Source organism: Tamandua tetradactyla, chromosome 8 (genome assembly GCF_023851605.1).
Source record: "Tamandua tetradactyla isolate mTamTet1 chromosome 8, mTamTet1.pri, whole genome shotgun sequence".
NCBI classification, from domain to species: domain Eukaryota; kingdom Metazoa; phylum Chordata; class Mammalia; order Pilosa; family Myrmecophagidae; genus Tamandua; species Tamandua tetradactyla.
Genome location: NC_135334.1, coordinates 20,643,451 through 20,715,539, shown reverse-complemented (window position 1 = coordinate 20,715,539; position 72,089 = coordinate 20,643,451). Strand labels below are relative to the sequence as shown.

Below are 72,089 nucleotides of genomic sequence, written 5' to 3'. Positions count from 1 at the left end.
AATCGGCACCACTGTTCCCAGCAGACCAGTGGGAAAAGACGGAGGGACACCCCAGCGAAGCCTTGAAAAGCAGATACAGAAAGCAAACTGGAAATCATGGCAACACAAGAGGAATGAGGTCATTTTATATGAAAACACACATGTATATTTTAAGATCCACCTGCAGAAAAGGCTCCCGATAACCAAGGCAACAATAGGGGGCAAGAAAGGGGGGGAGGGGCAGAGAAATCCTAACAATCCCTTCCCCGCAAGAGCAGACTGCCACTGGCAAAGGTTTGGGGCACCCAGGATCTCACTAAATCTGCACCGGTGAAAACCCATAAGGAAGGAGGAGACAAGGCGTGAGTTGCGTGACTTGCCCAAGGCCTCTCAGCGAAGAAATGAGCAAATGGGGCTCAAACCCAAGCCAGGTGACTTCAAATCCAGTCCTTATCTTAGGCGACGTCAGTGTGCTTGTCTGCAAAGGTAGACACCCAGTTTCCCACCGCTGTACAGCGAGGCACTCCTCAAGAGTGGAGCTGCTTTCCCTCTCGTCTAGGCTGGCTACAGGTATCACTTTGACCAATAGAATGGGGGGAAAGTGATGTCATTAAGTTCCAGGCAAGACAGCTTCCCCTGGGGACTCAGCTGCTGGGAAAGAAGCTTAGACTAGACTCTTGCCTGATGACAGATGACATGGAGAGAGAGAAGCACCGGCAGCTTTCCAGCCACTGCAAGGACCGGACACTTGAGTTAAGACATCTTGGATGCTCCAGCCCCGGACAAGCCCCAATTGACCCAGCCTGACACCAAGTGGAGAAGAACTGCCCAGCTGAGCCCAGCCAAGCCACAGAATGGTGGAAAATAATAGATCACCATTGTTTCCTATACTGCCATAGATAACTGAGGCAATTAGTGCTACACTCTTCCCCTCGGGTCCTAGCTTTGGAAGGACTTCTCCAGGCTGTCTTCCTGGCTCTGATAACTGCACTAAACCACCCAGGATTGCTTTACAGAGACTCTGCCGCCATTTATTAGGCCCTTGCTCAACTCTGCTAAATGTTTAGGACTGTGCTTGCCTTGTCCCTTCTTTAGATTGTCTACTTTGGACTGGGAAGTCCATAAGAACAGGCCAGCTGTTTTGCATTTGTGATTTGGTTGATTGGAGGCATTCTGTCCATCTAACCCGCTGACTCTTAGGTTAAAGATCCAAATCAGACTCCACTGATCATCCACTGAGAGTGGCTTTCTAGTGGGTCACTTATTTCAGTAGGATCATTCAATATCACTGTATACGCTGATATGTTCATATATATTATAGTAAGTGTATTCTTATATGTACTGTATATTTTATATTTCATTTTACATTCCTGGACCAGGAGAGGTTGGTCTACCTGAGGAGGGCAGGCTTTTCAGGTTTTGCTGTTTTGGTCTTTGCTCCATGGAGACCATCTTAGGCAAGTCAGAGGTTTTGGCCTCTCCCTCCACCCACCCACCATCCCCTAACCGGGTATGCGTTGCCTTGCATACTGTGTTCAGCTAATAACGCATTGTCGTATAAATTAATTACAAAATGACTAATGTCGGTTTCCCTTTCATCGAGGAAAACAGAAGGACCACGGACCCTAGGAGGCAAGAGAAGGGGAGTGCAGGACTGTTATCGGAGCCACCTCTCTTCCAGGGAGAGAACACTGCACAGGAACTGGGCACTCCCTGCATTTCTCCACCTCCAGCTGCCCCCTTGAGCCTCTGCAGGGAGATTTTTCTGAATAATGGAACATTTTCCTGTTTTAATCAGATGCAATTTTGCAAGCAGTTTTTATGATTTAGCAAGTCCATTAAAACTGGCATTTGTTCTGCTCTGACACTCGAAAGGGGCTCCACAGAGCATAAACATTGGAAATTACTTGTAGGGAAAGACAATATTAAAATTCCCCAGCCTGGGCCCAATGTCTGAGAAATTCTGTTATCAAGCATCATGCCAGCTATGATCAGAGGCGCTTGAGATATATACAGGTTACTCTTTACACACTAGCTGGGGGCCATGAAACTCAGGCAGCAATAAAGAGGCAATGTTGTTATCTTAGCCTTTTGGGTATCAGGAGGCTTGTGGATCTTAAAGGGAACTCAGTGGAAGAGCAGGTCACAAAGTGCAAAATCTCCACGAAGAGGGTGGATGAGCATATCTCGAAGGACAATGCTGGAAATTGCTTTCTTGCCCACAGTGAATGATAACCCTATCATTGGCACATAATTAAGAAGGTCAATTTTATCCATTTCATTCAGAATCTGTTCTCAATTTTTCGTGTGCAAACAGATGATCAGAGACAAATGAAAATTTTCCTTTTGCCCCCTCTCTGTTCCCCAGCGAGGCCTCCTCTCCCCACAGGACCAAAGAAACATAACAGGAGTCTTCAGGAACATGTCCACGCTTCCACTGGATGCAGAATCAATAGAAGAAATCAGAAAAGTTTCAAGCTGTCATATCAAACCGTATACAATTAAGAATTTGTGTGAATTAAAAGCTAATAAACTACTCTTATAAACACAGAGAATACTGAAGGAAAATATTTACTTTCAACATTTCAGACAAAAGATCAATGTTTTAATGTAAATAATTGATATAAACTCATAGGAACATTCTAAGACTCAAAATGACAGTGGGGTAGGGTACGGTAAGGAGAATAATCATGAGACAGGCAAAAGTTATGAACCCCAATTTACACAGCAGAAAGATTTTTTTAAATTAGCATACATTAAAAAGTGTAACCAAACTCATAGTTAAAGAAATACAAAAATAAAGTAATATACCATTTGGCAGCTAAACGTGGAGGATTGAACCCGTGTTTATTTCCTCTCTCTTGCAAATCTCCAATAACATGAAAAGAATCAAATAAAAGCAAAAGTCACAAGAACCAAAAGAATGGGAAGGGTGACAGCAGCGTATATGACATCAACTAGTTTTCAAAAGACAGACCAAGGGTCTGCAGAAGGAGGGCTGGCGAGAAGCCCATGAAGTCCCCCACAAAGCTCCAAGGCCCCAGGAAGGGCACTAAGGCTTAGCAATGGGGCAGAAAAGATGCAGAGGCAGATCAGAAGATGCCAGATGGTGGAGAGAAGGATGTGGGGATGGGTCATGGTGGCATCCAAGGCCAAGGAAGAAGCACAGAACTTTCTGTGCCAGCAATCAGCAGCCCAGATAACCAGAACTGATGTCCACTACAAAGACCTAGAAAGGCCAGTATCTTTACATGCATTACTGAGCTTTAAGAAGGTAAGAAATCCACCCCAAGAGGGAGGTGTAAGGAATGTGGAACAAGACGTGTGAATTGACCTTGCAGCAGGTCCATGATTTTGCTTGCTTTAGGGACCGAGTGCCTGGGGCTAATGCTTAGTTGAGACCCAAGGAGCAGGCATGGGTCCTTCTAGGGGAGTGTTGGAACTGAGTTGTTTGACTAGAGCTGGGCCCAGAGATGGTTTCACTCCCACAAAAGGGTAGAAGAGAAAAGATCCACGTTGGTTTAGGAAAATGACAAGGAAACTTTTCTGTCTCATTATAGATAAAGCATAGGGTAAAGGCTTCACCTGTAATCTATAACTTACAGACCAGCTCCTCATTTAAGTTTGGCCTTTGATTTTATACTAATGTCATGGTACAGAAACAAAATGTCTATATAAGAGCATGTCATCTAAGTTTTTCTAGGATTCCTAGAGATAGACTCTGTTGAAGATGAGTTTCCTATCCACAATTTAAAAACACATTATGAAAAAAAAAACAAACAAATAAATAAATAAATAAATAAACACACATTATAAACTTAGGAAGAAAAAAGGGAAAGATTACCACAAAAATCAGGACAGTTGTTTACTTTGGGAGGGAGGAGTTGTGATGGAAAGGCTTGCATAGGACTTCTGGATGCCAGAAATATTCTATCTCTCAAAATAATAGACAATATAAAAGAAGAAATTAAAAACAAAAAAACCACCAAGGAGACAGAAGAGGTAGATTTCATGAAAAAAAGTTTCTAGAAATAAAATATATAGTTACTGAAATTAAAAGTCAGTAGAGAGCTTAAACATTGTATTAGACATAGCTGAATGGAAAATTAGTGAAATAAAAAAATTTTTTTAAAATTATCCGTAATGCAACAGAATAGAAAGGGATGGAAAATATCAGAGATTAAGAGATATAGAGACTAGAATGAGTGTTCAACATATGTCTAATAGTGGTTAAAGAAGAACAAAATAGAAAGACTGGGGAAGAAGCAATGTTCCAACAGAAAATGATTGAGAAATTTTCTAGAATTGGAAATCCTCATACTTGTGAATATGAAGAATCCCAAAGAGCATAAATAAAACTAAATGCACAGCTAGAAATATCACTGTGAAACTTCAGAGCACCAAAGGCAAAGAAGATCTTTGAAACAAGTAGAGATAAAGGACACAGATTACCTACAAAAGAGTGTCTCCTGACTCCAGGCTTCTCAAAAGCAGCTACAAAAATCAGAAAATAGTGGAAAAATATATCTAAAGTTCTAAGAGAAAATAACTTAATTATATACATAGCTAAAGCATTTTTTCATGACATTTCAAATATACAAATATTGTGAGTTTTTAACTACAGGTCTTTGCTGAAAGTACTTCTCTGGGGTAAATGCAAACAACCATAGTGAGAAAAAAAACCAACATGATATATATGGTAGTAAATTGAAACAAGCCCAAGCTATTAAACACATACATCATAATAATGACTAATTTGGAGATGTAAAAAATGGAATTAAAATATGAGAAATAATATATATAACTTGAGAAGGGGATGATGGAGTTAAAATAAGGAGTTCTAAGGGCTTCATTTTGTTTGTGGAAGAAGATACTGATTAACTTCAGATGCAAAAAATTTAAGATTACATGCTAAAAAAGTTAAAACAGTGTGTCTAACTTCCAAAACAGTAAACAGAATAAGAGCATAATGTTTTAAAAGCTTCAGTCATTCCAATAGAAGGCAGGGAAGAAGAAAAATGGAACATTTTCCAAAAAGGGCCACAATAATATTTCTAATCTTGCATGTTCTTCCAGAGCCTTTCCATTCCCCAGTCTATTACCCCTCCCCTGGAACCTGGGAAGGACTTTATTACTACCTTGACAAGTGGAATGTGATAGAAGCAATGCTATGAGGTTTCTGAGGCTCAGTAATAAAAAGCAATATGGCATCCACCTGGCATGCATGCTCTCTCTCAACATACTTGCCCTTCAAACTCAGCCCCCATATTGTGGGGAACCACCTGCCATATGGAGAGGCTGCATGAAGGTTATTTGGAGCAACAGCCCCCAGTAAAGTCTCAGCTGACAGCCAGCCTCAACCATCAGACACGCGAGTGAGTAAATCCTCAGTGGTTCTCAGTCTTAGAGTCTTCCAGATGAGGCCCCAGACATGGTGGAACTGTGCCCTGGCCAAATTCCCAACCCACAGCATCTGTGCACATCACAAATGGCTGTTTTATACCACTAAGTTTGGGGGAAATTTGTTACACAGATATAATAACTGGAATGCAGGATCTAGAATAAACACAGAAACTGGTAGCATTAAACCCACTATATAAATAATCACTAAAAACTAACTGACCAAGCTGCCTTGTTTACACAAAGAATGTTCAATTGAATTTTTTTTAAAGCTATGTATTGTTTGTAAGAGACATATCTTAAAAGCAAAAGTTGAACATAAAAAAAATTAGGAAAAGATATACCTTCACATATAAATCTGAAGAAAACTGGTATCAAAGTATTTTGTTGTCTATCAACGTAGCTTTAATTGTTAAGAGTAGAAACGGGCACAACATACTATTAACAGAAATCATTTGTCATGAATATCTAATAATTCTAAGTTTGCATAAAATTAGTAATGCAGCCTTAAAATATGTAAAGTCAGAATTGACAGAATTTCAAGGAGAAATTTGCATATCTAAAATCAGAATGTCACTTTTAACATACTTCTCAGTAATTGATAGATTAAGCAGATAAAAATGAATAAGGACAAAGGAATTGAAAAATACAACCAACAAGCTTGTGCTGCATCTAACAATTGGAGAACACATTCTTACCTAGTGCACAAGGAACATCTACAAAAATTGGCCACGTACAGGGTTCTAAAACAAGTCCCAACAGATACCAAAGGACTGACATCATCCAGACCATGTACTTGATCCACAGTGTCATTAAGCTTGAAATAAATTTTTTAAAATATTTAAAAAATATCCCACAGAGCCATAAATTTAAAAACACACATTCATGAGTCAAAGAAAAAATAAAAATGGAAATTAGAAAATATTCAAACCTAGAAGATAATGAAAATACCACATATCAAAACATGTAAGATGTAATTACAGTGGTGATCAGTAGGAAATATATAGCCTCAAATGCTTAAATACTTTAAAAGATTAGACAGTTAATGAGTGAAGAGTTCATTTCAGGAAGCTGGAAAAGAAAAGCAGGGTGAACCAAGGTGTAGAAAGAAGAAAATAACAAAGGGAGAAACTAATGACATAGAAAATATTATAATAGGGAAGTTCAATAAAATCAGAATGTGGCCTTTTGCAAAAAACTAATAAAACAGACAAACCCCAGGCAGGATTGATGACAGTGGGAGAGAGAGAAAGAAGGAAGGAGAGGAAAAAGGGAAGGAGAAGAGAAGAAAGAGGAAGGGAGGAAAGGACGGAAGAAGAGAGGTGAAAGAATGCTTGTGTAAGAAATCAAATATTAAAAAAGGGTGAGAGAAAGGAGGGATGAAGTTAGGAGAGAAAAACAAACCTGTCATGATTTATAGACAATATAATTCTCTGCATAAAAAATCCAAGTTTTTGGATTACTTGATAGGATACTTGAATTTATAATGGAATTCAGCAAAGTTTCTGGGTACAGTACTAAAGTAGAAAAACCAATTGCTTTTCTATACACCAGCCACAAACAAATAGAAGAGAGCATTTTCAATAGCAACCTAACTATAAGCTACACATGAATAAATCTAACAAAAGATATACAAGACATTGGGGAGAAAATTATAGAAGCTTATTAATAGTATAAAAAATCTAAATCAATTGAGACTACTGTTTTCATAGTGGAAGTCTACAATGTCAAAAAGTTGCAAATTCCCCATAATTTTTCCAAGCAAAATTCCAACAGAACTTTCTGTGGTCCTTGGAATTCTATCTCAAAACTCATGTCGAGGAATAAAGGGACAAGAATAATTGAAACCATTTTGAAAGAGAATAAGGTTGGGACACTTCCCCTATCAGATAGCAAGCCTTAAAACAATGAGGTGTCAGGACAGGGGTGGAATAATAGGCCAATGGATCAGAATAAAGTGCTCAGAAGCAGACATATGTGAAAAGTTGATATATAACATTAGTAATATTACAAATCATCAAGGAAAGGAAGGACTATTGAGTAAATTGTACTAAGACTATTAGATATCCACATAGGAGAAAATGAAACAAGATCATAGCATATATGAAAATCAATTGCAGGGAAGTTGAAAAGCAAAAGTTTTTTTTTAATATAGGAAAATACAGCGAAGATAATATCTTTATGAACTTGGTTAAAGAAGGAGTTCTTAAATCAGAAAAAGTAAAAATTGATATATTTACACTTAATTTAAAATTTCTTACTACAACAGATGCCATAAATGAAGCAAAAAGACCACCTACAGCTAAGAAAAGATATTTGGGACATATATAGCTAACAAACAGTATTTCTTATTTAAAAGATACAAATTCTTTGAACAATCAATAAGATAAAAATAAACAATTCAATAGAAGATCGGATTATGTACATTCAGTCCTCAGAAGAAGATACTTGAATGCCAATAAAAGATACTCTACTTGACTATTAAGAAATACAAAATAATAGTGATACACTGTTTCACACCAGACAGATTAGCAAAAATTAAAATACTTGGTAACATGGCCTACTGGAAAGGAAGTAGTGCAAGAAAACCCTCTTATGCTGTTGGTGGGAGGATGGATAAATTAAAGCATCTACTTTGGAGAGCAATTTTCCAACATCTAATGAAGTTGAAGATGCACGTGTGCTATGACATATGTCTACAAAGATTCTTGCACGTGTGCTCAGGAAGAAAAGTACAAGGATGTTCAGACTAGCACTGTGTCTAACAGTGAAAAAATTAGGATAACCTAAATCTTCATCAACAAAAGAATGATTGAATACATAAATTTGATACAGCACTGAAGCTATATGTGTCACCGATGACAGGCAGCAAAACAAACAATGTTGAAAGAAGCAATTTGAAGAATAATAGGTGTGTTTTGGTGCCATTATATAAAAATGTAAAACATGTAATGCAATAGTATATATAGTGAATCAAAATGTGTAGCAAAGGGCTAAAAATATGCATGAGAGTGAAAAATACCACAATTAGAACAGTGGTTACAACTGACAGGGGAGGGAAAAGGGGTGAGATAGGGATATATGTCAACTAAATTGATCATATTTCATTTCTTAAAGAAAAAGAAAGGATGCAAATATAGCAAAATGTTAACAATTTAACAGAAGGGTGGAGGGGAGTTCTTAAATATTTTGGCATTCTCTTTCATACTTTTCTGTATGTTTGTAATAATTTATAATAATAATATGAAAGGCTTAACATGACAGAGAATAAGAGAAGGCATATCTGCAAGTGAAAGATATCTTTAAATGTCTTGAAGACAGCAGATGGTGAAGTGGTTACTGATGAAGCTGGGAAAAGAGGAGACTGCTACGAGAATGCAGTCAACTAACCCAGAGGAAGTAGGTTTTGAGCTCAGTTGCACGGCCATCAGAGAGTGAGAGTGAGATTTGGAGCTAGAATCAGAGAGATTGATTGAAAATCCATATACCAGAGAGTAACTGCCCCTCCCCACACTGTGCAGAATTTTCTGACAGCCAAATTTCTAGCCTGTAGACACCACCCCTCTAAAAAAGTGTTTCTTCTGAAAAGAAACTGAAGAACTTCAAAGCAAAGATCTTCCTTTATTCTGACACTTAAGGGTCCCCCAGCAAAATGGCTTGCTCACAGGCCATTTACCCCAAGATGAAGTCCATCAATCAACCAGTCCTGCCCATGAACACGAAGCTCCCAAGCAGCTTGTTATTCCTTCATTTTTATACATGAAAGGTTATCCAAGAATCTCCAAATACTTTAGATTAAAAACAGAAAGAAAAACTGGACCTGGAAGGAAATGAAGATAATTCAGGCAATAGAAGATCATTTAAAAGCAAACACTCAAAAGAAAGACTCTAATTAGATTTTCAGGGAAATAAAAAAGGCAATGTATACATATAGTAAGAACAGTATGCTATCAAAAAGGAATAATCAAAACACAAAAGGCCTCTTAAAATTAAAACATGCATAAATATATAGATATATATTAAAGATTTCCTAATTGAAAAAAAAATAGCAGAAGGCTAAGAAGATAAAGTTAAGGAAAGCTTCCCAAAAAGAAAATAAAAAGAGACAGAAGATAAGAATATGAAAGAAAAAATAAAAGACATAGATGACCAATTCAAGCAGCCCATCATCTGGTTAAGAGAAAGAGAAAAGGGAGGGAAGAAAAGTTTCAAAGCAACAGTATGAAAGAATTGAACCAAACATTCAGATTGAAAGATTCCATCCAGTGCCCAAGAAGATGAATGAAAATTCAGAACACCAAAGCTAAAGAAAGACGGAGAGGAAGAGAATGGTGGTAAAGGTGGGAAAAGGGGAAAGGTCTTCTACAAAGAATTAGAAGTAGACTGGCATCACATTTTTCATCTCTTTGTGTTGGATGCAAGAAGACATTGGAGCTAGAAGACACTGAAGTTCTGAAGGAGGACAATTTTCAACCCGGAAGTCTAGAAGCTTATACCTGATTGTGTGCTCCTGAAAAATAGAACACATTAAAAAAGGTAGATATCAGTGGCAGAAAACATTGACTCCAACCCAGGAATGCAATAAAGGAACAGTCTCAGGAATGATCAGATCATCTAGAGAGCAACCAGACCAGATTAGAACCAGAGGATAGAAATCTCTGGAAAGAGATTTTTAAGAAAAACAGAACATGAAACATTGGGGGGAAAAACATGAGGACAAATAACGCATGAGAAAAAGAAAGGTATTAGAAGCTCTTAGGGAAAATCAAAAGCCATACTAAAAGGACATATAATTAATTTGATGAGGCAGTAAGCAGCATTTTTGTAAGCACAGCGATAAAGATGATTGATTTTTACTCAAAACAGTAACTTTGGGAGAATGAGGGAAGGGGAGAGGGGAGTCATGGAAAAGAATTAAACACTCAACCATCAGAGCCAATAGATAATGTGTAAAGTACATAAGTCAAGATATATCAGTAGAGACATATTTAAAGATGAAAGTAATTACCAGAATGAATAAATCAGAGATAAAAGTGGGGCTCCTGGGAAGCAGGATTGAAATTATTGAGAAGGGTAGAACCAGAGGCTGTTGTCTTTCATTACAAGCCTTTTGGTATTCTGGCTTTTAAATCACTTGTCCAAATTTGATTTTTAAAAGCAGCCTCTTCCAAGCCCTGTGAGGCTTTAAATACTTCCAGACTAAAGAGATTGCGTTCTAATCTGTTTGCCAAGGGGAGCCATGGAAAGTTTGGGAAGCTAGGAGGGACATAATCAGATGTAGACCCTGGTACAGCGAAGTTCTTCTCAAACTGGGACATCAGGGGATAAATACAATATCCACAGTTGCACATGTATCCAGTGTACAGGTTAATTAAAGGCATAGAGCCCCAGCAAAACAAAGGCACTATTTTTTAATGTGACCTTTTAACTTCAGGCATAATCAAGATAATTTTCATGGGAAAAGTAGAATTTTCTGGAATTCCCCCACCCTTTTTTATGGCTTCCTGTTGATTTATTTTGAGTTATATAGGAGAGGTAGAAGTTGGAAATATCTTTTTTTTTTTTTTTTTTTTTTGGTGTTTAGTGCCTCTAAAGTTTGTAGTTCAACTCTGCATAGATGAGTCTGAGCCATCTTTACCCCTTGGGTTCTAGGCTCTGTACTTTTTATTAATGAAGCCTAAGACTGTATTGACCTTACCAATAGTAGATATTTCACATTATGGAATGTGCTGTTTTGAAAGGATGTATGGACCCTAGAAAAGCCATGTTTTAATCAAAATCCCATTTCATAAAGGTAGAATAATCCCTATTCAGTACTGTATGTTTGAAACTGTAATCAGATCATCTCCCTGGAGATGTGATTTAGTCAAGAGTGGTTGTTAAATTGGATTAGGTGACGACATGTCTCCACCCATTTGGGTGGGTCTTGATAAGTTTCTGGAGTCCTGTAAAAGAGGAGACATTTTGGAGAATGAAGGAGATTCAGAGAGAGCAGAGCAGAACGACATAGCCATGAGAATCATTGCCTACCAGCCAGTGACCTTCGGAGATAAAGAAGGAAAACACCTCCGAGGGAGCTTCATGAAACAGGAAGCCAGGAGAAGAATCTAGCAGATGATGCCTTGTTCACCATGTGCGTTTCCAGATGAGAGAGAAGCCCTGACTGTGTTCACCATGTGCCTTCTCACTTGAGAGAGAAACCCTGAACTTCACTTGAACCAAGTATCTTCTTGAACCAAGGTATCTTTCCCTGGATGCCTTTGATTGGACATTCCCATAGCCTTGTTTTAATTGGGACATTTTGTCTGCCTTAGAACTTTAAACTAGCAACTTATTAAATTCCCGTTTTTAAAAGCCATTCTGGTTCTGGTGTATTGCATTCCAGCAGCTAGCAAACTAGAACATGGCTCAAGCTGAGCTTGTGTTCAGCTAAAACCTCAGGTTTGTTTTCCCCATTCAAGGACTATCAACCCATGTCAGAACCATTCTGTTCTCTTGAAATTATCCAATATGGGGTTACAAATGTCACTATAAAATTACTCCTTGGTTTCATTCTCATAGTATAATCTGGTCAGATATTTAATTTTTTTTTTTTTTTTTTTTTTTTACTCTGTCACTTTTCCTTTCACCTTTCAGGCATCTTTAAATCAGATGCACACAGTTACTGATCCCAAATCATTGATAAGCATATCAAACATGGCTGGGTAAAACAAGCAAACAAACAAAAGAATCCTGCAGCATATTACCTGAGTCTTCTTTAAAAGGTCAAGGATATCTGAGAGATTTCAACTGGCTTGTCTGTCCTGACTGATGGCTGAGGGCTGCATGGAACACTGTGCCAAGAAGGATTCTGAAACTCCATATGGATTCAGAGGACAAGAGTGATCCAATGAATTAGCAATGTCTGCTGTAGAGGCGGCAGGAGGGAATGGTGGTACAGATATCAGAAATTGTCATCCCTGCTCTAGAATAGCCCCCAAACCATTAAACTGCATTATTTGCATGTCTATTTTCTCAGTCTCCTTTAAATCTGTTGTACAGGGCTGTCTTCCAGCCTACATTTCTCCATCTTATTTAAAAGGGAGAGGCTTTGTCAAATATACTGCAGAATCAATGTCTCTACCATTTTCCTTATCTACCAGTCTAGTATAACCTGTCAGAGAGGAAAATGAGGTGAGTTTGGAATGCTTCATTCTTGGCAAGATGAAGGCAGGGTTCCTAATGACCAACACTTTGTTTTCTAAATTGGGTGCAACATCTTTATATTGCCTGTCTTCCGAATATTTTCCCAGCTTCCCTGATTTCTCCAGATTTTCATACAATGACAATGGCTCTGAGATCCTATCAATAAGTTTTCAGCAACAGAAAAGTAAGTCACTTGGACCTGGAGATATGGACTAACTTAAAGCAATGAACAATTCCTTTAATATCACCATTTTTACTGCTGTTGTTTTCATTATAAAAATAATGTGGGGACTTCTGGGAAGATGGTAGACTAGAAAAGGCTTCACACTTGCTCCAATGAACAGCTAGAGAAGTGACAGAAAAACTACCAAGACAACAGTTCCAGGGCATGGGTGACCTGAGAGGGTTTTCTACACCATATAGGGTGGTTCTGGATGAAAAACCTGAGGAATTGGGACACAGAGAATGGGGCGAGTGTGCTCAGTCATGACTCTACCAGGGGCAAGAAGCCATGCTCCGGACAGTGCCTGCCACCATAGCCAGCTTAGAGTATCAGCCCCTCAGCTCCATAGCATGGAGCTCCCTTGGGGAACGAGCTTTCCCTGCTCATAGAGACACCCAACTAGTGCACAGAGCCTACTGTGCCCCTGTCCAAACAGAGGCCTCGAGCCCTCAGGTCTGCACAGACAGGGATGCAGGGACAAGGAAACAAGTCATGCTGCACGCTGCCACAGCTACATGCCCATGCATGCTGCCTGCCCCACGCCCTGACCCCTGTGCCCACTCCACGGCCCGACATAATGACTCCTGCGGACCGCACACCATGCCCTCTACTCCCATGCCTCATGCATCTGAGCACCTGTGCACCTGAGCACCTGCACACCTGTGTCCTGCCCTCCTGCCCTGCATGCCCTTCTCCCCCTGTGTCTTGAACTCCACACCCCTGGGCACCTGTGCAGTGCCCCGCCCCAGGCCTATCCTGTGCTGCGACCCATCACTACATCCTACATCCCCACACCCTGCACCTTGCACCCCCTTGCCTCATGCCCCACACCACACCTACCCAGCAGGCATTTTCAAGGTGACTGTGGAAGGGGCAGCTGACATACCGAGTCTCACAGCTCGAGGCCACCGGTCCCATCAGGTGCACAAGCAGAATCTCTGCTGAGGCGCACACTGCTCACCCCCCAGCCCTGGGGTTGGAAGTTTTCAGCACACACCAGAACCAGCAGACCTGGCTGAAGTTGCACCTGATCTCCATCCAGCTCACCTGGCTGCCATAGACAGGGAGAGACAAGCTTGAGGGGGAGAGGAGGCCCAAGAGTGTCATTTGGTGGGAAGAAACAGAAAAGACAGTCTGGCAAACTGACTATCTGTCTAGCTTCAAGTAGAATTGCATCCCTTCCATGATGTCTGGGCCTTGGTTTGGTGGGGAATTACTGATGAATGAAGTGCAAAAGGAGATCTTCAATGCAAATCCAAGCAAATACAAAGCCTTAGACAACTGAGGGAAATCAACTTTCAAAGCAACCATGTCAAGATAATTAAATACCTCAAGGCCAACAGAAAATCACAAAGCATATGAAGATTCAGGCATATATAGCCCAGTTGAATGGCCAAATTAAAACAGAGAAGACACAGATTTTGGAACAACTAATCAAAGATGTTCACACAACCCTCCTAAATAAATTCAGTGGGTTGGCTAATGACATAAAGGAGATCAAGAAAACATTAGAAGAGGATAAAGAAGAAGTTGAAAGAATAAATAAAAAGTAGAAGATCTCAAAGAGATGAAAGATACTGTAGACCAAATTAAAAATATACTAGAGACACACAACAGAAGATCTGAAGAGACAGAAGAAAGAATAAGCAAACTAGAGGACAAGACAATTGAATCAAATGCATAACAGAACAAAGGGCAAAAAGATCAAAAAGTTTGAATTGGATCTCAGGGAAATGATGGACAGTACGAAGTTCTTGAAGAAGAGTAAAGGGCTAGGAAGAGTAGTTGAGGAGATAATTGGGGAAAATTTCCCAACCCTTATAAAAGACATAAATATGCAAATCAAAGAAGCCTAATGAACCCCAAATAGAAAAAATACAACTAAGCTTACTCCAAGACACCTACTAATCAGTCTGTCAAATGTTGAAGAGAAGCAGAAATTCCTGAAAGTGGTAAGAGAAAAGCAACTCACTACATATAAAGGAAACCACATAAGACTGAGTTCGGACTACTCAACAGGAACCATGGAGGTGAGAAGGCAGTGGTATGATAGATCTTAGATCCTGAAGGACAAAGATTTTCAGCCAAGCTGTATCTAGACAAATTGTCCTTCAAAAGTGAGGGAGAGGTTAAAATTTTCACAGACAGTAAAGGCTGAGAGAATTTGTCAACGAGAGACTGGAACCTACAAGAAATACTAAGGGGAGTTCTGAGTTCTACTGGACAAAAAAACAAAAAGACAGGAGATGGAGGTCTGGAGGAGGGCACAGAATTGAAGAGTATCAGTAAGCGAAACTTAAAGGATAAAAACAGAAAGAGGGAAAAGAATATATAGATTTGACACATAAAAACCAAAAGATAAGATGGGAGCGTCAAGAAATGCCTTTACAGTAATAACTTTGAATGTTAATAGAATAAACTCACCAATTAAAAGATACAGAGTGGTAGAATGGATTAAGAAATGTGATTGACCTATATGTTGCTTAAATGAGACTCACCTTACACCCAAGTGTACAAATAGATTGAAAGTGAAAGGATGGAAAAAGATGTTCCATGCAAATTGCAACCAAAAGAAAGCAGAAGTAGGACTTCTGGGAAGATGGTGGAATAGGATAGGTCAAGTTCACCCCTGTTCCAAAGAGCAGCTAAAGAGGGACAGAAAAAAAGACTGGGAGAGCTGTTTTTCATTTGTTCTTTTTTGTGTTCAAAAGCTGAAAATCAGTTGTTCTGTCCTCTAGTTCACCTATTCTTTCTTCTGCCTCTTCAGATCTGCTGTTGTGTGTCTCTAGTGTATATTTTACTTGGTCTACAGTATCTTTAATCTCTGTGATAGCTGCTATTTTTCTATTCATTCTTTCAAATTCTTCTTTATGCTCTTCTTGATCTCCTTTATGTCATTAGCCATTCCACTGATTTTATTTAGTAAAATTACATGAACATGAAGTGTGTAAGTGACCTGGGAGGGTCTTCTACACCACATGTGGAGGCCCTGTTTGAAAAAGCAAACAATTGAACCACAGAGAACTGGAGCCCAGCCAGCTAGTGCAAACAGCTTAGTGTGTCCATTTCCAAATGGAAGCCCTGAGCTGTCAGGAGTGCACAGAGAGGGAGACAGGGACAAGGAAGTAAGCCAAGCCATGTTCCTTGAACATGCACTGCCCCTGCCCTGCAACCCATGACTCCCTCCACACACTACACACATGAACTCCATCACATCCCCACCCTCCAAGCTCCCCCACTCCAACCCTCCCCGTGTATCTTACCCCACAACCCGGCCCTGCACATGCATACAAGACTGTTCCAACCCAACCCGCCTCTCCCATGCGAGCACACAGTCTTGCCTCACCCCTTCAAAGACCCACATACCTGCAGCCCTTGACCCCCTTCTTCCCCTCTCTGCCCCCTACAGGCAGTCACCTGTGCATCTGGACTGCAGGTGCTCACTTTCATCCTTGGGCCACACCTGCATTGAGCCCATACAATCGCTCAACCCCACCTGGCTTCCTCCACCTCCTCCTCAGAGTGCACCCTGAGCTCTGTGCAGATGCACATAAACATCCAGCCCCATGCATGCATGCATGCACACGTGCCCATTCACACCACGCTGGGCAGGCTCTGACCTGCTCATCCTGGTCACATCCACCCCACACCGACACAATCCCACTGTGCTAACCCTAGGCTCTGTGCATGTGCAAACCAAGTCCCTGCCCCCAGACCCTCACAAACCAAGGCTCTGCTCCCCAGATTCACGTACCTAAACAGCCACATCCTCCCTGCTGGGCACCCAAGTATCTTGACCCCTGTACTCCAACCCCCTGCCCTACACACATACCCACCCTTGCCCTATCTCATGGCACAAACGCCCTTCTCCTACACCTGCAGATGTTCTCAGGCACATCTGTGCTACATAGCCTCTGCCCTGCACAAGCAGGTAACCCTACCCTACCCCACCCCTGCACCTGCAGACCCATGCCATGGTCCCACCCACTGTCATCACCCACCTCTGACATGCACCTTACAACCTCCATGACCTGTGCCCTGTGCCTACACACTCATGCATCCACATCCCAGCCCCTTTGGACCCCTCTCCTTGTGAAAGGAAACACCCATACCCCAACCTCCCTGTGCCACGACTTCTATGCCCCGTACCCCACATCCTGACAACCTTGACCTACATGCTTCACATGCCCACCCACATCCTGCCCACATAACAGCCCTGGTGCAGCTGCTCAGCACTGCCATCCACCTCCTGCCACACCCTACCTCTGTGTCCCCCATGCTGCACTCTGCTCCTGGACTCCAAGACCTGCCTGGCTGCACCTTGCCCCCACAGTCCCCGCACTGCACGTCCACAACTTTATGACCTGCCTCCCATGCTCACAGGCACAGTATAGAGTCCCTGATCCATGCATATACCTACACCAATGCGTCATTGCACTGTAGTGCCCCTTGCCACACCCAGCATCCTGCTCAATAGCTGTCCCACAAATACAAAGCTTTAGACTACTGAAGGAAATCAGTGTCCCAAGTAACCCTATCAAGATATTTACATGCCACAGAGACAACAGAAGATCACTAACTATATGAAGATGAAGTAAGATACAGTCCAGTCTAATGGCCAAATTAAAACACTGGAGTAGACACAGACTTGAGAAGAACTAATCAAAGATGTTCATGTAATTTTACTAAATAAAGTCAATGGAATGGCTAATGACATGAATGAGATCAGGAAGACACTAGAAGAGCATAAAGAGGAATGTGAAAGAATGAATAGAAAAATAGCAGATATCACAGAGATTAAAGATGCTGTAGACCAAATAAAATAGACACTAGAGACACACAACAGCAGATCTGAAGAGGCAAAAGAAAGAATAAGCGAACTAGAGGACAGAACAACTGATTTTGAACATACAAAAGAGCAAATGACAAAAAAGGTGGAGAAATTTGAATGGGATCTTAGGGAAATGATGGACAAAACAAAGCGTACAAATATAAGAAACATTGATGCCCCAGCAGGAAAAGAGAAGAGTAAAGGGCTAGGAAGATTAGTGGAGGATATAATGGAGGAAAACTTCCCAACCATTATAAAAGACATAAATATGCAAATCTAGGAAGCCCAACAAACTCCAAGTAAAGTAAATCCAAATAAGTCTACCCCAAGCCACATACTAATCTGTTTGTCAAATGTTGAAGAGAAGTAGAAAATCCTGAATGTGACAAGAGAAAAAACAATCTACTACATACAAGGGAACCCAAATACAACTGAGTTTGAATACTCAACTGGCACTAAGGAGGTGAGAAGGCAGTGGTATAATATATTTAAGATCCTGAAAGACAAAGATTTCCAGCCAAGAATTCTGTACCCAGCCAAATCGTCTTTCAAAACTCAGGGAGAGATAAAAATTTTCACTGACAAAAAAAGTCTGAGAAAATATGTTTACAAGAGACCAGCTCTACAAGCTGTTGGCTGGAAAAAAAAAAAGAGAGGGAGGTCTGGAGAAGGGTGGAGAATTGAAGAATACTAGTAAGGGTTACCTAAAGGATAAAAGAAGAATGAAGGAAAAAAACATATAGATCTGACAAATAAAATCCAAATAATAAGATGGTGGATTCAAGAAATGCCTTTAAAATAATAACTCTGAATGTTAATGGACTAAATCTACCAATTAAAAGATACAAACTGGCAGAATGGATTGAGAAATATATTATTTTATATGCTGCTTACATAAGACTCATCTTAGACACAAAGATACAGATAGATTGAAAGTGAAAGGATGGGAAAAGATGTTCTATGTAAGCTGTAACCAAAAGAAAGCAGGAGTATCTATACTAATATCAGACAAAATAGACTTTAAATGTAAAAATATCATAAAAGGCAAAGAAGGACACTATATATTAGTAAAAGGGACAATTAACCAGGAAGAAATGACAACCATGGATGTTTATGCTCTCAATAAAGGCGCTCCAAAGTACATGAGACAAACTTTGGCAAAACTGAAGGAAGCGATAGATGTTCAACAATAATAGGAGACTTCAATATGCCACTCTCCTCTATAGATAGAACAAACAGACAGAGAATGAACAAGGAAATAGGGAAGTTAAACAATTTGATAAACGAATTAGACCTAACAGACATATGTAGGTTGTTGCACCCCCAAACACCAGGATATACATTCTTCTCTAGTGCTCATGGAATATTCTCCAGGATAGACCACATGCTGGGGCACAAAACAGTTCTTTATAAATCTAAAAACATTGAAATTATTCAGAGCACTTCCTTTGATCACAATGGAGTGAAACTGGAAATCAATAACAACCAAAGAACAAGAACTTTCACAAATATGTGGAGATTAAATAACACACTCTTAACAATGAATGGGTCGAAGACGAAATTGCTAGAGAAATTGGTAGCTATCTGGAGACAAATGATAATGAGAATACAACATATCAGAACTTATGCGGTGCAGCAAAGACTGTGCTGAGAGAGAAATTTATTGCCCTAAATGCCTATATCAAAAAACAAGAAAGAGCAAAAATCGAGGACTTAACTGCTTAGCTGGAGGAACTTGAGAAAGAACAGCAAACTAAACCCAAAGCAAATAGAAGAAGAGAAATAACAAAGATTAAAGCAGAGTTAAATGAATGGGAGAACAAAAGAACAATAGAATAAATAAAACCAAAAGTTAGTTCTTCAAGAAAATCAATAAAAATGATGGGCCACTAGCAAGGCTGACAAAGAAAAAAAGAGAGAGGATGCAGATAAAGAAAATCAGAAATAAGAGGGGGGTCATTACCACAGACCCTGATGCAATATAAAAAAAAATCATAAGAGGATACTATGAACAACTGAAGACTAATAAATTAGACAACCTAAATGAAATGGAAAAATTCCTGCAAACACAAACAAGCTACAATGACTCAAGAAATAGAAGATCTCAACAAACCAATCACAAGTAAAGACATTCAAACAGTCAACAAAAATCTTCCTACAAAGAAAAGCCCAAGGCCAGATGACTTCACAGGGGAATTTTATCAAACATTCCAAAAAGAAATAACACCAATCCTGCTCAAACTTTTCCAAAAACATTGAGGAAAAAAGAATACTACCTAACTCCTTTTATGAAGCTAACATCATTTTAATACAACAAACTGGGTAAAGATGCTACAGGAAAGGAAAACTACAGACCAATTTCCCTAATTAACATAGATGCAAAAATTCTCAACAAAATATTAACAAATTGAATCCAACAACACATTAAAAGAATTATACACCACAACCCAGAGGGTTTTATACTGGGAATGCAAGGGTGGTTCAACACAAGAAAATTGATCAATGTAATACAGCACATAATCAAATCAAAAGGGAAAAATCACATGATCATCTCAATTGATGCTGAAAAAGCATTCGACAAGATTCAGCATCTTTTTCTGATAAAAACATTTCAAAAGGTAGAAATTAAAGGTAACTTCCTCAATATGATAAAAGGCATATATGAAAACTCAAAGCCAGCATTGTACTCAATGGTGAGTGGCTGAAAGATTTCCCCATAAGATAGGGAAAGAGACAAGGATCTCCTCTGTCACTATTATTATTCAACATTGTACTAGAAGTTCTACCTAGAACAGTCAGGGAGGAACAAAAAATAAAAGACACCCAAATTGGAAAGGAAGAAGTAAAACTTTCATTATTTGCGGATGACATGAAGCAATACTTGGAAAACCCTAAGAAATCTACAACACAGTTACTGAGCTAATAAATAAATTCAGCAAGGTGGTGGAATATAAAATTAATGTGCAAAAATCAGTAATGTTTCTATACACAAACAATGACCAAACTGAGGAGTCAACTAAGGGAAAAATTCCATTCAAAATAGCAACTGAAAGAATCAAGTATCTAGGAATGATTTTAACCAGGTTGTAAAGGACTTCTACACAGCAAACCTGATAACATTGTTAAGAGAAATCAAAGAAAATTTAAGTAGGTGGAATCATTCCCTGCCTGAGGATAGGAAGATTAAATGTAGTTAAGATGTCAAGTCTCCTCAAATTGATACACAAATTCAACATAGTACCAATCAAAATTCCAACAACCTACTTTGAAGATTTGGAAAAGCTAGTTACCAAACTCATCTGAAGGGAAAGAGACCCCAAATAGCTAAAAGCATCCTAAAAAAGAAGAATGAAGTGGGAGGATTAACACTCCCAGATTTTAAAACTTATGAAGCCATAGTGATCAAAACCCCATGGTAATGGCACAAAGAATTATTGACCAATGGAGTAGAATCAAAAGTGCGGAAATAAACCACCAAATCAATGGTGAACTGATCTTCGACAAGGCCCCCAAATCCACTGAACTGGGACAAAATAGTCTTTTCAATAAGTGGGCATGGGAGAACTGGATATCAATAGTAGAGGAATAAACTTACACCCTATACAAAAATTAATTCATATTGGATCAAATACCTAAACATAAGAACAACTACCATAAAACTCCTAAAAGAAAATATAAGGAAACATCTTCAAGACCTAGTGATGGGGGTAGCTCCCTAAACTTTATATTCAAAGCACAAGCTATGAAAAAAAAATAGATAAAAAGAAACTCCTCAAAATCAAATGCTTTTGTGCCTCAAAAGACTTTGTCAAAAAGGTGAAGAGGCAGCCAACTCAATGGGAGAAACTATTGGGAAATCACACATTGGATAAAGGTTTAATATCTTGTATACATAAAGAAAACATACAATTCAACAACAAAAGAACAAGCAAACCAATTATAAAGTGGGTTAAAGATATGAGTAGGCATTTTTCTGAAGAGCAAATAGCTAAGCATGAAGAGATGCTTATTCTCATTAGCTATGAGGGAAACGCAGATCAAGACAACAATGAGATATCACCTCACACCTGTAAAAATGGCTACTATTATACAACAGAAACTGCAAGTGTTGAAGAGGACATGGAGAAATTGGGACACTTATGCACTGCTGGTGGGAATGTATAATGGTACAATTGCTATGGAAGATAATCTGGCAGTTCCTCAGAAAAAATATCAAGTTGCACTATGACCTGGCAATACCATTACTTGTTATACACTTGGAAGAGTTGAAAGCAGTAACACAAAGATTTGCACACCAATTTTCATAGAAGTAATATTCACGACCACTGAAAGGTGGAATTAATCCAAGTGCCCATCAACAGATGAGTGGTATGTACATATGATGGAATATTATGCAGCAGTAAGATGAAATGACATCCCAAACCACATAACTACATGGATGAGCCTTGAGGACATAATGCTGAGTGAAATAAGCCAGACACGAAAGGATAGATACGATATGATTCCACTTTTATGACCTTAGTAAAGGTAAATATCAGAGGCTTATAATACAGAATACAGGGGACCTAGAGATACACAGAAGCTTGAGATGAATGAATAGTTTGCTAGTGAGGTTGAACTTAATTGTAAGGAAATAGGCAGAAGTAAAAGCAGTTCATTAATGGGTTTATAAGTAATATTACCACATTAAAGGTGAACATGAGTAAAATGTGTTGTATAAACTCATGTGTTCCACTAATTAACACTACAAATATAAATAAATCCAAACATGATCTACTGCAAAGGTATGAATCTTGTACAAAGAGTGTATAATTTCAGGGTATAAGGGCATAGCATGCTCTGGGTTGTGTTTGATAGGGAAACATCAACAGTACCGCAGCAATTCCAGGGGTACATAATGGGGGGAGGGACAAGAGTTAGAGGGTTTGGATTTTCTATTTGGTGAGGGTGTGTTTATTGGCTGTCATTCTCTTGGGAATAATGAAATTATCTAAAATTGAGAGTGTTGACAGACTGTTGATTTTGGACATTATACGTGAGGCCCAGTAGATAGAGGTGGCTGATGAGAAGTAGATTGGTGAATGACAGCGCAAACGTATGATCGAACACAGTGCTGCTACAAAAAGAAATGAGGTTTGGGGCATGCAACGATGTGAATGAAACTGTGGGACATTTGGTGAGGGAAAATAAACCAGAAACAAAAGAGCAAATATTGTATGATCTCATTTAGATAATATTTATAAGAAAACTGGGGCTGAGATTGTAAGCTCTTACAGCAGTCACATTTAGTTCAAAATGCTAAGTGATACTTCTGGATTTTGAGGGTCTGTTTTATATATGCATAATCTGCTATTTAGTGATGAAAATGAAGCCAATCAGGTGGGGATTAAGGTAATTCAGAACACAGGGGTAAGGAAAACATTGCCTGCATTTTAGAACTTCACCTCCTCTTTGAGACCAAAGAAAGAAAGTTTTATTATGTCCAGAACCTAGATTTTCTGTGGCACATAATCTAACTCAACTGATGAATAAGATCATTTAAACAATCCAAATACAGGGAGCCCAGAATAAGAATAAGAACCTTTAATCCTCTAGAAATAAATATATGCCTGGATACATTTCAGAGTATATTAAGGGGATAATAAAAAAGTACTGGCAAAGTCCCTTGAGAGATGGGAGAAAAGTTATGGAACTATTAAACTTAACCACCAGGGAAAACCTGGATACTGTGTCAAATATTATGGACATCCAAATCAATAGGCCAAGCCCTTGATCTTGAGGCTTGTTCTTGCAAAGTTTATATATGTAGTGGAGAATCTAAGCCTACTTATAGGTATGCCTAAGCATCACCTCCAGAGGACCTCTTTTGTTGCTCAGATGTGGCCTTTCTCTCTCTAAGACCAACTCTGCAAGTAAAACTATTGCCTTCCCCTCTACATGGGACGTGACATTCAGGGATGAACGTCTCCCTGTGGCATGGGAAATGAATCCCAGGGATGAGCCTAGCCCTGGCACTGGGTTTTGACAATGCCGTCCTGACCAAAAAGGGGGAAAAACGTGACAAATAAGGTATCAGTGGCTGAGAGAGTTCAAATGGAGTCGAGAGGCTACACTGGAGGTCTCTGTTATGCATGCTTTAGCTATACATTGCTACCTATCATAACTTATCATTCCTGCTAATTCTAAAGAGTACCTAGGGCATTAAATAAGATTCGACAAAGGTTCCAAACACTAGGGCAGCTCTTCAAAACCTACAACCTCCAAACAGGTCCCTGGACCAGGTAAGTCCTGAAATGCAGAGGGGCCAGCCTTTCCAGAAAATCAACTAGTTCCATCCCCCATCCCATATTATCGACAGCCCTTTCCAATGTGAAAAAGTTAGAGTGGAAATATCACCAACACTCTTAAAGAGTAGGAGAAAGATCAAGGTGGAATTATACAGAGAAGGTGGGATTTAATAAATGAGTATGAGTGCTAAATCATTATACTGATATTTCTTTTAGCCTCCAGTAGCTTAAAGGAGGTAGAAATAAAAAAACTAAAGTAGAGGAATTGCAACCCATACCAAACTCTGAAATCGGTTCTGCAACTAATTGCGATGTACTTTGAAATTTATTGCTTTTATGTATATATACGATTTAAAGAGAAGGAAGAGTGTAACAAAGAAGATAGGATTTAACAAATGAGTATGATTGCTGAATTATTATATTGATATTTCTGTTGGTCTCCAGTGTCTTGGAGCAGCTAGAAGAAAAAATGAAAAATCACGAAACTGTAACCCATAGCAAACTTTAAAATCTGTTCTATAACTATTTGTTAAAATGTGCTTGGAAATTTACTGCTTTTTTGTATATATGTTATATTTCACAATAAAAAAAAATTTTAAGTAAAGCTACTCATCTTCCAAGAAAGAGAACCCCCACCCCCACCACATGCTGGTTTGAAGTTATTATATACCCCAGAAAAGTCATGTCCTTTAATCCTCATTCAGTATTTCTGGGTAGGATCTTTTTTATTGTTTCTATGGAGATGTGACCTACCAAATTGTGGGTGGTAACACTTGATTAGATGGTTTCCATGGAGATGTGTCTTCACCCATTCAAGATAGAGTTTCTTACTGGAGCCCTTTAAGAAGGAATCATTTTGGAAAAAGCTTTAGAGCCAACAGAGCCCACACAGCCAGAGACTTTTGGAGATGGAGAAAAAAAATGACCCTGGGTAAGCTGTTGATGAAGACTGAAAAGAAAGCTAGGAGACATTGCCATGTGCTTTCCCAGCTGACAGAGAAAGCCCAAACATCATCAGCCTTCTTGAGCCAAGGATGCCTTAGTTCAGACATTTTTAGAACCTTGCTTTAATTTGGACGTTTTCACGATCTTCAAACTGTAAAGCTGCAACTTAATAAATTCCCTTTAAAAAAAAGAAAAAAGCAAGCTGAAGTAGCTATATTGACATCAGACAAAACAGACTTTAAATGTAATGGCATCATGAGAGACAAAGAAGGTCACTACATATTAATAAAAGGGAGAATTCACTAAGAAAAAAAAACAATCACAAATGTTATACTCCCAGTCAAGGAGCTCCAACGTACATGAGGCAAACACTGGAAAAACTGAAAGGAGCAATAGATATTTCAATAGTAATAGTGGGAGACTTCAATACACCACTCTATAGACAGAACAACCAGACAGAGAATAGATAAGGAAATAGAGAAGTGAAACAATTTGATAATGAATTAAACCTAAAAGACATATGTAGGTAATTACACCCCAAAACACCAGGATATACATTCTTCTCTAGTGTCATGGAACATTCTCCAGGATAGATCATATGCTGGGGTACAAAACAGGTCTTCATAAATTTAAAAAGATTAGAACTATTCAAAGTACTTTCTCTGAACACAATAGAATGAAACTGGAGATCAACAACCACCAAAGAACCAGGATGTTCACAAATATATGGAGATTAAAAAACTCACTCTTAAACAATCAGTGGGTCAAAAAAGAAATTGCTAGAAATTGGTAAATATCTGGAGAGGAATGAAAATGAGAATACAGCATTTCTGAACTTAAGGGATACAGCAAAGTCAGGCTGAAAGGGAAATTTATTGCCCTAAATACCTATATTAATAAAGAAGAAAGAGCAAAGATCAAGGACTTAACTGCTCACCTGGAGGAACTAGAGAAAACAGCAAACTAGCCCCAAAGCAAACAGAAGAAAAGAAATAAGAAAGATTAAAGCAGAATGAAATGAATTGGAAGACAAAAAAATTAATAGAAAGAATCAATAAAACCAAAAGTTGGTTGTTTGAGGAATCAATAAAATTGATGGACCCCTAGCTAGGCTGACAAAGCAAAAATAAGAGAGAGAGAGAGGATGCAAATAAACAAAATTAGAAATGAGAGGGGATCCATTACCATGGACTCTGAAGAAATTTTAAAAATCATAAGAGGATACCATGAACAGATATATGTCAACAAACTAGACAACTTAGATGAAATGAACAAATCCCTAGAAACGCACAAACAAGCTACACTGACTTGAGGAGAAATAAAAGATCTTAACAAAGTAATCACAAGTAACAATTGAATCAGTTATCAAAAATAGAAAAAGAAAAGCCCAGGGCCAAATGATTTCACAGGGCAATTTTATTAAACATTGCGAAAAGAACTAACACCAATCCTGCTCAAACTTTTCCAAAAACTTCAGGTAAAAGGAATACTACCAGTTGTGGTCAGGTTCATATATCAGCTTGACCAGGTGTTGGTGCCTGGTTGTCTAGTCTGGCAAGTGCTGGCCTGTCTGTTGCTGAGGACATTTCACGGACTTAAATCATGACCATATTGGCTGCATTCATAGCTGACTGCATCTATAATCAGTTAAGGGCAATGTCTCCTGCAGTGAGTGATGCTTAATCTAATCACTGGATGGCTTTTAAGGGACATTCAGAAGAGACAATCACTCTTCCTGCTTCAGCCAGCCAGCTTCTCCTGAGAGTTCATTGAGGACCTTCATTGGAGCTACCAGCTTGCAGCCTGCCCTACAGACCTTGGACTCTACTTCCCCACATTTATGTGAGACACTTTTATAAATTTTATATTTATATCTCCTGTTGATTCTGTTTCTCTAGAGAACCCTAGGTAATACACTATCTAACTCATCTTAGGAAGCTAACATCACTAGAATACCAAAATTGAGTAAAAATTCTTTAAGAAGGGAAAACTACAGGCCAATCTCCCTAACGAATATAGATGCAAAAATTCTCAACAAAGTACTAGCAAACCAAATCCAATGACACATTAAAAGAATTATACACCATGACCAAGTGGGATTTATGCCAGGAATGTAAGGGTGGTTCAACACAAGAAAATTGATTAATGTAATACAGCACATTAACAAATAGAAAGGGAAAACTTACATGATCATCTCAATTAATGCTGTAAAAGCATTTGACAAAATTCAGCATCCTTTTCTGATAAAAACACTTCAAAACGTAGGAATCAAAAGAAACTTCCTCAATATAATAATGGGCACACATAAAAATCCCATAACCAGCATTGTACTCAATGGTGAGAAACTAACTGAAAGCGTTTCCCCTAAGATTGGTAATGAGACAAGGATGCCATCTGTCACCACTAGTATTCAACATCGTACTAGAAGATCTAGCTAGAGCAATCAGGCAGGAAAAAGAAATAAAAGCCATCCAATTGGAAAGGAAGAAGTAAAATTTTCATTATTTGCAGATGACATCATAGGATACTTGGAAAATCCTGAGAAATCTAAGACAAAACTTCTTGAGTTAACAAAAATTCAGCAAAGTGGTGGGATACAAGATTAATGTGCAAAAATAAGTAATGTTTCTATACACAAGCAAGGACCTAACTTAGAAGACAAGGGAAAAATTCCATTCAAAATAGCAACTAAAAGAATCAAATATTTAGGAATAAGCTTGGCCAGAGATGTAAACAACCTATACACAGAAACCTACATAACATTGCTCAAAGAAATCAAAGAAGATTTAAATAGGTGAAAAGACATTGCCTGCCTGTGGATAGGAAGGTTAAATGTAGTTAAGATGTCAGCCCTATCCAAATTGATCTATAGATTCAATGCAATACCAATAAAAATTCCAACAACCTACCATGAAGACTTGGAAAAACCAGTTATCAGATTAATTTGGAAAGAAAAGAGACCTCAAATAGCCAAAAATATCCTTAAAAAAAAAGAACAAAGTGTAAGAATTAACACTTCTTGATTTTAAAGCTTATTATAAAGCCACAGTGGTCAAAACAACATAGTAATGGCACAAATATATTGATCAATGGAATAGAATCAAAAGTGTGGAAATAGACCACCAGATTTATGGTCAACTGATCTTTGACAAGGTCCCCAAATCCACTGAACTGGAGCAGAATAGTCTTTTTTAAAAAATGGGCATGGGAGAACTGGATTTCAATAGCCAAAAGAATGAAAGAGGACCCTTACTTACCCTATACAAAAATGAACTCATATTGGATCAACACCTAAACATAAGAACAAGTACCATAAAGCTCCTAGAAGAAAATACAGGGAAACATCTTCCAGACCTAGTAATAGGGGGTAGCTTCCTAAACTTTATACCCAAAGCACAAGCAATGAAATAAAAATAGATAAAAGGGAACTTCTCAAAATCAAATGCTTTTGTGCCTCAAAAGACTTTGTCGAAAAGGTGAAGAGACAGCCAAGTCAATAGGAGAAAATATTCGGAAATCATGTATTGGATAAAGGTTTGCTATCCTGTATACATAAATAAATCATACAACTCAACAACAAAAGAACAAACAACCCAATTATAAGGTGGGCTAAAGATATGAATAGACATTTTTCTGAAGAGCAAATACAGGTGGCTCAAAAGCACATGAAGAAATACTCATTCTCATTAGCCATAAGGGAAATTCAGATAAACACTACAATAAGCTATCACCTCAAACCTATAAGAATGGCTGCTATTAAACAAAAAGGAAACGATAAATATTGGCGAGGATGTGGAGAAATTGGGACACTTATGCACTGCTGGTGGAAATGTATAATGGTACAGCTGTTATGGAATACAGTTTGGTGGTTCCTCAGAAAATAAATATGGATTTGCTCTATGACCTGTCAATACTACTATTAGGTGTATACCCGGAAGAGCTGAAAGCAGTGACACAAACAGACATTTGCACTCTGATGATCATACCAATATTATTCACAATTGTCAAAAGATGGAAACAGTCCAAGTGCCCATCAACAGACAGGTGGATAAAGAAAATCTGGTATATACATGTGATGGAATACTATGCAGCAGAAAGATGAAATGATGTCCTGAAACATGTGACAACGTGGATGAACCTTGAGGGCATAATGCTGAGTGAAACACATAATCTACCTTAACCTATGTGGATAGCTCATTTAAACAACCCAAGCAAATGGAGCCCAGAATGGGAATGAAGACTTGTAATTCTGAATAGCTTAATATAGTGCCCAGATACATCCCAGAGTGTGTTGAGTAGATAATTATAAAGTTTTGGCAAAGTCCCTTGAGGGATGGGATAAAAAATATGAAACTGTTAAGCTTTAACACTAGGGAAACCCCTGATAACGTCTCAAACATTAGGGACTCCCAAGTCAGTAGGCCAAGCCCTTGAACTTGAAACTTGCTCTTGTGAAGCTTTTTTATGTAGCAGAGAACCAAAGCCTATCTAGAGTTATGCCTATGAGTTACTTCCAGAGAACCTCTTTTGTTGCTCAGGTGTGGCCTCTCTTTCTCAGAGCCCAGCCCTACAATTGAAATCATTACCCTCCCCAGTACATGTGATATGACATCCAGGGGTGAAAGTCTCCCTGGCAACGTGGGATATGAATCCCAGGGATAAGCCTATAAAATAGACAATGCCTCCCTGACCAAAAGAAGGAAAAGAAATGTAACAAAATAAGGTATCAGTGGCTGAGAGAGTTCAAACAGAATTCGAGAGACTATTCTGGAGGCTACTCTTAAAGCAAACTTCAGCTAGATATCGTTATTTACCAGGGTTTGCCAACCCCTAACCAAAACCATTCCTGTTAACCCTAAAGAACGCCTAGGGATCTGTCTGAGAGTCTACAAAGGTTTTATGCACTATAATTACTTTCCAGAAACCTACAACCTCCAGATGGGTTCCAAGGCCAGAAAAGTCCTGATACCCAAAGGGACTCACCGCTCCAGGAACATCAACTATCTCCATCCCCTTATCCCATATTATTGATAGCTCTTTCCAACATGAAAAAGTTAGAATGTGCATAGACCAAATACCCCTGAACACTAGGAGATGAATCAAAGAACAAGGAGGAGTTATAGAAGAGAAGTTAGGATTTAACCAATGAATATGACTGCTGAATCATTATATTGATATTTCATTTAGTTTCCAGTGTCTTGGAGCAAATAGAAGGAAAAACCTAAAACTGTGGAACTTCAACCCATACCAAATTCTGAAATCTGTTCTATAAGCACTTGCTACAATATTATCTTGAAATCTATTGCTTTTTTGTATATATGTTATTTTTTCACAACAAAAATGTTAAAAATAAATACCTGGTGCCTTCCCATGCAAAAATAATAAAAATAAAAATAAAGAAAGAAAGAAAAATAATGTGGGTTTATTATGGAAAATCTATAGTCTCTGGAAAGGTGGAAAGAAGAAAAATTACCCACTCGCTTAGCTTTTTTTTTCTTGCACAACTTTTGAGTTTGCTTCTGTTTTTTTATATGGTTAATTATGATCACAGTGTATATGCATGTATTCTGTTTTTTTACATAATATTATATCCTAAGAATTTTAAGTCAATATTAATTTCATCAGCATAACTTTAATACAATATTCAGCATAATATTCCATCTAGGGGATGTACCATGGTTTACTTAATCATTCCTTTACTGTTGGCCTCTTAGGCTGTTTCCATTATTTCCCTAGGTAAAGTGTTTTATTTTTTATTTATTTATTTTTTTAATTTAACAATGCCAGTCACTATGTTTGGAGCTGGAGATGCAAAAATGAGCAGAGCCCTAGGGGATTAACAAGGACAGTAGAAGTAGAGGCTGTGGAAGGATGGGGAGCAGTGAGTACAACCATCTCCCCAGGGTAGAAGAAGATTAGTTCAGGTCCTTCAGAGCTTGGCCTACCATGGTAAGGAATTGGGATTCTGACCTGAGGTGGTGGGAGCTGTTAAAGGACTCTAACCGATAGCCAAAAACCCCGTGTCTGAGTTCTAGTTCTGCTCTTACAAGCTGGGTAACATTAGATAAACCACTTAACTCCATAATCCCATTATCTTTTTCTGGAAATTAAGAATGCTAATTCTTAGCATGCCTTTCAGGGTAACCATGAGAATTAAAGGGAGGTAAGAGATATGAAAGAATTTGGGCAACTAGAGAACATGACAAAAGTGTGAAGCTCGGCCATAAAGGCTGGATAAATTCTTGTGAATTCAATTCCTCTTTCTTTCTCAGAAATCTATCTAGGAGTGGGGTGGGGATGGGGAGAGAGGACAGGGCAGAGATGGAGAGTGCCAGCTGCTACTTGGCACCTTTGGAATAGTTATAAGAAGTTACAGAAAACATTGGAAGAGCAAGGAAGAACTCTGCAGGAGCACTTGCTAGGTGTGGCACTGCCCCAGCCTTCCTCCCTTCAGGTGTCAGAGAGTCTGGCTACTTCTCTGGTCTCCTGTTTTCCCCGATATCGGGTAGAATGAGAGCATAGTTCCTTCAAAGGCCAGTCTTCCTTCTGATCCCCTTACTACCCCCAATTAATTTTCACTGGAAAGTATTTGAGCTCTTCTGATCTTCTGAAGTTCTGAGCTGTAGCAATTTACATGGGAATCTCGGAATGATGCCTTATGAGAACTAGTTTTCTCTCTACCCTAAAGGACCATATATTATACATACACTCTTACACACATGTATATGCACACTCACTTGCGTGCACACACATCTGGGAAACTTAATTAGAGAGGCTTTGCTGTTTCATAGGGCTTTTACAGACATTATTTCATTTGACCTTCATCATCACTGAGAGAGGAGAATAAATGGGATATTATTACTATCCTTATTTTACATGTGAGGAAACAGAGGCTCAGAGAATTTAAATGCCCTTCCTGAGAGCAGAGTGATAAGCAGAACTCCATCTTCTCACAAGATGATTTGGGTTCCGGTATTTTTGCACTCCTGCAGTCCACATCTGGGAAGTCAGGCCTTCATCAAATAGGTTGCCTCACTTTGGGACAAAATGACTTTGGGAGATGACCTGCCAGCCCAGGTGAGCAACCTTCCCCCAACACCCTCCCTTTCCAGTTTGCCAGCTTCTTCCATGGATGAGGAATGGGGAAGGATTTCCTGAGCATGAAAATCCCCCTGTGGAAGCCTGGAAGACTTGCAGTGACCCAGAAACTCAGAACAGGCTGGGTCTCCCTTCTTCCTGAATTGGACTTTACTAGCCCTGGGAGCCAGCATATGAAAGTGAAACCTTAGGCTATTTGATGTGTTGCAACAGTGTGTAACAGAATCCAAATTGTCTTGGCAATATCAAACCCCAAGGCTACATAGGTAATTCCATCCTGAGGAATGTCTCTTGTTTCTTTGTTCTGGTTTTCACATCTAATTTGAGGCAACAGGATAAATAAGCAAACAAAAGTGTTCATGCAAATTTTAAACTCTTAGGGCAGGGGAGCTTTAAGCTCTGACATTCTTTGCATTTTTCTCCCAAAGCTTTGGAAGCTGTGATTGTCCATTGAGAGGACTTAGGCTACAGACACCAGAAGAGCCAGTACATCTTCATCCAGAACAAAGCCACCCCTGTGGGATCTGAATTCTGGATGGAGATATTGGGAGTGTTGATGAAGTATTCGATCCCACCCACTCCTCTTACTGCCTCAGGGATCAGGTAAGAATTCTGGGAACCATCAATTCTGCTTTCCCTTCCCTCAGTGCTTTGTAAAGGGCACTTAGATAGACCAAAACCCTGGTGTTCTTTTTGGTGCCCCACCTTCAAATCCCCTCTTTGCCCAATCAACCTGTGGACTATTAGAAAAATTGCTTCACCCCATTGCATTTCAACATTTGTAAAGAAATCATTCCCTTGTTAATGATTGAATCAATCTTTTGTTTGGGACTATTTGTGCATCGTCTGATAAAGTTAACCAGTGGGGGGACTTCTGTGGTTGGATCATATGAGAAGGTAAGATTCCCCCCAGAAAGGGACAGGTAGTGCTGCTATCAAAGAAAACTAAGGTCTTCCCACAAGTAACTTGCAATTGCCAGAGAATGCAAGATGAGCCTGGAAATTGAAGACTATAAATGCCTTAGTGAATTCTTCTAGGTGATGGACAGCAAAATGGTATCTGTCCCATGGAGGAAAATCCAGAGCTATGGAACTCTTGGGACCAATGGGAACCAGATAGGACCTTCAATCTCTGGTGTGCCTGTCACGGCTGGTAAACCAGATGGCCCTGCTGCATCATAATCATATTCTCTGTTTTTCTCTTTTGCCATCCCTTAGCTTCTCATAAAGTATTATTTGAACCAAGCTCTAACTTTGTTTTCTCTATGCCGTGGGTAAGAAAGTGGAGGATACCATCTTTCCCCTGAGGCTGACTGTAAAGGGAAGGAGGCTAGTGTTAGCTGAAGTCCTATGGGAAGATCCCAAAGGGAAGGTTATTCTTAGAGGCAGAGACAGAACACAAAAGCCATCCACCTCACTATATCAAGAAAATTCTCTTGCAACAGCCACTTTGGAAGTTCTTGATCTTATTTTTATTAAAGAAGGATGGCATTTCTTTATTGTGATGAAATGTCCAATAAGTTCATTCAGAATGTGTTTCTCCTTGAACAAAGGGTCAATGAGAGGTGGGGGTGGGGGAGCAGGATTGAGACATATTCTAAATGAACTGCTTTTCAAAATTTTGTTTTAATGGCAAAAGCTTCTCTTTACACCAGACTCTTCTATGGGATGTCAATATTTAAAACTGATCAAACTGGAGGTGCTCTGGTTAAAGAAGGTGGTGGGGTAGAATCTTTCCCATTTGGACATTTCCTATTCCTATGTCATTAAAAGTTGTGCCCTGAGGCACTTCTTAAGAATCCTAATGAAAAGTACTTTACAAGCATTCATTTTATTCAAACTTCCCATTAAGAAATGATGTAAGTTCTGAGAAGTGAGGTGACTCACCAAAGGGCACACGGCTGGTTGATGGAGATGTAGGATTCTAGCCCAAGAGTCCCAAACGAGAGTTTCCTAATTGGAGTTCCATGGCATACTGATGTACTGATGGACCACTACTGGGTCTCAAAGCTCTCCCTCAGACATGTGGGGACTGGGCTGGTGGAGTTCCCAGAGGAGTGGAGTAGGGTATGGGGTGTGTTCTGTGGTCTCCATGAGCAACATCCATTACACTGCCTAGGAGATGCTCTTGCATCTGGATGTCTACTTGAGTTGCCAGCTCAGAGCAGGTCACTGCCCTTTAGGGCAAGGGATACCTGGGATTGATGGAGGATATTTGGTTCCAAGTGGCATGACATGGACTCGAAGGTGCAGCCACGCAGGAGCTAGGGAGAAAGGCTGAATGGGGTTTCTGGTAAATGCAGCCTAACCCTTTATCTTCACAAATATTGATACTTCTAAATATTGACAGCTGCTGTGCCCTGTTAGTGGCATCCAAACTATCTGCAGGATGGCTGCTCTAACAATGCACACACCTGCTACAAATTAGAGCTTCAGCATTACTTTGAAATACTTGATATGAAAAAGTTTGATGGGATTCAAATCCATTAGCATTATCACAAGATATTTCAACATTGCATTTGTCAATGAAAGAAAAGGAAGAGCTCTGAGTCTTTAAATATAATTTCAAACATAATTTTAGCTGCTGTAAATTTTTAAATGTGCTGTCTTTTGCACATAGTTTCCTGTCAATGAAGATTACCAAGGATTTGAAGATATCAATATTGAAAACCCAGAACAAGAATTACATGGAGCCATTTCAAACATAAAAGCAATATAAAAGTTGATATTCATAGATGCAATACTATCATTTAAAAATTAGGAAATATCTTCTAAGTTTCTAAGTTCTATATACATTTAAATTTTAATATCATCTCTAAAATACCTTGTATTTTTATTCACTCATTCACAAAATAAGGTTTGAGAGCCAGGCAATATTTTAGTCCCTAGGAATAAATCACCAAACAGACAAAAACCCCTGTCCTTATGGACTTGACATTCTAGTGGACAGAGGCAACAAAGAAATAATAATGTAATAAATATAGCATGTTAGTTGGTAAGTACTATGGGAAAAAAAGTAATTGGAGCAAAATAAATTGAGAGTGCCAGAAGGGGTGGAATTTAAAATAAGGTGGTCAAGACTGGCCTTATTGAGAAGGCAACAACTGAGTGAAGATTTGGAGGAGGTGAGAAAGTAAGCCACACAGACTTCTGCAGCAAGAGTCTTCAGGCAGAGGAAAGGCCAGTGCAAAGGCCCAGGGGCAGAGTAAGCTCCATGTCTTCAAAGAATAGCAAGGAGCCCTTTGTAGCTGGAGAAGTATGAGCATGGAATAGAGTAGTAGATGAGGTCAGAAATGTGATAGAGACCACATTATGGGGATTCTTGCTGGACATCTTAAGAACGTTGGTCAACTCTGAATGAATTAGGAAGCCATTGTGGGGTTTGGAGCAGAGGTGTGACATGATCTGATTTAGACTGAGAAGAGCCTGAAGGAGTGGAGGTTCCAGTAGGAAGACTAGGTAGGGACTCTCATGGCAATCCAGGAAAGAGGTGATGATTGCCTGGTAGCAATGCAGGTGATCAGGTTGTGAATATACTCCAAAGGTAGGGGCCAGAGGAAGGATTTGGAAAGATCATGAAAGAAAAGGAAGAATCAGAGATGACTCCAAAGATTTTGGCCTGAGCAAATAAGGATGGGTAAGACATTACCTGAATTGGGGGAGACTGCAAGTAGAACAATTTTGCTTAGTGGGGGGCAGGGGGTAGAGGTCAGGTGTTCAAATTAGATATGCTGTTTTTCAGATATTTGTTATACATGTAAGAGGAGATGTCAAATAGGCAGTTGGATTTCAAGGGGATTTTATTTTATTTTTATCATACTAATATGCTGTAAAGAAAAGGTAATGAGCTTTTCCTTCCAAACCATCTATCTATTTATATATCTCTATCTATCTAATGATCTATCTATAGCTAGCTATCGGCCTAGCTATCTAGTTATCTTTCTAATATCTTTATAATTGTCCTACTCTATATCTGTCTAATCATATATCTATTACCTATCTAATCATTTATCATCTATCAACATCTACCTTTCTGTATCAACTAAAAATCTATCTAGCTAATGATCTATCCCATATCTTCTATCCATCTATCATTTATTACCTGTCATCTCTCTACCTGTCTATATTGTCTATCCATCTTGTCTCTAGCTATCTACCATTTATCTATATATCTATCATTTATTTATCTATCCATCTAATCTTAGTGTCCTCAAGTTTACCCCAGTGTGTCATCAACGATTATCATTTTCTATCAGCAAATTTAGGAAGCACGTGCCAAAACAGCCCGGGGCTCTGGCCTGGTGAGCTTTGTTTATGTGTAGAACTGGTAATCAGTTGGTGGGCACTGCCATGGCTGAACCCGTTATTTCTAGTGGCATCTGTTTTGATTGACAGAGCCAAGGCCCTACCAGTTGTGAATATTTTGGACTTCACTCCTGTTGTGGAACCTTGAGCAGCACCATGGACAGGTAGATAGAGCACAGGGCTTGGAGCCAGGAGACCTGCTTTGTGCTTGCTCTGTTTCTTGCCTGCCATGTCTGGCCTGGTTATCTAGTTCATTGGGTGTCAGTTGCTCAACTTTGGAACTACCTTTCTGTATTGGAGGAACCCATCAAATGATTCTTGGTCCGAGTCAGGGTCCACTAAAGATGCCCTGCAATAAGGATCTGGGCACATGGCCTTTTCAACCAGTCAGATGACCCGACTTTTAAGATAGGGATGTTAAGAGTCCAGGAAGCATTTGAGATGTGTTTTGGCAGTGGCCAAAGTGGCATCCATTGTCCAGTGGCAGTGGTGGCAATTTGCCAACTGTAATGTCTGTCCCCTGGTCTGGGCTTGGCCTTGACTCTGGCCATCTCTTGACGCATGTATAATTTCAAAACTTCCCATACATTCTGTGAGCTATCAGTATCTTTCCCCAAAACTTCTTTTCTAATTTAGTTAGAATCCAGTTTTGTTGCTTGCAGTCATGAACCTTGACTGATAGATTGTCACAGGCAGTCTACTAACTTCTCTGAGTCTCAGTTTTTTCTTCTATAAGTGGAGAAAATAATATCCATTGCTCAGAATTAAATGTGAAAATAAAATTTCAAGCACCCAGCATAGTACTTGGGAAACAATAGATACTTAGGCAGTATTATTTCCCAATAATATAAGTCTCTTCCTCAGCTGGCCTTTTCCTTGGCTTGCTTCATCTTTGCATTGTAGATGACAGCGAGTGCTGATTCACCTCGCTGTCTTTAAATCTCTTGGAGGACAGCAGACTGGTACCCACGCTCTCAAGACATGGGCCTGTTTAAAAGGCCAGAGAATTGGGAACAGGGCAAAATTAGGGCAGTTGAGAGCTTGCAGGTGCCAGGAGGAATCTCATTAGCTAGTCCATAACTCAGCAGATCATGGTGGATGTGCCCTCTGGTTCCTGAACATTCTGCAGTGCGGGGGATGCAGCCTCATCCATCAGCCCCGCCACAGCAGCACAGACAGGAGCATCCGCAGGGCCGCCTGCGTCAGCGTGGAGAGTTGGTTCTGGGATGGAGGCTGAGGCCGAGTGAGGTATCAGTTCCACCAGCGCACCTGGCATCTCTGAGGCGGTATTAGCAGGGGGCTGTCAATCTCCAGGCAGAAAAACAAGAGACAGAAAGGAGAAGAAATAATTGAGAATCAGACAGCAATGAGACAGAGAAAGCCAGAGGCTGGGGGAGTATTTTAAGTAATATTTGAATTACCTACCTCTCCTGACCTCCCATAAAGGAGCTGCTGTGGAGTGGATGTTTGCATTTGAGAACTCACCAAGAACAGCAGGACGAGGGATAAGACAGACCGGTGGCTGCAGGGGACTGCTGTGAGTGTTCTGAGCCTGCGCCCAGTGAGATCCGTGTCCTTGGGTCACAGGTTCACATGCGACCGAAATGCACATGCATGGAAATGCTCAGCACCCCGGGGACCTGACGGTCGTGCTCATGCATATCCACAGAGACATATAAAGCCTGCGAGAATGTTCAGTCCAGGCTTTCCCACACTTCACAAGACCCCCCATCCCTACCAGGTTAAGGACTAGGCCAGACCCATTCATTGTTCCCAGGTGGGAAAGAGGAGACACTCAAACTGTGAGTAGGCACCTGTGTTAAGGAGGAAAGATGGGGGCATTGAAATCTTCTAGAAACTAGCTACTCCCTCCTGCACCTTGCCTGGCTCTTTGTACAGCCCCAAGAAACCCCCCAAAGAGTGTTTAGCAAGGACAATTAATTTAATTAACAGCCTGCTCTGAAAGTGATGAGATGGCTATAACAAGGATATTTCATTTGGGTCCCTGGGTCTGGCTGGACGCACAGCTTCTGCCTCTCCTGCATTTCCTGACATCTAATCCACAACTCGCTTCCCCCAACAGAACCATCTGGGCCCAGGTTGAACACATCAGATTCCCCTTGTAAATTGGGGATAATGTTACCTGCTTTCATCTGCCTCACGGGATTGTTAATGAGATTAAGATGAGAACATGTCCATGAAAGTGTTTTGCATTTCTCCAAGTATCATGGCAATATATGGGGTGACTGGTAAGAGAAGCTGCAGACAGTCATGCAAATTTGGGAGACCTCAGTCAGAGCCCCCATTTTCTTGCTATGTGAACTGAGGTAGAATGCCGAACCTCTCTGCTCCTCGGTTTTCTCATCTGTAAATTAGAGGTGATAACACTTACTCTATTCTATCTTGCTGTGAGGGTGCAAAGAGCCCACACATGTAAAAGTGCATTATAACTGGAAAACTTGTGCCAAGATGAATTGTTATGCTGAGGATGTGATCTGGAGCACACTGCCTTCCCCAGAGGGACTAACCAGGGAATGGCTGACAGCTGGGGTGCTAGACATCTGAGATTGCAGGGTGCCGAGTACCCAGCCCAACCCATGGCCTTCCAGTGGAATATTCAAGAAGTCCCATGGCATCTAGCTCCTGACCTGCTGGACCTCATGATCAGAGAGGGGACAGGCTGGATGCATTTTCTAGAAATCTCACCGATGTCATGGACTTTACAATAAATGCAGTTTCTACCTTTCCTTCCTTTTCTACCAGTCTTGGAGATTTCCTACAGATAAGGTACAGGAGGACCCTGGATATCCCTGAGGACTACAAACCCTAAATCCTTGCATTTCCAAACGTTCAGTTGCTCAATGACATGCAGCAATTCCATTTCCATCAACCTCTCAGGGTGGCTGTGAAAATTCATCAAGAAAGGCCAAACCTGGGCGGGCCGCGGTGGCTCAGCGGGCAAAGTGCTTGCCTGCTATGCCGGAGGACCTCGGTTCGATTCCCGGCCCCAGCCCATGTAACAAAAACGGAGAAACAGAATACAATAAAACAAGAAAATGTTTAAAAATGTTTCCCTTTCTTCCTTCCTTCCTTCCTTCTATCCTTCCTTCCTTCTCTCTGTCTTTCCTTTAAAAAAAAAAAAAAAAAAAAAAAGAAAGGCCAAACCAGACTGAGAGGCAGCACAGGGCCTCAGCTGAGAAGCTCACTGTCACTCCCCAGCCTCACAGCACGGGGGATTCACTTTCCTGTCTCAGCAAAATGACAGGTTGCTATGTGCAGAGGACCTTTGGGGACACTCACAAATGACTGAAATGGAAATGGTAAACCCAGGAATGCCACCTCAAATTCCCTTATGACGCGTGACCCTAGGTCCAAATGGAAATCAGATGTCTTGGCTGGAACCTGGGCCCAAGCCCGAATGTGTCACACCATCCTGAAGTCAGAGCCCCCCACGGGAAATCTAGTCAGCCCTCTACCAGCTCCTGGGCCTTCAGCTACTTATCTGACCAGTGGGACTAACCTCTGCATAGTAGGAACACCCCGGAGGGAAAATGAAATGATGGATATGGAATTCCTGGGGCCGCAGCCAGCTTTCCCTGGATCATGTCTGGGGCGGAGGGCAGCTGGGGAGGCCAAGGCCATCATGTGCTGGGCAGGCTGGCGAGGACGGGAAGAATTGTTGGATAGTCCCAACCTCTTCGGGGCTGGAGCAGCAGACATGAGTCCTGGCCAGGGGTCCCTCCTTCTGTCCTCTCTTCTGAGTCCTGCCTATACAGATGGCTCCAGTAACTGGGGTCCGGGGGGGAAGAGACAAGCCCCTGAGTCACCAAGAAGACAGCAGAAATGCCACCTTTTATCTCTGATTCCCCATGGGGGAAAGATGGTCCAAGCATTTGTTCTTTCCTGAAATGCTTGTTTGAGACTGACATGCAGGCAGGCCCAGAGGGGAGCCATGTAATGGGAACATTGTCTTCCAAGTTCCAAGCGCTCTCCAGGGCTCCAGAAGGCTGACGTGGCTGCCTGCCCGGCAAGGACCTGCACACAGATCTCTGCAGCGTGGTGAGGACGGGCTCTGTCAGATCAGCTTGCTCCTCATCTGGTGGGCACGTAAATGCTGAACCCGACTCGGGAGGAACGTGTCGCGAAGGTCAGAGAATGCAGCTTGGAGCTGGAATCCCAGGTTCTAGTCTCCCTTGGCCCCAAATTCACTTTGTGAGTGATTCCTCTTCTGAGAATAGAGACAAACAACATCTGCGTTGCTTAGTCCATGGGCACAAATGAAAGGGCAAAGCCGTTTTGAACGAGGGCAGGGAAATCATTCACTGAACCCCTACTGTGTGCCGGCAGCTTTGCCATACCTGTTTTAGATGATTGCTAATCTCGGCTGCCCTGTAAGGTAGCTTTGGCCATCCCATTACAGGGGAAGGAAAGAGAGATTAAAGAATATGCTCCAGAGCTCACAGCTGGTAAAGAGAGAAGCTCTACTATCCTGATCACGAAACTTGTAAGAAATGCAGACTCTCAGGTCCCACGGCAGACCTACTGAATTAGAATCTGAATTTTAACAAGATCCCAGGTTTTCCACTGTGTTGATTTTTTTCTAAGTACTCAAATGCAAACACAAATAGAAGATGTCATGAATAATATAATAGTCTAATTACCTCTGGGAGCGAATTGTCCCCCAGGAAGGGTTTCTGAGAAACTCTGCTTCCTGTAGCCTGGGATCCAAATCTCCAGGCCAAGTCCTCAAGCAGGTGGGAAGTCAGAGGCCCAATTGGGCTGTTCTGCAGGACACACCTGCACAAGCTGGACCGCCACCCACCAGCCCCACCCGTCCCCGCCCCAGGACCCTCCCCAAAAGAGACAGAAGAAATCCTGCTTCATTGGTTGGGGAACTTGCTTCCCTAGACGGGTTCTCTCATTGAGAAAGTTGTGCAAGTCCTGCCCCCTGGAAGGCTTCCCATTTAACACTGTCGGCCCCCCACAGCTGGGAGGTTGACTTCACAGGCCCAGATTACCCGGCCATGGAAGTCACTCCCGCCAGTACACGTGGGTCAGTGACTCGATCTTGGCGCTGGCACAGGGCACGGCTGGCCGGACTGGCCGGGCTGGCCGAGCTGCTGCTGCCGTGGCTGCGTGTGCCTCCTTCACGAGAGCTCTCCATCATTTAGCTCTGCCACTGACCCGGAGCCAAGATTAATGGAGTCTGCTGTGGACCCTCAAGCCCTCCACACACACACCAGACTCACTGGCTCATCATTGTTCATCAGAGAGCTGCTGTGGCTGCTCTCCCTGCAGGGGGAGAATCCCACCTCCTCCAGGGCCCAGGCTGAGCTGCCCCCAGGAAGGAGCCACTGGCACTGAAGGTGGCAGGCCTTACCTCAGGGTTTGGTGCAGCAGCAGCTGGCACAAGGGACACAACCACACAGTGTATGACACTGCAGAAGCCAAGCCTTGGCTGGGGGGGCAGAGAACCAAAGTCTCCTCTTGCCCCAAGCTGACTCCCAAAAGAACTAGGCCAGGCTAGGCTTAGCCAGGGGGTTGATGGTGATGGTCTACCCAGTGCCCAAGCATCTGAGTCCAAGGGCAAGTTCTACCATTACTAACTATATGACTTTGGGTTACGCAGGTAAGCTCTCTGAGCCTCAGTTTCCTAAACTGTGCAATGGATTGAATGATACATAACAGTGCCCATCTCGTGTAAAGGGTTGAATAAGGTAATGAATGTTAAGAGTTTAGCAGATGCTTGGCAGATAGTAAGTGCTTAATAAATTATTGCTGTCATCGTTATTCAGCAGGCCTCCCCTGCCGCCAAGTATATAAGGTAAAAAGAAACTTAGGAATAAAGAAAAAGCTTAGCAAGATGAGCCAATCAATCTAGCTGTTTATTTGCAAGTCCCTTTTCTGAGAACCTCCTGTGTGCAGGGCATTTGAAATATGATGGGGACTAAGATGTGGCCCTGCACTCCTGGCTTCTAGATGAAGGGGGAGACTGGCAGATTCCCACTGCTGAAAGGTGGGGTGCTACGAGGAGGCCCACAAAAGGTGACCTAGAAGTTCCGGGAGCCGCATTTCAGTTCCCCTGGGGGCTCAGGGCAGGTTTCCTGGGGGTGGCAGGGGGTCACCGGAAGGGGGCGAAGCACGAATGCACCAACAAGGAAATGTGGACGTGCTGGGCTCACTTGAGAAGGACACAGGCGGGGAGAGCACAGGGCAGGGCCAGTCAGGAAGGACCTGTGTGTCTGCCCAGGAGCTGGGGCTTCATCCACACTGCCTGGCACAGGGGAGGTCCCTGGTAAATATTTACAGTTGTTGAAGAAAAAGATAATGATATGCCTCTGATGGATTTTGAGCCCAGGAGTCCTATGGCAGGTTTTCAAATCGGAAAGCTCCTCTGGGTGGCAGGGGAGAGGAGGGACAGGGGTTCCTGGTGCTCAAGGCCGATGAGGAAGCCCTGGAGAGAGCTGACCGGGCAGCCACAGGAGGCGGGAGGAGCGGTGCTGCCATTCCCGGGGCGATGGGTCATGGGGCCGAGAGGCCAGCCCAGAGGAGTGGAGCAGTGGGATCCGGGTGGTGGTGCAGCGAGACGGGTTTACAGTGGAGTGGAGAGGCACGACGACTTGATAAGGATGAGCGGTTGGCTGCGGGTCTGTTCGATGGTGAAGAGGTGGAAGCGGGTGGAAGAGGTTGGGTGGGGGTGGGGAACGGGCCAGGGGAAAAGGCAGAAGATTCGCCCGACCCAGGAGTGTCCAGGAAAGACCAAGGACTGTGGAAGAGGATTGCAGACGAGAGCAGGAACGAGGTGTTATGTTTGCACAGTCCTGACTACGGAGGCACTTGCAAACTGCTACGGATCAGCTTCTTTGCCCTCCCAATAATTCTTCATTCATTCAACACTTAACCCTGGTGCAGGCTCTCTGCCAGGTGTTGGAAAAGCAATGAGGAAATGCCTTGGCCCCTGCTCACAAAGCACTCCCAGACCAGGAAGGCAGATGGGGCGACTGTTATAGTTATTGTGCCCGTTTTGCAAAAGAGACCGTGTCTCGGGGTTTGTGACTAACTCAGGGCCGTGCAGCCAGTTTGTGGCAAAGCCAGAGGTAGAAACTCGTTTTGCTGATCAATATGGAAAAGCATTCATCACATCACTCCGTCTCCACAGAGGAGACTCCTAAAGAGCACATTTGAGCTGACAAAGCTTCCCCTGGTGTCACAAAACGGTCAGAGATCAAGTGAAGAGGCCCCACAGGAGACGGGAGAAGGTGGCCTTGTGGGGCCCTGGATGACTGGCCTCCTGGTCGGATGCAGTTACCCTGCGGGGACAACAGCCTGTGTAATTCAAATCCAAAACTCATTTGACAGTGCATGCACTGCATTTCCTCCTCACATCTTCCTGTAGAGGGTTTCTACCTCCCAGCAGCTCCCAGAGGCCCCCTGCCCTCTAGGAGGTCCTGGATTTCCTCATTAATCATCCCCAGTACAGTGCGATCCCCAGTACAGTGCGAAACCCGTTCTCAGGAGACAGCAAGGAGTGCGAGAGACCCTGGGCCCTACCAGTACCTCCTCAATGCCCCTGTTTGCCACAATGGAGGGAAATCCTAACAGAGGAGCTTCTGTGCTTCTGCCTTGTAGCAAGCCTCCTTTTCATACAGCTAGGGGTGTACCAGTCAATGCCCCCTTCACCCTCCCTGGGCCCAGACAGGGGCTGAGGCAGGGGAGGGGAAGTGGGAGGATTGAGCTGCTCACTCTGCCTCCTCCCATGCCCTCCTCCTCCCTCCCCTCCTCCTCCCCAGTCCTCCCACCCCACCCCGACTGGGCCACAGAGCTCTGTCCTTTCCGCCTCACCTACCCCATACCCTGATTACTGAGATGACAGAGCCCAGTGGGTGAGGAGCTTTGTAACTCTTTACATTTCTGGTTTAGGAGCCTGGGGCCCGGACTTCTAAGATGGAGTCCCAGTAGATCAGAGAGGATGAGCTCATTTCCTTGTAGACATCCTTGGGGCACGGCCCCTCTGCAGAGAGAATGCGCACCGCTAGGTGAGGTCAGAAGGAGAAAGCATTCCAGCTATGCAACAAACACTTGTTCTTTCATTCATTCCTTCATTCACTCAGACGTTGGGTTAGCCTCTAGGAATGTACAAAGCAGTCATGGTCTCTACTCTCATGAAACTTGCCATTTAGTTTGTTGAACACCTGCTATGTGCCCCTCTTGGGCCCTGGGTACTAGGGGAGACGCCAGCACAAGATCAGAGCTCATGATCCATGCAGATACCTGGCAAACACAAGCAATGCTATGCTGGGCTGCCCCTGGGGCGCCAGCACTGACCCCAAAAGGCTATAATGGGACATATGCACGTCTCTAAAGCCTGAAAGGTCTCGAAGGAAAGGGTTCATTTAGTCTCACTACCCTCCTTTCTTCCTATACCCGTTGTATCAAGATGACCCTCCTGATATCAGAACCTTTCTAGCTAGTTCCATGGGCAATGGTAAGCCTGTCCCTCCAGGGAACTTCAACTTAGGGGTGGAAGGAGAAGGTGTAATACCGAGGGAAGGGTGCCGGATGGGGGCTCCACCACCTTGACGGTGACCATCGGGCAGTGCTTCACCTGCCCAGGCCTTCATTTCCCCGTGGGGACAAAGCCACCTACCACATGTGCCACCCAAGATTGTGCAGACCTCACAGGTTGTGTTCAAAGTAAAAGTGACAGTGATAGCTTTCATCTATTGAGTGCTTACTGCATACCTAGCTCAGTACAAAAGGCTTTGCATGTGCTGTCTAGAGGATTCGCCCCTCTGGCTTGGAAAGGCTAACTGCCCGGGACTGCACAGGCGGAAAGTAGCAAGTTCTAGACTTGAGCCTGTCTACTCCAGTCAGACGGCTCCAATACCACCCAGCCCTGCCTCTGGCCAAAGCTCTTTACAGAATTAAAAAGGGGCCTACAGAGGCACATGTTGATTCTCCTCAGAATGCAAGTCCTGTGTGGGAAATGTTTCAGGCAGTGGGTTCCCAAGTGTACATCCTTCTTCCCGCATGTTATTGGGGTGGCGGGGAAGGTCCCTGGCTCTATCCCCCACCCCCCCACTCACCATTCCCTCTCCTGCAGGGATTGTGAAGCCACGCAGGACAGCCGAGCTGTTGTCGCAAGATTCATTTATTTTAATAAAAGTTAAATCTCCTCGGCTACATTTCCATCTAGAAGTCATCAATATTTCAGGACTATTGCTCAGCCCTGGGTGGCAGAGATGGCCCCCTCCGTGTTGGAGCAGTGGCTTCCAGTTAAAAGTTCACCACAGAAAATCTGATGCCTAATAAATTGGAGTCTTCCCTGCTTTAAATCATTTTTAAACCACGATCGCTGAACAGAATATAATTATTACAAACTGGCCATTTGTAACAGAGAAATCTCATTAAAACGATTCCATGCTGGAAAGGCAGGTGGGAGGAGGAGGTGGGGGGGATGGCATGGGAGGCTGGAAGAGTGGGGAGGCCTGAGCAATGCTTGGAAAGGACTTGTGTGTGTGTGTGTGTGTGTGTGTGTGTGTGTGTGTGTGTGTGTGTGTGTGCTTAATTACAGATTGAATATTTCTGGTGATTGAGCAGAGAATATAATCAACCCAACATTTCCAGTCCAGAGCAGAAGGGGTGGGGACCGGCAGGGCGACAAGGATAGAGGAATCTTCCAGATTGTCCTTTATTCTGAGCTGAGCAGCAAGCTCAGAGGTGGGCTGCACGGAAAGGGGTAGGCCAGACCTGGCCCCCTGCATTGGACTTCTGGTTCATCAGCCACCCAGGAAGGTGGCTGGAGAGATTGCAGGAGGCTGACAGCTATTGAGAATCTGTGGTTAATCGTCAAGAGGACACCGAACTTGAAATCAAAGGAACTGGGTTCAAATCCCAGCTCTGACTTGCAAGCTTGTACCTGTGGGGGAATTGATTGACTCAGAGTGCCCACGCCTCAGTTTTCCAAATGAGTGTAGTGCATCTCAGCTCAGCCAGACAGCCCTCGTCCTTAGCTCGGAGCCTATTCCAGACAATTGCCCTGACCTCTTCTGCTTTCTTATTCCAGTGTCTCCACCGTCCAGCCCAGGACACACCTTCTGGCCTCTTAGACTCAGCTCAGCTCCCTCCTCTGACTTCTTGATTGAAAACTCCTTGCTCCCTCCTGTCTGTAAGGAACCTTGACTGGAGGAGTCCCTGGGCTCCTGCATTGTGGTGGGAACTGTATATCCTCTACTCTTGGGAGGGTTCTTGGGAGCATTTTGAAACCCATTTCCAGGAGACAGCTGCTTTCACCTCTCCAGACCCCCGTGTCAGAGAGTCCTTTTGCAAGGGAGCCCCACCCCCTCCCCGGCAGTGTGTGCTCATGCATGCATGTACACACACCCACGCCTGCCCTCTCCCTCCCAGAAGCTTCCTGAGAGCAGGACAATGGGTTCTCTATACTGCCGGCCCCTGGCTCCCACTCGGCCCTAGATATGGTTAAGAGCAACACACTGTGGGCAAAGATCTTCCCAGACACCTACCGCATACTGAGCTGGAGCCTGCCACTTCCTGCTGTGTGGCCTTGAGTAGCTCACTTAGCCTCTCTGGGACTCAGCATCCTCTTCTACAAATTGGAGATGACAATAGCAACAGTTGTGCTCAATATGGAAGCGCGTCCTGCTGCGATGATGATGAATAGTCACCATAACCCTCCTCATTGCTGACCCGTCCAGGGTCATAGGGGGTGTGGGGGTGGGGAGGGCGGCTCTCACCTCTCATTTCTTCAGTCCAGGCTCTGTGCAGTGGGGGGCTGTCTGCATCCCACACTTCTCAAGCGCCTCTCTGTGATTGGCTGGGCAGCAGAGGCCCCTGGATGGGCTCAGGAGGGTGCTGTGGGTGCACGGGCAGCCAGGAGCCCCCGCGCCCAGGCAGGGGTGCACATGGGGCACACCTGTGTCCCGCTCCGTGGGTCTGTGGGCTGCTGTGCAGGCAGAAGCCTCCGCTGCTCCGAAATAGCTCCGCGGCGGTGGCGGGGTGGGGGGGCAAAACCAGTCGGCGTGGACCGGGGTGGGCTGCCGCCTGAGGGTTGCCAGGGAAACCGTGGCTGCAGGAGCCCCCAGCCCTTCGCCTCCTCGCCATGGAGACAGCGAGATGGAGGTAGCCGGGGTGACAGAACAGGTGGCCCCACCGTGGGCTCCACGGAGACCACCGTGACCCCCTACAGCCTATCACCGGGGGAGGGGACCACCTTGGGATCAATTTTCCGATGAGGAAACCATGTTCAAATGTCAATTCCCTCTCTCCCGCCTGTGGGCTGTTCCTCGCTCCATTTCGTCGATCCGCCCCCTCCTCTCTCCTGCTCCTGGCTTGCATCTCATCTGAGCACAAGGCTGACCTTTGAAGAAAGAAATTTGGAAGTGGTTGAGTAGTGCCTAATATAACCTCATCCCGCCTGGTGTTTTCCGGGAAACGACACCCCCTGAAAGGCAGGGGAGGTGTGTAGGGGACGAGAAGGGAGGGGCCCTTGGTGATTTTAAATGGGCTTTACCCAGGAGTAGTGGGGGTGTGGGGTGCACAGCCCTTCTCCTCGCCCCAACCCCTGTAGCCCAGTTCATTACCATCCGTAAGGAAGACCATTGCGTGGCCAATGCACGTATATTCCCATTTTGGAAAACTGTTCAAACTTCTCTCACTCTAATAAGTGGATTCCCTTCCCACCCTTCCGTCCTTTTGGGGTGCAGGGAGGTGGCTGGTTAAAAGCTGAGTTAGACCATCCAAGCCAGCCCCTGCTCCTGGGAGGTCTCACCCAAGGTGTCCGCAGGAAGGAAGGGCCTCACCCGTGGTCCCTGACCAGCGCCTTCTCCAGGATCTGCAGAGTCTCTCCAGCTCCAGCTGCAATGAAAGCCCCTTCTCAGGAGGGCTGGGCTCATGACCAAGGGTCCCTCACGTGAGTGTCCCAACTCTTTCAGTCTTCTCCCCATCCTTGCCCTTTATATTTGTCAGTTCCCATTTCCCAGGCCCTTTAATGCTTAATCTAGAAATGTTAGCTTGTTGTTCACTTGTGTTTGCCACAAGTCGTTGATGATTTTTCCAGGCAAGCAGAGAAGTCAGTGCTATGGACTCTTCACACTCACCAGTGTATAGAGGACGGTTCTGCTCCTCAGCTTCTCTAGGCTCCCACTCTCGCCACGCTTAGCCCATCGCCTCCTCTGGCACAGACCTTGCCCCTCAGCTCAATTCCTCATTGCATTTTAGGCATCCACAGCCCTCACCCCTCCTACTGGGTACCACACTGTCGGCTAGCACAACCCACCCACTGCACACCAGCCCGGCCATCTGTCCATCTGTCAGTCTCTCTGACTTGTCTCTTGCCCACTTGATGTTCCAGCCGTCAGCTGTGACAATCATATCTGATCATTAATAATGCAATAATGGAATAGTGACTGGAGAGACACTTGGATAATCAGCCAGCACAGGCTCATTAGTGGCATAGAACAATCACAGCGATGTAATAACAGATCCCAGGAAATTTCAATTAAACCTGGAACTTTGTTAGGGTTTCATTTTATTTTCAGCACAGCAAAGGACAGCATAATTGCAATCAACTACAGCCAATGCAAATCTCTTCCAAAAGAGACCCCATCCCCTGGGTATATGAGCAAATTAAGTCTCGCTCTTCCTTAGCTCCTGCCCATCTTAATTCTGAGTTGTCAAATGAATTCTTTCTGCACCCCGAAGAATCTTCCAACCCAGTCTCAGACATCTGGTAACAATAAGACTATTCCAGCCTTCGGTAGTGATGATAAAGGGGATGGTGCTGAGAATGAGCATTAATCAAGGGTTCGACATGTGCCAGGCACTGGGCTAAGTTCCTTACTTGGATCATCTCATTTAAAACTTTACTACAATTTATTGAGGTAGTGATTGATATTATCATTTCACCCCTGAGGCAACTAGGTTTCAGAGAAGTTAAGAAACACTCTGGGTAACACATTGCATAAATATTTAGTGGTGCCACCAGGACGCTAAGCCAAACCTGCCTGACTCCAAAGTCCACGTTTGCTTGATTGCTCTTGAGCTGTCTCCCTCTTCTCCATCTCTCCTCCTGACCTCTCTCCCTCCCCCCCTCCTCCCCACCCCCTCTCTCTGGATTAGGTATTGGGTGAGTCCAGAAAATTCTGAAGGGGGATGGAGTAACACCAGTCCTGTATGGCCAAAGCATCTGAGGTGGGGTCTTTGGTCTCCAGTCTAAGGTGGGCAGGTGCCAGAATCACCTAAGGTGGGCAGATTTTTAGAGAATAACTTCCCTGAATCCCACCCCAAATCAAGCCATTCAAACAATCTCTTGGAATGAGGCTCAGACATCCACATTTCTTCCAAAGCTCCTTCCATAATTTTGAAGCGCACTGTGCTTAGAAACGTTACCCAGTGCTTCCTCTCTTGGTTGTGGGGGGTTGGGGGAGGGAGATGATTCAAGATAGGGAGCATCTTTCCAGAATCCCTTAAATGACTGATCACATTGTTTCATACCTCTCTTTAAATTGACTCACTTTTTCAATTAAATGTTTCGGAAAACTATATTTTATATCACCACCGTATATGGGAAGCCATATCCCTCATCACAAACCAGAAGTGACTATAAAAATTGTTACCACATTCATCTCCTGCATCATCAGGGGAGCGGCTTCTGTCACCTCTCTAAGTCAGCTCTTCCTCTCCTCAGATGAGATCCTGATGATGAATGACAGCTGGTGGCACTATCGCCCCAAAACACCCATTCCAGCAGGAAAGAACCCTGGGGTGTGATCTGAGTCTGGAAGCATAGAACTCTATTCTCAGTCTTATCGTTTGGGAATCTTGTCTTCCTAGTTGGACTAAGTTCTAATAGTAGCATTGTCCTTCTCTGAACCTCAGTACTGACACCTGCAAAATGGGTGTCATGAAGCAAAAGGCACAATCTGGGGTTCATTGTGGTATGAGCTTCCTCTCCCTACAGGGGTAGGGGCAGAACTGACTATGGAGAGATAGAAAAGTCAGAGGACTGTGGCAATCGGATGTTCTATTTTGTACTTCAGAGTAGAACCACCTAAACCCATGTTAACATCTGCCACCACTGGCAACTTAAAGTTCTGGGTTTAGAGCCCAGTTAGATTACTTGGGTCTCTTTTCCTCACCTGTAAACACTCATTAAGCTCAGCTGGACGCTAAGAAATCTAAAGGACCATGACACAACCCTGCCCTCATGGGGTTCCCATTCTGGCCACAGGGTAGTCACAAATAAAGGCATGCGCCATGCTGCACTGAGTGCTAACTCTGATAAAGGGGCCTGGGGAGGGAAGGGGGGATTCAGCAGACACTCCCTTTTTGCAAACTCCCTCCTCCTGCCCCTCAACCCAGAGCGTGCCCACGCCTGCACTCAACCTTGTCTCTTAGGGTATCCATTGGTGGGTGGTCCATACCCGAGTGGGTGAGAGCACAGGCTCTGGCCCTGGACCATGGCATACGATTTGTACCACTCACGGCAGAGGACTGACCTTCGATTTCCTTTTCTGCACATAGGGGTCCTGTGAGGATTAAGTGAGATGGAGTCTGCAAAGCGCTCAGAAGAATGTGCAAGAGAGTTAGCGCCCCGAAACACTGCCTGTGGTTGTGAATATTATTTGTTCTAGTGGAAATTTTAGTTTTGGAATGGGACAGACCTGGACTTAAATACTGGATCTTGACCTTGAATGTAGATGACTATGGGCTCGGCTTCGCTGGGCCTCGCATCATCACCTGTGAAGAGGGGAGGTGGGGGCTGAGCTCACAGGCAGGAAGGTGAATGTGAGGTGCCTCCGTCCACTGCTTGAGCCTGAGCAGCGAGGCCACCACCAGTGTAGGGCCAGCCTAGGCCAGAGGTTTGGTTTTTGTTTTTTTTTAATGTAATTTTATTGAGATATATTCACACACCATACAGTCTACACAAAGTGTACAATCAATGGTTCACAGTATCATTTCACAGTTGTCCATTTATCACCATGATCGTTTTTAGAACATTTGCATTACTCCAAAAAAAGAATAAAAAGAAATAAAAAAAAAACCACCGAACATCCCATATACCCTACCCTCCCTTATTGACCACTGGTCTTGTAATCTACCCAATTTTAAGACTTAAGAGAGGTAGATGAACTGGATAGCATAGCATTTTCAGAGACAGATGCATCTATCAGTGGAACAGAAAGAACAAAACATCCACAAGTAGATCCATACAACCATGGGCATTTTTTTTTCTTTTTTGCAATATAGTTATACAATTATTACCAAAGACTAAGGGTACTGGATTACAGCTCAGCAACTTCAGGAATTTCCTTCTGGCTATTCTAAAATATTAAAAAGAAACATCTATAAAATGATCAGTAGTCACAGCCTTTTGTTAAGCCCTCATTCCTCTGTTACACCTCCTCCCTCTCATTTGATCTTTCTCTCAATCTTCAGGGGTGTCTGGGCAATGTCGTTTTAACTTCTTCACGCTGGAAAGGGGTGTTGGTCTTACAGAGTAGAGAAATGGGACCTGCTGATGTTCCTGCAGAGACTGGTACTTCTGGGTGTCAGGGCTTTGTCTGGCAATGAATCCGTCTGGAGGCCCTAAGTGTCTGAAAACATAAACTTACTAAGAAAAACCTTTATAGAGATTTAGCTAGAGCCCAGGGCACTCCCTAAGGTTTTCATGAATCCTGCTCATTGGGGTCTGGCATACGGTAGTTGCAACATCTGTAGGCCAAAGATTTGGGGTTCCTCCTGTCCACCCCTGAGGTCTAAGGATATAATGTTCCCCTTCTCACTTTCCTTGGCCACACCCAGCCCAGAGGGGTCCTTGCGAGGTGCTCTTTCATCTTCATGAGCCCCAATCACTGAAAGGACGGTGTGGGTATCTCCATGGCCACATACGCAGCCCAGAAAGAAGAGAGCTGCTGTCCCGTTATGGGGGTCAAGGCGAAGGGCTATGGGAGAGAGGGGAGGAGAAGAGGAAAGACAAAGAATACCCCCCTCTAATCCTTTTCCCAATCCTCTTCCTTTTCATTGAAACCCTCACCAGTGCCTTGAAACATTTCCAAGGGCAGCCATGGCATCCTGGAACGTCTCACAGAAGATGTGTTTGAATTGTGTTTCTACGTTGCCCGATAAACTTGGACCTCATTATGGAGCTGGTGGCGGCTCCTGTAACTGAGATGGAGGTTGCGACTCCATGGGCTCCTGTTCTTCCTGCTCTTCTCTTTTGAACTCACAGTTTTCCAGAAACTTCCCTCCCTGCCTCTGAGCCCCCTCTCTGCCTTCTAAGCCGGGATGTCCTCACCCCCACCCACCTGCGTGGTGCAGGACCAGATTTTCAGGCATCATGAGCTCTTGAAACACTAGGGCATTTACAATATAATTAATCGTCCCTTCTCGGGGCTCAGGGCTGAAGCTCCCATCCTTGACAACTCTGGAGCTGGAGGTGGGGGGTGGGGAGGGTGCGGTGCTGATTCCTGACCCAAGAACACTGGTATTAGAGCAAATGAATGAAGGCGTCATACCCAACCTCAGAAAGCCACCAGCCAGATCTCACCACCCTGCCCGTACTCCTGGGTCAAGAGATGCCCCATTCTCACCCCGCTGGAGCCACCATCTCCCTTGCCTGGCATTTCCAGCCGACTCTCAGTCCACTTCGCAGCACCCCACACTTAAGGCAAACAAGAGCTGCCTGTTTGAAACAACAACAGAAAACCATCAGCAATTATCTGTAGGAATGGGATGGAGAGTGCTGGGAACAGAAAGAGGAATTCATTTATTTGCTCCTTGCTTTGAGTTAGTTTTTAAATTGTCCTTCTGTAGATAAGGGCGTCGCTCCAGCAGCTCAGCCACAGACCACGGCAGATAATCTGCATCCGGCGGATCAAAATAGCCGCCGAACCAGATGGAGACCCACGGCGCAGCCAGGAAAGAAGGACAGTTCTGAGTTGCTGAGAGCGGGGATTTAAATGGAGGCCATGAAGTCTTCTCGGGGTTTCTGGGGTGCGAAGTGTGTGTGCGTCTGTAGGGGGCAGGGGCAAGTGGGGTGGGGGGCAGAACTAGGAAGACGTGGTGGGGTGGGGGCAGAAGTTAAGGAAGGGAAGGAATTGTTCACTTTGGCACTTTTCCTATAATTTTTTCCAAAATAATACCCCAGGACCCTCCATTTTAGGAACTAAAGGCTAATTCTTATCCTCACACTCCTTTCCAAGATTCCACCTTTGGGGAAGGGTGTTGGGGGCAGAGAAGGGTGGGTAGAAGTTTCTCTGATACAAGAGCAAGGGTTCGTATTCTTGACACAGACTCCACTACCTTCCCTGGACCTGCCTGTCCCTCCCTGTGAACTCCAGTGTGGTTTCTGGCTGACAAATGGGATGCAGAGTCCTCCAGGCTGTAAACTCCAGGAAAGAAGGGACAGAACCCCAGTAAGTAAATGCTGATTGGATGATCTAATGGATGAGTGAACCCATCGGACCCCAAGATCAGAAGGGGGGGGGGTGTGGACGTGAACGCAGACTCTCATTTCAGCCAACAATGATAGTTTGCTAAGAGACTCCTACTTTGCATTATAGGGACTTTGCAAAATGCTCCCACCCAGCAGCTTCCCTTCCCCCATCTGTCCAAGTCCTTGGCTTCGGGGTCACTCTGAAATGAGCACAGGCCAACCTCCCTGCTTCAGGCTGTTTTCTCTGGCTTTTTCCATGCTTCGCAGTGAGGCCGTGGGTCCCGCACTTTCGGAGAGCAGCTCTCCCACCTCCCTGGACGCCTCACCTAACGCGTGGGTGTCCTAGGGAGGGGTGCACCCTTCCTACCTGCACTCTTAGTCTGTGGCTGAGCCCTGTCAGCAGCCGGGGCTCTCACAGTGCCTGTCCTAGTTTGCCAGGGCCGCTGGAACAAGTTCCCAGACTGGGTGGCTTAGCTACCAGAAATTTGTTCTCTCCCCATTCTGGGGGCCAGAAATCTGAAACCAAGGTGTCGGCAGGGCCGGGCTCCCTCTAAAGCGGCAAACCATCCCAGGCCTGTCCCTTGAATCCTGGGGAGCGACTGGCCACCTGTGTAGTCCTCAGCTCGGCTCGGGACACAACTCAGCCTCTCCGTCAGTCACGTGGCTGTACTCCGCCCCCTCTTAGCGACTCTGACGGTATTTCCTCTGTTTATCAGGACACCAGTCATATCGGTGGAAGGACCCACCCTAACCCAGTTTGTCCTGTCTTAACTAATAATGTCTTTAAAGGTCCTAGTTACAGAGCAGCTAGAAGGAAAAGCCTAAAATTGTGGGATTGCAACCCATACCAAACCCTGAAACCTGTTCTACAACCAATTGTCATGTTGTGCTTTGAAATTTATTGCTTTTTTGTATACTATTATTTACATAAAAATAATTCTAAAAAGACCCTATTTACAAAAAGGGTCATACTCACAACACCAGGAGTTAGGACTTGAGCCATAACTAGGCCCCCAGAGAGCTGAGTCCTCAGGAGGGCTGGGTGAAGGAGGGCAGGGACCTCCAGCCCTTTATTTTTTTTACAAAGTCCTCACATGTAAGCGCTGACAGTGAAGGCGAGCTGGGCTATGGGAGAAAAAGAAATGGATGTAAAGGCAGGTCAGAGCTCAGGGGAGAAAGTGAGGGAGGACACGGGGACCCAATGTCAGCTCCCCCGAGGTGATTTTCCCCAGACCGTCTCAGGTCAACTCCCTTCGGGGAAGCTGTCGGCCCCGAGGCTGCACAGCCAGCTGCACCAGGGGCCTGTGCTCTACTCCCGCACTCTGCCTCCCAGCCGGGTAAAGGGAAAGGAAATTGGCCGAGTCAGCAAGGCCTGACCAGTGCACATTCCACTTTCTGTTTTGTCTACAGAGTCTGTAGCATCCAAAATTTCTCCAGCGACCGAATTACTTTGAAAAACTAAAAAAAAAGTAGGAAAGCACCTTAGTGGAAATGTCCCCTCCGAGAGTAAACTTACTCTCTAAACTGGGAATAATTCTCCATAGGCTACCCAGGGGCTGGAATAGGGGTTCCCTGAGGGCAGGAATGGAGCCTTGGGACATGCTGCTGCTCCTGGGCCCAGCTCAAGGCCTGCAGGTATTTGGTGGGAAGACAAAGGGGACCAGGCAGGGAGAGGAGGGTGGGAGCCAGGGGCTGCATCCCAGACAGGGGTCAGAAGCCCAGCTCTGCAGTGAAGCTGCCACCCAGGGGAAGGGACTCCAGAGTGGCCTGTGGAGGCTTTCCCTCCTGACCACCCTCTCCAGCCCTGACCCTGGCCCTTGGATGCCTTGCTCAGCTGCTGGACTCCCTGCCACACGCTGGCCATGCAGCCCTGGCTGGGCCTCCTTGCAGGCGAATCATTGGCCAGTCCCCTGGGACGGCTGGGACTTAATGAACTGCTGAGTCGCTGAGACTGCCAAGGCTGCCTTTGATGCCGGAAGTTCTGCTGAGGAAATCAATACCATTAATGGAGAAAATCTGGATTGTGACGTGGAGCTTTGGAAGAGGCCTCATGGCCATGTGACAGCCTCCCTGCTGGCTCCTGGTGCTGAGCCTGAAGCTGTGAGGGGCCCCACCGCGAGCTCCCAGGCCAGGATGGGGTCAGGATCAGCGGTCAAAAATGACAAGCCTAAAAAGGCGCAGAAAATGCTGGAAAGGAATAAAGTCAGTGCACCTAGCACAGTTTAACGTGTGCTGGGGAAAGGAGAGAGGAAGAGGGCAGGGTGGAAAAGGGGAGTCAAGGTGGGTCAGGGTGGGTGGCAGAGACAGGAGAAGCAAGCTGCATGCAAGAGCAGATGAGCAAGATGCCCGGCCGCCACGGATGGGGAGTTGGAACCTGATGGCATCACAGCAGGGGGTCTGTTGGGGTCAAGCGGGATGAGAAGCACCTGAGCAGTGTCCTAAGAGAAGGGAGTGATGGCAGAGTCTACGGCCAGGTGGTCCTTTCTAGCTCTCCTTCCCAAATGCCTGGCCCGCTGCACTCGGCTGGCGCATTCTGTCACTGTCACATGTCCTCCCACCCACGGCAGGACCAGGGGATGGGCTCAGTCAATATTGACATCAGCACCAACTGGCTCTGTTTTGTAGCAACTGTGTTCCTGTCTCCCTTGGGGTCTTCCTGCTCCCTTCACCGTGGCATTCAACATGGCAGTGAGGGGGCCCGCATACAGCTCCCTGCATCCTCTTCCCACCCACACAGCAGCCTGTCTGCGGAGCCGGCCGCCTCCCTGCCAGCCTGGACCAGCACACCCCACCCCTATCCCACAGCACCCCCAACTCAGAACCATCGGGTTCCAGGGCTGCTCCAGGCCCCTTGGAGGCCAGCATGGCAGAGGCTCTCTGTGGGTGAACCTGCTCTGTGGGTTTAGATGTAGGAGCCCACCCCACGCCGAAGCCTTGCCTGCTTGCTGCATTGTGGGAAAAGCTCTGTCCGCCCCTGGCTTGGGGCCTGAATTCCCTCCCGATCTCAATCAAGTCAGTTCACCTTCTGAGTCCTGGTTTTCGCACTTATGGCATCCAGGGTGATAACATTTGCCCTGCACAACTCACAGGACTCATTGGAATACTCAGATGAGCAATATACTCAAAATACACAACTCAAAAGATGGCATAAGGTGCTAGATGTATATGCATGTTACTCATTTCATGTGTTACCCTTGGCATGGCTCCATATTCATATCACACTACACAGGATCCTTTCTCCAGGGTCCAGAATGTCCCTGGATGCTCTTGAGGTGGCACTGTTTGACTCTGCGGGCATCTACTGGCCCGGGCAGGGACAGGGCTGGGTCAGGGCAAAGCCATAGGAGGAGACATCACAAACACCAGGTCCATGGAATTGCTCTGTGGCCTTCTCCATCACCGAGGGTGGAGTTTGATGGCCCAACTTGGAAAAACAGATGGTTGGGTGCTACCCAACGGGCCCCCTGCATTTGCAGACACCCTGAACCTTGCCTGGAGGTTGGTGTCAGGGACAGTGGGGGTGGGTTGTAAAGATTGCAAGGGGAACTGGTGATGTGTTAACTGGCCTTGACCCTGATGGGGGCAATGGGGCAAGAGGTTGGGTAGAAACTCAACCCTTGTGCTTGTCAGACACCAGGACTCGCTGTCTCTCCTTAGGGAGCTAATTCCTTAGAGCCTGTGGGTGTCTTCAGACGGGGCCCCAACCCCTGCTAGAACACCTAGGTCGGCTCCACCTGGCTCTTTCCAGCCCGGCCAGCTCTCACAGCTGGGAGAGGCCAGGTGAGGGCTCAGAGTTCTGGCTCCCTGACAGTACCACCTGAACAAGTCTACGTGTGCAGACGATCTTCTTCCTTTCCCCCCAGCCTCAGTCCAGAGCGAGGACTTGCTAATTGGCAGGAACCACTGCCCTCCTGTGGGAGGAGAGGAATGGGCAGGTGTTCTGGGGTCTGGAGCCAGAGAGCTGTTCTCAGAGGGGCAGGGCAGGGTGCTGATGTCAGGAAAGGATGCCAGCCCAGGGGTTCAGGCCAAAGCTTGGGACTTAGTGGAGAGAGGCAAGTCTCAGCAGGGCTTTTTGCTCAACAGTCTGGAACAAACAGGCCCAGCCTCCTCCCCAGCTTTGACCCTTGGGGTTCCAGCCAATTCCCCACCTCTTGTAGGGACCTGGGGCCCAGGGCTAGGCAGTAGCCAGGGAGCAGCAATTGCGTGCAGCACGTTCATTTCAGTTGTTCCCACAGTGGCAGAAGCAGCCTCCATGGCCTCACCCCTGACTGTCCTCAGCCTCATCTCTGTGCTTCTGGGACTCTCAGCCATACAGCTTGCAGGGCTGGGAATCTGCCTTTCCAGCGCAATGAGACGGCCTATCCATCAGGGCTGTGAGACGGCCTCGGGAAGGGCCGATGCACCGTGTCGGCTGAGGAGCTGGGGGTGAGACGGACTCCATGCCCGGCTCCCAGGGAACATGACTCAGAGAAGTGGGAGAATTCCCCCCGGGGACTGGTGACAGGGGCTCAGCAGGAGGAGTCAGCTGGGGCCACTGCAGCCTTAGCCAGGGCTGCTCAAGTTCTTGCCCCAGAAGACAAGGATGTCACAGAGAGGGCAAGTCACTGCATCTACCCAAGCCTCAGTTTCCACATCTGAAAAATGGGCATGCCTTAGCTGCCTCCCAGATCCATTGTGAGCAGAAACAGTCATCCACATCAAGAGAGTGCAGTGAAGTGTGTGGCTCATTGCAGACAAACCTCCCTCCACCTCATCCCCAGACACAGTTATCTTTCCCCCTTTGCTCTTCACCTTTCCTCTTCTGGACTTTAGTTTCCTGACTATAAAAGAGGTGAGCTAAAATGATTCTATTGTATCTATGACCACCAGCCCCAGACCCCATGTCACTTAAAAAAAATTCCTAGTGACTCATGGAGCCAGACCCCTCCACACACCCACACGGACACCCAGGCACGTGGACCCTGTGCTGCAGAATGGAATTTCAACCCTGGGTGACACGTGCTGGTAAATATAGATTCATAGGTTTTCATTAACAGTTCTGATTTATCCCCTGTTTATCATCCAAACTGGGACTTTTTTAGAATGAAAGGGTTGCCTGGACAATTAGAAACCAGAAACCTCCTGGGAATCCTATCAATACTCATCAGGGCCTCTCAGAATTATTTCGAGGGTACCCAGGAGTCACTAAGGCTAAGTCCTGCCCAATCTCACACGATCTCTTAGGTTAAAGAAGCCTTCCGTCCCCACATCCCTGCCAGGGGTGCCTTCAGTGTGTTGGGGCTCTGCTCTGGGAAGACTCCTGTGCTGCCAGGCCAGCTTCTCTGCTCCTTGCGGGGCCATTCCAGCACCCAATGCTTCCTTTACTCTCTACTCTCTGCCCTGTCATCACCTCTCTGCCTCTCACACACACTGCAAGCATTTGAGCATGGGAAGCCCCAGGACCTAACACTGCCTGGCATATAAAAGATGCTCAATAAAGTGGACAGGAATTAAAAACAGATGAATGACCCACCTAGGAGAGGGAACTAGGCAGAGAGTAAGGGGTTAACTCAGCTCCTGGTGGAAGCTGGGGGAAGCCAACTTAGCAACAAAGAAGAGAGCTGTTGTTTCCTACCAGGCAAGCTAGAACAGACTTCTGCCCTCTCTTCTCCCCCACGCACACATGTCTGCGAATGGCCCATGGTGGTGGGCCAGGGAGCTGACATCTCCATGCCTGCAGGTGACAGGCAGAGAGGACAGTCAGTGCTTTGTTGAAAGGCTCTCAGACTTGGCATCTCTGCACCCAGAAAGGCAGGCAATTCAGATCCCTCCAGGGACTGCTCCCCTCTCTGGCTGCGCCTCCTCCAGCAGGGCCCATCTCAGCCATGGTGTCCAGACTGGGTCTCCTGTGCTTTCTAGCAGCCTGCTGGGCGCCATCACTTGTCACTTGACAATGGAGAAGATATTTCTCTATTCTTCAGCCCAGATGCGCTTTAGCAGTTGCTATCCCTAGCTGTGATAGAAATCCATTGAGAAAGCCCTGGAGGGAAGCCCTGCAAAGCCCTAAATTGGACACTAAAAACAGATAAAAGCTGGTGGTTTAAAGGCTTTATGTGAGCGCCATTTGGGGGAAGGAATGAAAACAGGGATTTAGTTTGTCCTGTCCCACCAACACACTTTGGGCAGCTGTAGCCTCAGATTTTAAATTTTTTGTGTACCTGCTATATGGATCTGAGTGGCCAATGAACCATAGCTGGCGTGGAGAGCCTGGCCGTGCTCCCCTGGCCTCACTGCTGCCACCAGCCTGTTACCCCCTTGCACTGCCAAGTGTGGGGGTCGGCACTTGAATGATTGAATGGATGGGTCCTAGCCCTGTCCCAGCCCAACAGCTGCCCCCAAAGATTACCAGGTTCGGGGTAGCAGCATTTCCTTAGGGGGAGCAGTCCAGGACCTCACCGGACCTTCCTTGCATCCAGTGGTGGGAGGAGCATATGTACCCGCATGATTGCCTCCCTGAACTTGACTTTTCCTCATGCCACTGCCCTTTGTGGCTGCTACCCTCCGGCCAGAAAACTTGGGATCCATCCAGAGAGATGGGAAAGCCGAAAGGAGAATTCCAGGGTCTTCAACCCAAAACACAGCCTGTTTAAAGTGGAGTAGCCAGGAGTATACGGCAAGCCTGCAGCTCCCCTTGGGTAAATAATGGAAAGTGCAGCTTTTCTAATCAAAAGGATAGGTCATTAGTTTCTCAAAAAAATTGCTGTGGGAGGAGGAAGGGTGATGCCAAACTTATTCTAATTCATTTGTTCTCAACCCACACATTCGAATTACCCAGGAAGCTTTTAAAACTCCCAGTGCCCACGCCACAACCCAGACCAATTGAATCAGAATCTCAGAGGTCAGACCCAGGCTTCAGCATTTTTAAAAAAACTCTCCAGACATTTCTAATGTGCAGCCAAGGTTGAAAACCACTGCTCTAATTGGCCAGACCTACTAATAAACATGTAGAGGCTGGGGTGCAAGGGCTTTTACCTTTTTCAGGACTATTGCCACCCCCACTTTATTTAGACCTGAAGCGGGGGACTTGAAGGATGACTGATGATGAAAGGTTAAAAACGCCACCCTTTCCTTCCCATTTTGCAGGGTGAACCTGACCTTCGTAAGCTGAGCATCAGGATTTACTATTAGACAAGGGCTGGGTCATGTCCAATCTGGCAGGGCCCTTAGAAGTCATACAGAGTTTCCATTTAGACCCGTTTCACAGGTGAGGACACAAGGAGAGTGAGGCCGTGACCTAGCTAGCACCAACAAGCACTTTTCGGAGTCTGGGGTTTCAATCCTGTGTGTACAATAACGCTTGTCTTGAGCTTCCAGATCTATGGGACATCCAGCTCTGCCATTAATTGGTGGTAGTACAGCACAGCAAAACCCTTTGGTTTCTGGTAATAACCTCTCCATGAAATGCATTCCCTAAGAGGGGAGAGGAGGAATCATCATAGCCCAGAATTGAACAGAGCTAGTCTTGAATCTTGGCCCTGCCATTTAGCTGCAATGTGACCTTGAAGATACTCTTAGCCTGCCTGAGCCTCAGTTCTCCTCATTAATAAGTGGGGAAATGAGTAATTACCACATAAAGTTGTTGGGTAATGATTCAATGAGATGATGTGTGCAAAGTACCTGAGTCATGCTAAGAGTTAAGCAGCAGTTATTCTCCCCCTTCCCTTCCTTCCTCCCAGTCCTTTCCTAGAATCGAGCTCTGCTTTCAAAAGGTAGAACCAACAACCTCAGCCTATGGAACCTGCACTGACTGGCCTATGCCCAGTGCAGGCCTTAGCTACGTGGAGGCATGTCCCCAAATTGGATAGGATGGGAGATTAGGGACTTGACTCTTTCCCCAAGCTAATCCTCTGGGTTATAGTAGAAAGGATTAGGTCAAGCTTCTTCTAACAGGAATGTTCCCAGGAGAGCAAACCTCTGTGCAAAGGGTTCTCAGTTCCTAGCTGGCACTTCCAGCCCCCCACCTGGTATCCTTCATGGCCACTGGCCAAACTGACCTAGAATTAAATAAAATAGTTAACTAATTATTCAGCAAGTATCAGTTGAGTGCCTACTCCCTCCTGGGGATACAGCAGTGACCAGACTGACCCAGCTCCTCTTTTCAGGGAGCTTCCAAGTAAAGACAGTCTTTGGATGGGTAATTTTAGCTCAGTGGGGTCAATGCCATGCTGTGGGAAGGGACTGAGCTTTAGGCACACTAAATGAGGAGTACTTAACTAGACTTGGGGTAAGCCAGGAAAACTTCCTGGAGGAGGTGACTACTAAGCAGAGACCTATAGAAGGATAAATAGGAATTATTTATGAGACCATCCAGGGAACCGAATGATATTCCAAGAAAGAAGAGAACAAACATTCACAGTGAAGAGCATAGGTGATATAAGGCCTTGTACTTTTTATATATATATATGTTTCAGAGTTGTTGCTTTTTTTTTTTAACTTTTTTATTGCATAGTATAGCATATATACAAAGCAAAGAAATAAAAAAGCAATAATTTTCAAAGCACTCTTCAACAAGTAGTTACAGGACAGATCCCAGAGTTTGTCATGGGCTCCCATACGATCCTCTCATATTTTTCCTTCTAGCTGCTCCAGATATAGGAGGTTGAAGGGCTTGAATATTTTTTTATCATCACGATCAACTTTTTTTCTTTCTTTTTTTTGTGAAAAATAACACATACACAAAAAAGCTATAAATTTCAAAGCACACCACAATTAGTTGTAGAACATATTTCAGAGTTTGACATGGGTTACAATTTCACAATTTTAGGTTTTTACTTCTAGCTGCTCTAAAATACTGGTGACTAAAAGAGATATCAATTTAAGGATTCAGCATTCATATTCATCTGTTAAATCCTTAAGACCTTGCATTTTGATAAAGGGATGAATTCTATGTGAGCAGAACTTAAGTGGAAGAACTGCTGGGAGATGAGGCTGGAGTAGCAAGCAATAGCCAGATCACAAAATCCTTCCAGGCTACAGTTCTCAAGCTTAGGTGTGCATGAAAATCATCTGGAGGGCTCATTGAAAGCAGATTGCCTCAGTTGTGACCTCTTTCTCTCTCAGCCAACACGACAAGCAAACTTACTGCTCTCCCCATATCCACGGTGAACATGACTCCCAGGGATGTAAACCTTCCTGGCAACGTGGGACAGAAATCCTAGAATGAGCTGGGAGTCAGCAACAAGGGATTGAGAAAACCTTCTCAACCAAAAGTGGGAAGAGAGAAATGAGACAACATAAAATGTCAATGGCTAAGAGATTCCAAACAGAGTCGAGAGGTTATCCTGGAGGCTATTCTTACACATTATATAGATATCACCTTTTTAGTTAAGGTATACTGGAGAGGCTGGAGGGAGCTGCCTGAAAATGTAGAGCTGTGTTCCAGTAGCCATGTTTCTTAAAGATGATTGTATAATGATATAGCTTTTGCAATGTGTCTGTGTGATTGTGAAAACCTTGTGTCTGATGCTCCTTTTATCTACCTTTTTGACAGATGAGTAAAACATATGGATTAAAAATAAGTAATAATAGGGGGAACAAATGTTAAAATAAATATAGTAGATTGAAATGCTAGTGATCAATGAAAGGGAGTGATAAGGGGTATAGAAAAAAAAGGCTAAAATATATTGGGTAGATGGAAATACTAGCAGTCAATGAGAGGGAGGGTAAGGGGTATAGTATATATGAGTTTTTTTCTGTTTTCTTTTTTTTTCTTTTTCTGAATTGATGCAAATATTCTAATAAATTATCATGGTGATGAATATACACTATGTGATTAAAAAAAAAAAAACCAACCAGATTGCTGGGGGCAGTGCAACAGTGGCTCAGTGGCAGAATTCTTACCTGCCATGCTGGAGACCCAGGTTCAATTCCCAGTGCCTGCCCATGCCAAAAAATAAAAAAAAATTGCTGGGCCCTCCCTCCAAAGTTTCAGGGTCTGGGATGGGTCTGGGATGGGGCCTGACAATGTGCATTTCTAACAGGCTCCTGAGTGACACTCATTTCTGGTTCCAGCACCACCCTGGTCCAGGCCATGCTAAGTAGTGAGGACTCGACCCTGAGAGAAAGGAGAACAAAGTGGCATTTTCAGTGGAGTCATCAGACATGCCTTTTGGAGGTCCATCCGGGCTGGAGTGAGTGGGTGCCTGCCGGGAATTGCTGAGGTTTCACCAGTTCTGGGACCCCAAGATCTCTTGTTGCCCCCCTACCCCCCTATCCCCCCACCAGCACAATCATAAACTTTCTGCCCTGGTTCAAGAGAGAGCCCTCTGTTGGAAGACACTTTTCCAGAGGTCTCTTGCATTTCTTCATGTCTTTCTATTAACTGGCTTTATACTGAACTATATTTTCAAGGATGTGTGTACAGCTAACTTCCTTAGAAGAGAGAGATAGTGTCTCTCTGGGACAAAGGAAAAGTTGGTTTAGTATCCTGCATAATAAAGAGAAGATCTTCTGAAACAAAGGTCAAGCAGGCTGACCTCCATTATAAAAGATTCATTCCCCCTAAGCTCGGGATGTCTCTCCAATAACGCAGTCCAAGGCAGGTGCACGTGTCAACTTACCCTTTGTTTCCCTGTAGAAATTGGGGTTTGGAGAACCACACGAATGCTGAAGCTCTGACTACTGCTGTTACTGTAAGTGAGAAAGTCCTTTGTCTCTGACCCAGAGGACTTGTGTATTCTTCCAGCATCCATGAGGCTGTGGCAAGCTAACTTATTAGCTTGTAAGTAGGGTGAAACATCCAATCCTTCATAGTTCCCAATGTCTTTCCTTATCCTATTATACACCCTCTGCCTCCTTCAGTGGCCTCTCTCCTAAACATGAAACTGCATGGACCCACCCTCCAATTCACATTATGGAATTTCCGGCTGCAACAGACTCCTCTACAGGGCTTTGCAGAAGTGTTACCAGCAGCCAGTCCCTGTGTTCATCAGCAGGTGAGTTTTCTCTCTAGACCTCCCATCCCCAGGAATCCAGTGCTCAGAGGCAGGAGAGTCACTTCATTTTCTAGCTGCACTTGAACTTGGGTTCTTACAGATCATTAGGTCCTTTAGGTACATCACTGTATTTGATCTCCCAACAGTGCTGGGGGCAGTGGGTATGAGTCAGGCCCCATTCTCTGGACAGGGAAACTGAGCTGCTCAGATACTGTGACATTATTAGCAGGGCAGGGTCAACTCCAAATCCAGTGCACTTTACGCAAAACCACAGCTCCCTCTAATTTTCATGTTTTAATGCCAACCTGAGTCAGGCATGATTAGGTAGCTAACGCCTGATGGCAGTTAAAAAAAAATCCTGCAAAGCCAAAGAGAAATGGTTTGGGAATTATATTAGCATTAATAATCGAGAGCTGACTGCATGTACATTTAAACATTTCCAGGCCCAGCTCTTACCCAAGACTCGGGAACAAAAGCAGTTTTCATCACGTGTCCTCAGATAGGAACGTGGTTGTAGGTAGCTCTTCTCTTTTAAACAGCCTAGAAGGGGCTGTGTTTCCTGGATGATAGTCGGGAGAAGGGGAAGAGGCTGCAGGCTCACCCCAGGCAAACTGATTTGCTTTTGAATTGTAGATTGCCCTGTTTGATTCGAAAGTCAGAAGTCTAACCAGGCTCCCTGCAGACCGGTTTATATGGAACTGGTCTCCTCTCCTAGGTGAAATAAACATCAGAAACGACCTGGGCACCTGACGCAGCCCTTCGTGTTGTCAAAGCAGGTGCCAACATCAATTTAAAGGGGAACATTTTGGGAGCACTAGAACCCTAGACTCCCCCCTTTGTACTCAGAATTCTCTTTCCTCACTTCCAGCCTGCATCTAGTCACATAAAACTTTTAGCATCTGCCTCCGTCTCAGCTACTGTTCAATCCCAACCCTTCCTTCTCCTCTACCACTTCCGTTTCATCTCTAAATGATCTAATATTAATGTTCTCATCATTACAGTGTTCAGAGAAAAAGAACGGGTGTTGTCCACAGAGAGAGGGAGAGTTGAGAAATTAATACAATATTTGTTCAGGATTGATTTCAAGCTGTAATCCCTGCTGCCAGAGAGACCCATCTGTTAAAACTATCAGACACTAATTATCCAGAGCTGGAACACAATAGGAGGATTGAGGAGTGATGTCCTGATACTCCCACATACACTTGCCATTTAACATTGTTATTTATTAAGAAAAAAAAAAATCCCAGGGTGAGATGGATCTTCCATCCACTTGACTGGCAGAGGCTCCCAGAGGATTGAGCACAGCAGGGAAGAAGCCCATGGAATGCCCGGAATTGCATTCACCTGGCTATAAAGGTCAACTTCATTCCAAGTTCTCTCTCTCTCTCTCCCCTCTCTGACTCAGTCTGGACTTCCCATTAAACCAGTCCTTTGGTGATACTTAGTATAGGTAAACCAGCATTGAAACTGCTGATTCATCTTTGAGTACTCTATTTTCCTCATCTTCTTGCGTAATCAGTTCTATAAAGGCTATGCTTGTGAAGTCCCTCACATCTGACCCTGCTCCATTATTTTCAAGGCTAACACCGAAGTTCTTGGACAATAGTGTGAGAAATGGATGTCCAACTCCATTCTCTATCTCCTTCAGATCGGTTATGCGCCATTGTTATCATGATCACTCCCACTAAGAAAGGAAGGAGGGAGGGAGGGAGGGAAGGAAGGAAGAAAGGGAAGAAGGGAGGAGGGAGCAGTAACAGATCCTTCCAGGAAGATGGCCAACTAGAATAGCTCAAGATTAGCCCTGCTCCATGAAAAAGTTAGAGAAGAGACAGGAGGGCGACTGAGGTGGCAATTCAGGAGTGCGGAGAGCCCTCTGTACCACATGCAGCAGCCCTGGTTGCAGAGGCTGAGGAACTGAGAGGCAGAAAGCTGGAGCCCCTGGGGTGGAGGCGCCAAGGCTGCAGGACTAGGAAATAAGCCAGGCCACGTTCCTTGGGTGCATTACCCTTACCAGCACAACCCCATGACGGGCAACTCACCCCATACCCCATGCACCTGAACCCTGTCACCCGCTCCCATTCCCTACGCTCCAGGCACCCCCACCACACCAGCCCCCAGTGCACATACCTGCCCCACACCCCCACCCCAAGTGCAGCCCAAACCCCCTCTCCTGCACCCCTCCCAAGCACTACCTCCACCTCCCTGTTCCCTGCAGGCTGTTGCCAGTGCATAAAGGTTGCAGGCACTAACCTCCAGACCTAGGCTACACCCACCCCCTGCCCATAGTGTCACATAGCCTCACCCCCACCACCTCCCTGAGCTCAGTGCATCCATTTACGGCACTCCCAGGACCACGCATGCGCACAGGCCCTGTGCTGTCATTCAGCTCTGGGAACTGCACTTTACAGCAGTCCTAGAACCGCACGTGCACATGTCCCTCAGCCTCACTTCCCAGCTCTGAGAAAGTGCCAACCTGCACACCTGGGTCACGTCTACCCCCAATCCATGAAGGAATAATGCTGACCTGCTGCCATAGCTCTACACATGTGCAGAAAGGGCCCCGTGCCTTAGACCAGTGCACACCAAGTTTCCACCCCCCAGACTGACACACCTGCACAGCTACATCCTCCCTGGCCACTGGGCTCCTATGTTCACAAGTGTCAGCGTAACATCCTCAACCTGTGCCCGTACTTGCCCTGAAACAAATCACAGCACTGAGTGCTCCACCCCAAGCCCTGCTGTACAACCATCCCACAAACACAAGGCCTTAGACTACTGAAAGAAATCAACTCCCAAAGTAAATCAACCAAGATATTTACATGCCATGAAGACAGCAGAAGATCACTAAGCATATCACAATGCAGACAGATATAGCCCTGCCTAATGACCAAATTAAAACACCAGAGGAGACACAGACATTGGAACAACTAATCAAAGATGTTCATGCAACTCTACTTAATAAGGGATAGCAAATGACATAAAGGAGATCAAGAAGACAGTAGAAGAACACAAAGAGAAATTTTAAAGAATAAATAGAAAAATAGTGGAAATTACAGAGATTGAAGACTCTGTTGACAAAATAAAAAACATACTAGAAGCACTCAACACCAGAGTTGAAGAGATAGAAGAAAGAATAAGTGATATAAAGGACAGGATAATTGACTTTGAAGAGTCAAAACAGCAAATGGCAAAAAAGATGGAAGACAATCAGTGGGAACTCAGGGAAACAATACACAAAACTAAGTGCACAAATATAAGAATCTTTGGCATCCCAGAAGAGGAGAGAGGAGTAAAGGGCTAAGAAGAGTAGTTGAGGATATAATAAGGGAAAACTTCCCAACCCTCATAAAGGACAAAACATACAAGTCAAAGAAACCCAAAGAACTCTAAACAGAATAAATCCAAATAGGCCTTCTCCAAGGCACATACTAATAAGTCTGTCAAATGTTGAAGAGAAACAGAAAATCCTGAAAGTGGCAAGAGGAAAACAATCTACCACATACAAGGGAAATCAAATAAGACTGAGTTCAGACTACTCAACTAGCACCCTGGAAGTGAGAAGGCAGTGGTAGGATATGTTTAAGATCCTGAAAGAGAAAGACTTCCAGCCAAGAATTCTGTATCCAGCCAAATTGCCCTTCAAAACTGAGGGAGAGATTAAAGTTTTCACAGACAAGGAAGTCCTGAAAGAATTTGTCAACAAGAGACCAGCCCTACAAGAAATACTATAAGGACTTCTGCCAACTGAAAAAAAAGGACAGGAGAGGGAGGTCTGGAGGAGGGCACAGAATTGAAAAGTACCACTAAGGGTGATTTAAATAATACAAAGAGAAAGAGGGAATTAAAAAAGATAAGATGGTGGAATCAAGAAACGTCTTTTCAGTAATAACTTTGAGTATTAACAGACTAAACTTACCAATTAAAAGATACAGATTGGCAGAATGGATTAAGAAACATAATCCAGCCATATGTGGCTTACAAGAGACTCATCTTAGACACAAGGAAACAAATAGATTGAAAGTGGAAGGACAGAAAAAGATTTTCCAGTTGTAACCAAAAGAAGGCAGGACTAGCTATACTAATATCGGATAAAATAGACTTTAAATGTAAAGACATCATAAGAGACAGAGAAGGACACTATATATTAATAAAAAGGTCAATTCACCAAGAAGATAAAACAGTCAAAAATGTTTATGCTCCCAATCAAAGAGCTCCAAAGTACATGAGAGACACTGGCAAAACTGAAGGGATTGATAGATGTTTCAACAATAATAGTAGGAGACTTCAATACACCACTCTCTTCTATAGATAGAACAACCAGACAGAAGATGAACAAGGAAATAAAGAAGTTAAATAACTTGATAAACTAATTAGACTTAACAAACATATATAGGTCATTGCACTCCAAGGCACAAGGTTATACATTCTTCTCTAGGGTACAGGGAACATTTTCCAGGATAGATCATATGCTGGGGCATGAAACAGGTCTTTAGAAATTTAAAAACACGAAATTATTCAAAGCACTTTTCTGATCACAGTGGGATGAAGCTGGATCTCAATAACCACCAAAGAATGAGAACATTCACAAATATATGGAGATTAAAAAATACACTCTTAAACAACCAGTGAATCAAAGAAGAAATTGCTAGAGAAATCAGTAGCTATCTGGAGATGAATGAAAATGAGAATACAACTTATCAGAACTTATGAGATATGGCAAAGGTTGTGCTGAGAGGGAAATTTATTGCCCTAAATGTCTATATTAAAAAATAAGAAAGAGCAAAAGTTGAGAACTTAACAGCACACCTGGAGGAACTTGAAAAAGAACAGCAAACTAACCCCAAAGCAAATAGGAGAAAAGAAATAACAAAGATTAAAGCAGAGATAAATGAATGGGAGAACAAAAGAACAACAGGAAGAATCAATAAAACCAAAAGTTGGTTCTTTGAGAAAATCAATAAAATTGATGAACCACTAGCAAGACTAACAATATAAAAAAGAGAAAGGATGCAAATAAACAAAATCAGAAGTGAGAAGGGGTACATTACCATAGACCCTGAAGAAATAAAATAAATCATAAGAGGATACTATAAACTACTATCACCAACAAACTAGACAACTTAGATGAAATGGACAAATTTCCTGGAGGCACACAAACAAGCTACACTGACTCGGGAAGAAATAGAAGATCTCAACAAACCAATTACAAATGAAGAGATTCAATCAGTCATCAAAAATCTTTCTACAAAGAAAAGCCCAGGGCCAGATGGCTTCACAGGGGAATTTTATCAAACATTCCAGAGAGAACTAACACCAATCCTGCTCAAACTTTTCCAAAAAATTGAGGAAAAAGGAACTCTACCTAACTTATTTTATGAAGCTAATACCATTTTAATACCCAAACCGGGTAAAGATGCTAGAAGAAAGGAAAACTACAGACCAATTTCCCTAATGAACATAGATGCAAAATTCCCAATAAAATATTAGCAAATCAAATCCAACAGCACATTAAAAGCATTATACACCATGACCAAGAAGGGTTTATACCAGGAAAGCAAGGATGGTTCAACACAAGAAAATCAATTAATGTAATACAGCACATTAACAAATTGAAAGGGAAAAAACACATGATCATCTCGATTGATGCTGAAACAGCATTCAACAAAATTCAGCAGCCTTTTCTGATAAAAACACTCTGAAAGATAGGAATCAAAGGTAATTACCTCAATATGATAAAGGGAATATATGAAAAACCAATAGCCAGCATTGTACTCATGGAGAGAGACTGAAAGCCTTTCCCCTAAGATGAAGACCAAGACAAGGATACCCACTGTCACCACTATTTTTCAACATTATGCTGGAAGTTCTAGCTAGAGAAATCAGGCAGGACAAAGAAATAAAAAGCATCCAAATTGGAAAGGAAGAAGTAAAACTCTCATTATTTGCAGATGATATGATACTATACATGGAAGATCCTGAGAAATCCTCAGCAAGATTACTTGAGCTAATCAATAAATTCAGCAAGTTGGCAGGATATAAAACTAACGTGAAAAAAACAGTAACATCTCCATGCACAAGCAATGACCTAGCTGAGGAGTCAGTTAAGGAAAAAATTCCATTCAAAATAACAACCAGAAGGATCAAATACTTAGGAATGAACTTAACCAGGGACTTAAATTACTTGTGCACAGAAAACTACATAATATTGCTAAAAGAAATCAAAGGAGATCTAAATAGGTGGAAAGACATTCCCTGCTCATGGATAGAAAGGTTAAATATAGTTAAGATGTCAATTCTCCCCAAATTGATCTACAAATTCAATACAGTACCAATCAAAATTCCAAGAATCTACTTTGAAGAACTGGAAAAGCTAACTGCCAAATTCTGGAAAGGAAAGAGACCCTGAATAGCTAAAAGCATTCTAAAACAGAAAAAACAAAGTGGGAGGATTAACACTCTCAGACTTTAAAATCTATTATAAAGCCACAGTGGTCAAAACAGCATGGTACTGGCACAAAGACAGAAGCATTGACCAATGGAATTGATTCGAGAATGCAGAAATGGACTACCAAATCTATGGTCAACTGATTTTTGACAAGGCCCCCAAATCCTCTGAACTGGACAAAATAGTCTTTTCAATAATTGGGCATGGAGGAACTGGATATCAATAGCCAAGAGAATGAAAGAGGACCCCTATCTTACACCCTACACAAAAATTGACTCAAAGTGGATCAAATACCTAAATATAAGAACTAGCACCATAAAGCTTCTAGAAGAAAATGTAGAGAAACATCTTTAAGACCTAGTAATAGGAGGTAGCTTCCTAATCTCTACACCCAAAGCACAAACAACAAAAGAAAAATAGACAAAGGGGAACTTCTTCAAAAGCAAATGCTTCTGTATCTCAAAAGACTTTGTCAAAAAGGTGAAGAGGCAGTCAACTCAGTGGGAGAAAATATGTGGAAATCACATATCAGACAAAGGTTTGATTTCCTGTATATACAAAGAAATCATATAACTCAACAGCAAAAGAACAAACAACCCAATTATAAAATGGGCTAAAGATATAAATATTTTTCTGAAGAGCAAATACAGATGGCACAAAAACACATGAAGAGATGTTCATTTTCACTGGCTATAAGGGAAATGCATATCAAAACTACAAAGATATACCACCTCACACCTATAAGAATGGCTGCTATTAAACAAACAGGAAGCTATAAAAGTTGGAGAGAATGTGGAGAAACTGGGACACTTATGTACTGCTGGTGGGAATGTATAATGGTGCAGCCGCTATGGAAGACTGTTTGGCAGTTCCTTAGGAAACTAAATATCGAGTTGCCCTATGACCCAGCAATAGCACTACTTGGTATATACTCAGACGAGCTGAAAGCAACGACACAAACAG

At 43.8% G+C, this 72,089-nt stretch overlaps 1 long non-coding RNA gene across 1 annotated transcript; it reads left to right on the top strand.

Annotated features, from left to right (window-relative positions):
- Positions 1-53,083: 53,083 nt before the first annotated feature.
- LOC143643284 (uncharacterized) lies at positions 53,084-62,962 on the top strand. Its single transcript, XR_013156192.1, has 3 exons — positions 53,084-53,266; positions 53,566-53,688; positions 62,808-62,962. It is a non-coding gene; the product is annotated as an uncharacterized LOC143643284 (long non-coding RNA).
- Positions 62,963-72,089: the final 9,127 nt, after the last annotated feature.